Here is a 72,089-nt window from a genome sequence, read left to right as displayed (position 1 = left end):
TTATAAATTCATCATGCTGGTAAAGTAGAGGTGAGATTAGGGATCTACATAACATCTGTGGACTGTAGTCAACATGACATTGTGACAAGATCCAGTGGGGTCTAGCTGCCTATTTGACATAGTCTGTGCACAAATGAACAGAGTTGTGAGCCAAAATGTTTTTGATTCAATAACATGTTCGATGGATTGTCTAGTGGAAACACCCATATAGTATAAGTCACATCTACGACCACCATGCTCTCCAATTGACACCTCTTACAATACAGCCAAAATGCTAAAATCTATAGCTTCTGTTTTAGAGAATGCAGGGGCTACTTTTTTACATCCTTAATTCCTCGTCAAACAAGTTTAGAAATAGTAGGCGATGGATTGTCAGAATCTGGCCCAGGAGCACAAGGCTTCAGTAGTTGCGAGTCCTGGCCCTGTGCTCTTCCACGTGCTCTTGCTCTGGCTCTTCCAGTCATGATTTAATCTAGAAGATTTTGCCTTTGCAATCCAGAGACAGAGTGCAACACTGCCCAAGCATTCACCCTCTGCTCCTCAGACTTTCTATTTGCGCAGTAACTGGCTCTAGGCAGAAGGCGATGTTGGTGGTAGTAGTTAGTGCATTTAAGACACAGTCCTGAAGCAGCAATAACAACGTGAAACAGAAGTATTTTTATAGAGATACTACAGTGTTAAATATGTACAGTCATGGCCAAAAGTTTTCACACCCCTGCAATTCTGTTAGATAATACTCAGTTTCTTCCTGAAAATGATTGCAAACACAAATTCTTTGGTATTATTATTTTCATTTAATTTGTCTTAAATGAAAAAACACAAAAAGAATTGTCCTAAAGCCAAATTGGATATAATTCCACACCAAACATAAAAAAGGGGGTGGACAAAAGTATTGGCACTGTTTGAAAAATCATGTGATGCTTCTCTAATTTGTGTAATTAACAGCACCTGTAACTTACCTGTGGCACCTAACAGGTGTTGGCAATAACTAAATCGCACTTGCAGCCAGTTGACATGGATTAAAGTTGACTCAACCTCTGTCCTGTGTCCTTGTGTGTACCACATTGAGCATGGAGAAAAGAAAGAAGACCAAAGAACTGTCTGAGGACCTGAGAAACCAAATTGTGAGGAAGCATGAGCAATCTCAAGGCTACAAGTCCATCTCCAAAGACCTGAATGTTCCTGTGTCTACCGTGCGCAGTGTCATCAAGAAGTTTAAAGCCCATGGCACTGTGGCTAACCTCCCTAGATGTGGACAGAAAAGAAAAATTGACAAGAGATTTCAACGCAAGATTGTGCGGATGTTGGATAAAGAACCTCGACTAACATCCAAACAAGTTCAAGCTGTCCTGCAGTCCGAGGGTACAACAGTGTCAACCCTTACTATCCGTCGGCATCTGAATGAAAAGGACTGTGTAGTAGGAGACCCAGATGAGACAAAAGTAGAGCTTTTTGGGCAAAGGCATCAACATAGAGTTTACAGGAGAAAAAAAGAGGCATTCAAAGAAAAGAACACGGTTCGTACAGTCAAACATGGTGGAGGTTCCCTGATGTTTTGGGGTTGCTTTGCTGCCTCGGGCACTGGACTGCTTGACCGTGTGCATGGCATTATGAAGTCTGAAGACTACCAACAAATTTTGCAGCATAATGTAGGGCCCAGTGTGAGAAAGCTGGGTCTCCCTCAGAGGTCATGGGTCTTCCAGCAGGACAATGACCCAAAACACACTTCAAAAAGCACTAGAAAATGGTTTGAGAGAAAGCACTGGAGACTTCTAAGGTGGCCAGCAATGAGTCCAGATCTGAATCCCATAGAACACCTGTGGAGAGATCTAAAAATGGCAGTTTGGAGAAGGCACCCTTCAAATATCAGGGACCTGGAGCAGTTTGCCAAAGAAGAATGGTCTAAAATTCCAGCAGAGCATTGTAAGAAACTCATTGATGGTTACCGGAAGCGGTTGGTCGCAGTTGTTTTGGCTAAAGGTTGTGCAACCAAGTATTAGGCTGAGGGTGCCAATACTTTTGTCTGGCCCATTTTTGAAGTTTTGTGTGAAATGATCAATGTTTTGCTTTTTGCTTCATTCTCTTTTGTGTTTTTTCATTTAAGACAAATTAAATAAAGATAATAATACCAAAGAATTTGTGTTTGCAATCATTTTCAGGAAGAAACTGAGTATTATCTGATAGAATTTCAGGGGTGTGAATACTTTTAGCCATGACTGTAGTTTGTGGTTTTATTTAGTCAACAAAAATAGTGTCTAGAAATGGGGTCACAGACAGCAAAGACAGTGGAATGACAGCCTGAATTACCGCAATTTGTAGGCCACAAATAGCTCAGCAATCTAACAGCCATACCAAACTGTTCAAAACATGGCCTATATATTTTAATTATTGACCCCAAAATTATGTTTGGAGCTAGGGTAACACATAGCAAAAAAAAGGTAAATGGAAGCCTCAAAAGCACACTTTGTAGCCCACAGATAGATGAGTCGTGTCACCAAGATACCAGACTGTTCAATATATAGCCTTTTTTATTTTTGAACCAAAAATACTTTACACTAGATCTAGGGTAGCAGACTTCAAAAAAATGGAATGTAGGCCTGAAACGCAACTATTTGTACAGCACAGATAGACCAGGAGTCAGACGGAGATACCACACTCTTAAATATGTGGGCTGTATTTTTTAGAAACTTAAGAACAACAAAATACTGTATACACCAAGGGTAGCAGACCAAAAACTGGAATGTTTGCCTGAAAATCCAAGATTTGCAGACGACATATAGACCAGACGTGTGACTGAGGTAACAGACTGTTTCAATATGTGGCCTGCATTTTTCACAATTTTGAAAACAACAAAATACTGTATATACCAAAGGTAGCAGACCAAAAACTGGAATGTATGCCTGAAAAGCCAAGATTTGCAGACTACAGATAGAACAGATGTGCGACTGAGATAACAGATTTTCAATATGTGGCCTGTATTTTGTAAAAATGTATAAAACAAAAAATTCTCTATACAGCAAGGGTAGTAGAACAAAAAAATGCAATGTATGCCTGCAAAGCAAGAATTTTGACACCACAGATACACCTTGCATCTGACGGAGATAACAGACTGTTCAAAATGTGGCCTTGATTTTTTTGAGACCACCAAAATTGTGTCAGTAAGTAGGCTATGACACTAACGTAAAAAATTTGGAGTACTAAAATTTTACAATATTTAGTGCAATGATATGCAATGCGTGTGGCGTACAAATCACTGTGCTAAATAGTAGAACAGTAGCTAAATAATAATTTTTATTTATATAGCGCCAACATATTCCGCAGCACTTTACATTTTAGAGGGGACTTGTACAGACAATAGACATTACAGCATAATAATAAACACAGATCAAGACAGATACCAAGAGGAATGAAGGCCCTGCTAGCAAGCTTACAAATTATGAAGAAAAAGGGGAGACACGAGAGTTGGATGGTAACAATTGCTTTTGTTGTTCGGACCAGCCATAGTGTAAGTATCGGGTGTTCATGTAAAGCTGCATGAACCAGTTAACAGCCTAAATATGTAACAGTACAGACACAGAGGGTGATTAAATGCATAAAGTGAATGAGAACATGATGCAAGGAACCTGGTTATGGTTTAAGCTTTTTGAATGGGCCACACAGGGATAGTTAGATTAATGCGTTGAAACAGTAGGCCAGTCTGAACAAATGCGTTTTAGGGCACGCTTTAAACTGTGGGGATTGGGGATTAATTGTATTAACCTGGGTAGTGCATTCCATAGAATTGGCGCAGCACGTTAAAAGTCTTGGAGACGGGAGTGGGAGGTTCTGATTATTGAGGATGCTAACCTCAGGTCATTAGCAGAACAGAGAGCAGGGGTAGGATGGTAGGCTGAGACCAGGGAGGAGATGTAGGGTGCTACTGAGCCATGGAATGCTTTGAGGATAAGGGTAATGAGTTTGTACTGGATTCTGGAGTGGATGGGTAACCAGTGTAATGACTGGCACAAGGTAGAGGCATCGGAATAACGGTTGGTGAGGAATATGATCCAGGCTGCAGCATTCAGGACAGATTGGAGTGGGGAGAGTTTGGTAAGAGGGAGGCCAATTAGTAGAGAGTTACAATAGTCCAGACAAGAATGAATAAGAGAAACAGTAAGAGTTTTTGCAGAGTCGAAAGTAAGAAAAGGTCGAATTCTAGAAATGTTTTTGAGGTGCAGATAATAAGAGCGAGCCAGTGATCGGATGTGGGGGGTGAATGAAAGCTTGGAATCAAGTATGACCCCAAAGAAGTGGGCATGTTGCTTGGGAGTAATGGTGGAACCACACACGGAGATGGCAATGTCAGGCAAAGGTAGGTTAGTAGAGGGAGAAAACACGCAGAGTTCAGGTTTAGACAGGTTCAGTTTCAGATAGAAAGAGGACCTGATGTTAGAGACAGCGGTAAGACAATCACTGGTGTTTTCTATAAAATATTTTTTTGTCAGCTAAAGATTATTCTTTTGTCACAAAAATGTTCTCCAAAAATGTTGCAAGACACTCCAAAAAAAAATATAGTACAACAAAAAAACATCCAGAATTTTATGTGCACTCACATCTGATGCCTGGGACAAAAACAACCATTTTAAATTGTTAGATTTTAATACTCTTGTATTAAAGTTACCTGGCTGGAGTCTGCAGTGTGACCAAGCAAATAAATGTAGAAAAAAATGGGGCTCTGGATTGCTTTGTACTAAAATGTGCAGATATAAGGTGCACCCCCAAAAAAAAAAATCATGGCCACTGATACCTGCAGCTAGGTATATATAAAATACGCAGCATCAGACAGTAATGTAGCCTTTTGATGTATGCAGGTAGAACTATAGATTCACATACAGTGGCTGCATGCCTTGCAGTTATGTATATATGTGAACATAGACTCCCCTTTCTACCTAGCACAATGATTTATATACCCCCCCAAAATAGCCCTAAAAAGTACTGTTGGTTTATCAGGATTTATGGATTGAACAGTCGTAGACTCACACTAACTAATAAATGAACAAATCTGATCCTATGTCAGCGGTAGCTCTCCCTACACTGAGTCCGGAGCAGAATACACTGAGCAGGAAGGTGTCAGATCTCCTATAGACCTGATGCCACTGTGTGGCCAGCCAATCACTGTAATAACACAAAAAAGATGGCTGTTGTATTACAGTGCATGGCAGACAATCCTACATGTTAATTGGCGCTGTAAAGAACGCCAAAATTGCAGGGTGGAGACACAAGCTCCTGCCTAATAATTACGGAAATGCGTGCAGCGCCCCAGAGTCCTGATCATTGCAGTACTGTTGCTCTGCCACTAAGGGGGGTGATGGTACGTCTGATGGCACTAAAGGAGTTCACCTGACCAGGTAACACACACCCACAATACACTTCACACTCCGGCCACCAGGGGGGGTGGTTCTATCTATTAGACCACTCCTCACACTTGGGTAAAACTGGGGGTTGGACAGGAAGTCAGGGAGTAAGGAGCTGGGAAGAGCTCGAGAGAGGACCTGTCAGAGGTGGGATCCTGACAGAGGCCTAGCAAACAGAAAGAACGTTGCGGAGCCGTGCCTGTGCTTTCAGCGGCAGTCTCCTAGGAAAGGACAAGAAGCGAGGGGTACTGTGAAGGAGTGAGAAACGGGAATACAGCGCAGAGGAGATAGGATCAGAAGGAGTCGTGCTGTAAGATCGAGGCAACATCCTTCTGAGGCGCAAACAGTCGGTGTCCAGAATGCCGAGCAAGTAAGAGACTCTAAGCATTACTTCAAACCACGGCAGGACAGCCAATTATAGGTTGGCTGTCTCACCTAAATCACCTAAGCAGACAACGGAGGCAGCTGTGGGAGAGGGGCGACTCTAGGGTCCCGGAAGAACTCAAGGCCTACCCCGTCATACGGGTGCGTCCTAACCATATCATCTGGGGGACAGAGAGAACGAACATCAGAGACAGACACAACAGTTGTGAGGACTATCCCGGGGTGCTCAGCAGGGAAGGACTACAACACACAGGCGCTAGAAGGCAGACACTGATTCATGGGCGGAACCGGTCAAAAGAAGCACGGAACGAGAAAGCGCAGTAAAGTGCCAACCCCGGAAGAGGAACTCCGACCTCCAGCAGGTTAGTGGGAGAAAGGGACAGTCATGTCTGAGTCGGGAGGAGCGGGGGTGGCGGTCGCAGCGAGTGGACACAGGGGCAGCTCCGGTCCCCGCAGCCGCGGCCCTAATACCACCACCGGTTGTCGCAGAACCCGCTGCCCCCATCAGCCAGTCGGACACTGCCGCTACCACCAAGGCCATAATGCCCTTCTCTATGCCGTACCTGCCCGGAGCGGCCTGGCTCCCGCGATACTCCGGGGAGTCGCATACATTCGCTGACTTTAAAGAAGGGATCTGCAGCCTGCTCGAGTTCTATCCCCTGACAGAGCCTCAGAAGGTTCATATGATAATCGGCCATCTCTTTGGGGCGGCTCTGAGAGAAGTGAAGTCCTGGCCCTCCGCGGATAAGGGAACTGCACAGCAGGTTTTTGCAAAGCTTAAAGCCACCTTCGATACCCGTACTGCTACAGAAACTAAATTGACTTTCTATCAGAGACCGCAGGATAGCTTACGGGACTATGCCCTTAATCTCCAGGAGGCGCTGCGGGCCATTAAGCAGAGTGACCCCGGCAGCATGCAGGATGAAGATAAACTCCTGAAAGAGCGGTTCATTGAGGGGCTCCTGTGCAGTCACCAAAGGGGCCAATTGCACTTCCTGGCCATGCAGAATCCAGACTTGACTTTTGCGCAATTGAAGGATAAAGCTATTCAGGCGCTGCAGGAGCGACAGCCCAGCCGTGCAATGCCACCTAGGCATCCCGCCCTCCCATACCACCAGGAGGTGGCGCCAGATGCTCCAGTCGCTGCCGAGGCCGATGCCCAGAGCTTAGAGGACGACTCCCCCGCAGGACTCCGCCTCCAGATGCAGGAGCTGACCAAGAGCGTTGCTGCCCTAGCCTGGACTGTGCAGTCCCTACAGGAGGCCCCCAAGGAGAAGATCCAGCTGGCCTCCAGACCAGAGGATGTCCCCTGGATGTGACAGAGGAGGACTCCGCCGACCAGAGGCCGGGACAACGATCGCTTCCATCGGGATGGACGACCTATCTGCCGCCGCTGTCACCAGGTGGGCCACCTTGCAAGGTACTGTCCTTTAAACAAGCAACCCCTGGGGCAAAGGGCCAACCCCCAGGAGTAGGACGATCAGGCCCGCAGCAATGGAGAGCCAAACACATTGCAGGGTGACCAGTTCTTCCTGTTGTGATCGACGGTATCCCCATGTACGCTCTGCTGGACACCGGTTATCAGGTGACGACTATGCCTTACGTGCTTTATAAATGGTATTGGGAGGACACTGATATTACTCGTGGCCCCGATGACGATTTTACCATAATAGCCAGTAATGGTCAGCCATTGCCACAAGTGGGGTATAAAGAGGTGACCATCAAGGTGGGGCGGGTGGAATTGAAGGCCCAGGGGATTGTAATTGTTGATATTGACCGCTGTGAATGTAATCCCATGATGACTATCGGTACCAATGTTATAGAAAATTGTCTTGCAGAAGTTATTGTCTTGTTACAACAGGTAGCAGAAACCGCTGGCTACAGTGAACAATGCGCCCTGCAAAAGGAAATCAGAGCTCTGATGCAGAGACAGCAGGTAGAGCTGACTGGTGGTGAAATTGGTCATGTCACTGTGAGTGATTCAAACCCTATCGCGATACCCCCCAGGAGTGAGATGTTAATATGGTGTCGGGCAGCCATAGGCCTCAGGGGTAAGGACTACCAGGCCCTGGTAGAACCCGTATATTCCGACAATAGACCTACTCTCCTAATAGCCACGGGGGTGGTCGACGTCCGCCAGGGGAGGGTGCCAGTACGTGTCCTTAATTGTGGGGAGGAAGAGGTCCATCTCACCAAGTATGCCACGCTCGCCAAACTGTTTGCTGTCAATAATAGTGTGATACAGACACCTGGACCCTTGGCCCCGTCTAACCTGGCGGAGAACAATGGTTCTGCAGGGCACTCGAAAGATTGGTGTCGGGAATTGCATGTGGGCACTGACTCTACCCCATCCCACCAGAAACAAGGGGCCTACAGGGTAGTCCACGAGTACGAGTGGGTATTTAGCAAACACCCCTTAGATTTTGGACAGGTGAAAGTGATCCAACATCATATCCCCACCGGAGATCATCGGCCCATAAAAGAGAGATACCGCCCTGTACCCCCAGCTCATTACCAGTGTGCCAAGGACATGTTACGAGAAATGAAGGAGGCTGTGGTGGTGAGAGACAGTTGTAGCCCCTGGGCGGCTCCCTTAGTCCTTGTTAAAAAGAATGATGGCACAAAGAGGATGTGTGTTGATTACAGGCAATTGAATCGCATTAAACATAATGATGCATACCCACTGCCCAGGATAGAGGAGTCTCTGGCTGCCTTAAAATCGGCTAACTATTTCTCTACCTTAGATCTCACCAGTGGGTACTGGCAGGTTCCCGTGGCGGAGGCGGACAAAGAGAAGACGACCTTCACGACACCGATGGGTCTATGCGAATTCAACTACATGCCCTTCGGATTGTGCAATGCCCCAGGGACGTTCCAGAGGATGATGGAGTGCTGTCTGGGGCACAAGAACTTTGAAACCGTACTGCTGTATTTGGATGATGTCATTGTCTTCTCTAAGACCTACGAAGACCATCTGAAGCACCTGGCTGAGGTGTTTGAAGCCCTGTCCAACTTTGGCTTAAAGGTGAAACCGTCCAAATGCCATCTGCTGAAACCCAAAGTGCAGTACCTGGGCCATGTGGTGAGTGCTGAAGGAGTGGCCCCAGACCCCGACAAGGTCACGGTGATCCAGGACTGGCCGAAGCCCAGCAACCTCCATGAAGTCCGGCAGTTCCTCGGGCTGGTAGGCTATTACCGAAGGTTCATTAAGGACTTCACCAAGAAGGCCGCGCCCTTGCAAGACCTGTTGGTGGGCCAATCAAAGAAGACCAAGGGGAAGAACGCCCCATTTGATTGGAACGAAGGGCTGGAAGAATCCTTCACTTGCTTAAAGTCGGCACTGATGGGAGAATACGACCCCGTATACCCCGAATACGACCAACCATTTGTGCTGTAAACAGATGCCAGCAATGTAGGATTGGGGCCATGCTGTCCCAGGTCCAGAAAGCAAGGAGAGGGTGATCGCTTATGCCAGCAGGAACCTTCGTCCCATGGAAAGGAACCCTGGCAACTACAGTTCCTTTAAACTGAAGTTCCTGGCCATCGTCTGGGCAGCGACAGAGAGGCTCAAACACTACCTGGCCTCGGCGAAATTCACCATCTTCACGGATAACAATCCGCTGACGCACTTGGATACAACCAAACTCGGGGCCTTGGAACAGCGGTGGATGGCCCAGCTGTCCAACTACGACTTCACCATCAAGTACCGGGCAGGACGCAAGAATGTGGATGCCGATGCCTTGTCCTGGATGCCCAATTTGCCAGAAACGGGGGAGGACCCGGAGGCACTTGAAGAGGTGGAGCTGCCCGCATTCTATCGCCCCAAAGCCGCCCAGTACTCCCATCATGTGAAGAACAGGCACAAGAACCAACAGGAAGCCATGCTGAATCCCCTGCCCCATCACTGATGGGCGGAGACCCAGGATGGTGACTCCGCGGTCCGTCGGGTGAAAGGGCTCTTGACGCAGGCAGGGTTGCATCCCGGCCCAGATGATCCACAGGAGGCACGACAGCTGTGGAAGGGGAGAAGCAAACTGTTTATTCACGATGGTAAGCTGTGCCGGAGGAGCATCGACCCACGTAGTCATGAATTAGTATGGCAGATAGTCGTGCCAAGGCGAGATGCGCCCATCGTTCTGGGAGCCTACCACGATGGAGCCGGACACTTCGGATGGAGGAAGCTGGAGAGGCTACTCCGAGGGAGGTTCTATTGGATTGGCATGAAGAGAGCCATTGAGAAGTGGTGTCGGGAGTGCGGCCCATGTAGCCTACGCAGGAAGGACGGTGACCGCCAACGGGCCCCCTTGCAGCCCATCATCACCAAACGGCCACTCGAACTGGTCGCGCTGGATCATGTGAAGCTGATGCCTAGCCGGTCAGGCTATATCTACGCTCTTACCATCGTAGATCACTACTCCAGATTTTTGGTGGTTGTACCTGTTAAGGATCTAACGGTCAGGACGGCCGCCAAGGCCTTCCAGCAGTACTTTTGTAGGCCTCATGGGTACCCAGAGAAGGTACTGACCGATCAGGGGCCAGCATTCGAAGCAGAGGTGTTCCAAGAGTTCTGCCATCTGTACGGGTGTAAGAAGATCCGAACCACACCGTACCATCCCCAAACCAACGGGATGTGTGAAAAGATGAACCAAGTAGTGATCGACTTACTGAAGACCTTGCCCGTAGAGGAACGGAACCTGTGGCCAACCAAGTTGCCTGACTTGGTGGACATGTACAATCACATTCCAGTGAATTCCACCAACTGCACTCCAGCGTACCTGATGCGAGGAAGATCCAGCAAGTTACCCGTTGATCTTGACATGGGGGTCCTAACCCCCGAAGATACCTCGCAGGATACAGATTGGGATGCAGAGAGGCAGCAAAGGTACCGCCAAGTACAGGAATGCGTGGACAGAAGTCTCGCTCAGGCCAGACAGAAACAAGAAAGAGACTACAACCAGCATGCTCCTGCAATTCCCTTGTCACCTGGTGAGCAAGTACTCAAACGAAAGAGGAGACTACACAAACTCGATGACCAATGGGAAGCGGAACCATATACCATCCTGCCATCCGATTTCGACAACACGAAGGTCTGTCTCATCAGCAAGGACGGAGGGGAGACCTCGACGGCGATATCCAGGGATCACCTTAAAGTCTGCCCTGATAATTTGAGAGAGAGGGAAATGGCTCCAGGAACCTCCCCACCAGTAGAAGAGGAGAAGATGATACACACTGTTCTTGGTGATTTTCCCCAGTCCTGGACTCAGATAAATCAGGCCATCGTGGTACCTGTTCTAACGTTCCGTCAACCGAACCCACCAGAATTAATTGTGGTGCCAGATCATCCAGGCCCGCAATCTCAGCAGATCCTACCTGAAGATGCCATGCCAACCGTTGAACCGGCAAGTCCTCCCACTGCTATCGGCGAACCTGCCGTACCTACTGTTGGTAGCAGCAGCCCTGAGAGCTCCAGCCTGCCAGTGCTACCCAGACTCACTAGAAGCGTAGCTAGAAGACAGTGCACTACACCAGCGGTAGCAAGCATAGCGGGTCCTGTTAGGCCAATAGCAACCCCTGTACTGCGGAGATCGACACGCAGCACCAAGAATCAAACTCCACTCCGCTACAAAACTTGGAGGTATTAATGAGGGCTGCTATTTAGTTGAAAATGTTTGTAAGCATATCTTTTGTTACAGGTTTAAAAATGGACAACGGAGTAATGGACAGTGAATTGCTCCAAAAACTTCCAAAAGGGGACCCCTTTGTTTACCCGGGGTCCCCGCTGTTTCAACCACTGGACTGGGCGTCATAAACTGTGCATGACCCAAGATTTGCATAACGTTCAAGTGTCCCCACCTCCCATAAAGGGAAGCATTGTTATATAGTTACTGGTTCATAGCATTTACTTGTTTATAAGGTTTCAAAGTTTCATGTGTTTCCTTCTAACATGTAATGTTGTTTTTCTTTTCCCAGTCCAGGAGTACTGGATTTAACCGGGGGGGAGTGCAGCGCCCCAGAGTCCTGGTCGTTGCAGTACTGTTGCTCTGCCACTAAGGGGGGTGATGGTACGTCTGATGGCACTAAAGGAGTTCACCTGACCAGGTAACACACACCCACAATACACTTCACACTCCGGCCACCAGGGGGGGTGGTTCTATCTATTAGACCACTCCTCACACTTGGGTAAAACTGGGGGTTGGACAGGAAGTCAGGGAGTAAGGAGCTGGGAAGAGCTCGAGAGAGGACCTGTCAGAGGTGGGATCCTGACAGAGGCCTAGCAAACAGAAAGAACATTGCGGAGCCATGCCTGTGCTTTCAGCGGCAGTCTCCTAGGAAAGGACAAGAAGCGAGGGATACTGTGAAGGAGTGAGAAACAGGAATACAGCGCAGAGGAGATAGGACCAGAAGGAGTCGTGCTGTAAGATCGAGGCAACATCCTTCTGAGGCGCAAGTAAGAGACTCTAAGCATTACTTCAAACCACGGCAGGACAGCCAATTATAGGTTGGCTGTCTCACCTAAATCACCTAAGCAGACAACGGAGGCAGCTGTGGGAGAGGGGCGACTCTAGGGTCCCGGAAGAACTCAAGGCCTACCCCGTCATACGGGTGCGTCCTAACCATATCATCTGGGGGACAGAGAGAACGAACATCAGAGACAGACACAACAGTTGTGAGGACTATCCCGGAGTGCTCAGCAGGGAAGGACTACAACACACAGGCGCTAGATGGTAGACACTGATTCCCACCTGTTAAGGGAACTCCGGATGTGCCTTCGGACCGGCCGGTCTCAGATAGCCCTGTTAACAGTGCTCTGGATTGAGTATCTCGAGACCTTCAGTAAAGAGGTAAAGAGACTGCAACCCTGAGTCCTCATTATTCATCGCACCCCACACCACAACATGATCACTCTCCACTTTCACTGGACGCCCCTCAGCAGGGTCACGGACTGGGTCTAGCCACCGTGACAACCCCAGAACTGAGACAGAGAGGCCCGGTACCAGGTACCCCTCGGCCCAGCGGCAGAGGGGCGCTCCATGCTCAGTGCTCGACGAGTACACCGAGCACAGTGATACATGGGCAAGTACAGAGTAATGGCTAGCACGTTCGCTTATCAGTGATCACTTGCGGTGGATGATGAGACGTGGAGGAAGGCCTCATTAAAAACTAGGCCCAATGTAAAGGAGCGTGTCTTCTAGACTTGTAATGCTCATAAACAAAGTGCATGGGCTGACAAACATTTCCCCTGGGGGTACATTTTTTAAAATAAGCATCATAGACACCCTTGCCAAAAATTGGACTACCTGTAGCAGCACAGAACATGTTCATCATGGTCTTCTAGTGGCGGAGAATGATGATATGTGGAGGAAGTCATTATTAAAAACTTGGCCCAATGTTAATGAACGTGTCTCCTTGACTTGTAATGCCCATACACGAAGTGCATAGGCTGACAAACATTTCCCCTGGGGGTACATTTTTTAAAAATTATTTATGGGCATCATAGACGCCCTTGCCAAAAATTGGACTAGCTGTAGCAGCACAGATCACGTTAACCCATGTTACTAATAGGCTGTTAGCCAGATGCTCTGCATTGCCTGTGTGAATATCGCCACATACAGACTATTATCTTTTATCTTTTTGTGCACTAAAATACCAAACAGCCAACACTGGATGGAATGTGGTTGTTTCATCAGTATTGTTGCACCTGTGCTTCTGCCATCATTAATTGGGTACGCTGCACCATGCCAGTGCATTTGTTTTGGAGGCCTGAGCAGGTATCATCTCTGCTTTTGTTTCAGTGACTTTTCTCAAATTTTTGGAGGATTTTTTAAGTCCTCTTTTTGTGTCTGTGAGCATCATAGACACCCTTGCCAAATACTGGACTGCCTGTAGCAGCACAGAACACGTTCACCATGGTGTTCTAGTGGCGGAGAATGATGATATGTCAAGTAAGTCAAACTAGGCCCAATGTTAAGGAGCGCGTCTCCTAGACTTGTAATGACCAGGCACGAAGTGCATGGGATGACAAACATTTCCCCATGGGGGGTACATTTTTTAAAATATACTATGGACATCATAGACACCCTCGCCAAAAATTGGACTACCTGTAGCAGCACAGAACATGTTCACCATGGTCTTCTAGTGGACTGGCTGTAGCAGCATGAAACACGTTAACCCTGGTGATGTAGTGGTGGTGGATGAGGAGACGTTCAGGAAGGCCTCATTAAAAACTACCCCAATTTAAAGGAGCGTGTCTCCTAGAATCGTAATGCCTATACATGAAGTGCATAGTCAGACAAACATTTCCCCCTGGGGGAGTAAAATTGTTAAAAATATTTTATGGGCATCATAGACACCCTTGCCAAAAATTGGACTGGCTGTAGCAGCACGGAAACCGTTAACCTTGGTGATCTAGTGGCGGAGAATGAGGAGACATAATGAATGATCAATCATACTGATATAAAAAAATTGAATAAAGGACGTGAATCCACCTATGAAAGAAAATAACAAACGGGAGGGGCGAACACAGGTTCATACATATGAAGCCAGTATGTGTCCAATGAGATATGTTTGTCCCTAGCAACAGCTCAGAGACAGGGATATAAATTAAAGTATAATATAATAGTATTTCAATATTTTTGAATTGTAGCTCACACTAACACTAGCTCATTAGAGGATGGACCAGAGATATGAGATATGAAAAATGGAAAATATAAGAATAAATGGGAGGAATATACAGTACAGACCAAAAGTTTGGACACATCCTCTCATTTAAAGATTTTTCTGTATTTTCATGACTATGAAAGTTGTACATTCACACTGAAGGCATCAAAACTACGAATTAACACATGTGTAATTATATACTTAACAAAAAAGTGTAAAACAACTGAAATTATGTCTTATATTCTATGTTCTTCAAAGTAGCCACCTTTTGCTTTGATGACTGCTTTGCACACTCTAGGCATTCTCTTGATGAGCTTCAAGAGGTAGTCCCCGGGAATGGTATTCACTTCACAGGTGTGCCCTGTCAGGTTTAATAAGTGGGATTTCTTGCCTTATAAAAGTGTTGGGACCATCAGTTGTGTTGTGCAGAAGTCCGGTGGATACACAGCTGATAGTCCTACTGAATAGACTGTTAGAATTTGTATTATGGCAAGAAAAACGCAGCTAAGTAAAGAAAAACAAGTGGCCATCATTACTTTAAAAAATGAAGGTAAGTCAGTCTGAAAAAATTGGGAAAACTTTGAAAGTGTACCCAAGTGCAGTTGCAAAAACCATCAAGCGCTACAAAGAAACTGGCTCACATGAGGACTGCCCCAGGAAAGGAAGACCAAGAGTCACTTCTGCTTCTGAGGATAAGTTTATCAGAGTCACCAGCCTCAAAAATCGCAGGTTAACAGCAGCTCAGATTAGAGACCAGGTCAATGCCACACAGAGTTCTAGCAGCAGACCCATATCTACAACAACTGTTAAAAGGAGACTTTGTGCAGCAGGCCTTCATGGTAAAATAGCTGCTAGGATACCACTGCTAAGGACAGGCAACAAGCAGAAGAGACTTGTTTGGGCTAAATAACTCAAGGAATGGACATTAGACCAGTGGAAATCTGTGCTTTGGGCTGATGAGTCCAAATTTGAGATCTTTGGTTCCAACCACCGTGTCTTTGTGCAACGCAGAAAAGGTGAACGGATGGAATCTACATGCCTGGTTCCCACCATGAAGCATGGATTTTTATAGTAATGAAAATACAGAAAAATCTTTAAATGAGAAGGTCTGTACTTTTGGTCTGTACTGTATTTACATCTCATTTTACAACATTTCCCCCTGGGGGAGTAACATTTGTTTTGGTTTCAAATTGATAAGAGGCATCATAAAAACACCCTTGCACAAAAATTGAATGGCTGTAGCAGCATACAACACGTTCACCATGGTGTTCTACTGACAGAGAATGATGAGATGTGGAGGAAGGCCTAATAGAAAACTAGGCCCAATGTAAAGTAGCGGGTCTCCTAGACTTCTAATGCCCATACACGAAGTGCATGGGTTGACAAACATTTCTCCATGAGGGGTACATTTTTTAAAAACATACTATAGGCTAGGGTTGAGCGACTTTCATTTTTTTAAGATCGAGTAGGGTTTTGGGAAACCCGATTTTGTCCAGAGTCGAGTCGAGTGCAGTCGGCCGATTATCGCTAAAAGTCGGGGATCGACCGAAACACGAAACCCAATGCAAGTCAATGGGGAAGCATAGTCGGCAGTGAGTGGAGGCCAGGAAAACACCTACAGTGCCCATTTTAATGCCAAAAACATCCATTCTTGTTTCTGAAGCTTGCCAATCTTAATTAACTGTATAATAATAGTTGGGCATAGGGAATTGGGGGAAAGTTGTGGGGGGAGTAGGGCTGGCTCAAGTTTTTCGTGGGCCCAGGAAATGCGGACTACGTCACGGCGGTGTTGCAGGGAAAGGTAAGTATTTAAAAGTTGCAAGTGCTGTGATCCTGAGCAAGCAGGGGGGGCCCACTCGTTCGCATTGCCACTGGCACAGGGCCCCTCAAAGTACGGCGGTGTGTTTGCATGGCGGGGGCGCCTCCCACCAGCAGCGACACTTTTGCGTACTCTGAGGGGCCCTGTGCCAGTGACGTCGCCAACGAGTATGCCCCCCCACCTGATGAAGGAACCTGCACTTTCATCTGCACCTTCCTCTTTGTCCCTGTGTAAGGTGGTATAACATGCGGGAAGGGGAACCTTACTTTCAGCAGGGACAGATTCTGGCTGTGTAGAGTACAAGGGGAATGTAGTGGTCTAGGTCAATGTACCAGCAGACTCATTTAGCAGTGGCTGGGCAATGGGCAGGATGAGGAGGAAACAGATATAGGGCCAAAGAATAAAGTAGGCTACATGCAGTTCAAAATTGGTAACAGGACTAAACAGGCGGCATTGCTTTGTTCAGTGGAGTAGCAAACCCAAGAGCAGCAGACACTGTTTCAAGGGCCTAACCACACTAGTAGGCCAAATGCAGTTTAATATCTGATAGTATAGGGCGAAAGCCAGAATGTGGAAGCTCAGCTTTGTTCAGTTGAGGACAACACCAGGGAGGGGCAGACACCTTTAGTAGGCCGGAAAAGCCTATTGCATTTTTTAAAATGGTAATTTGGAGCAGAAGGTTGAAGCTCAGCTTTATTTAGTTGAGGGCAACACCAGGGAGGGGCAGAAGCCGTTAGTAGGCCCTAACCACCATTTTTTTTTTTTTTAAAACCACTTAATGAGAGCCGGAAGGTTGAAGCTCAGCTTTATTTAGTTGAGGACAACACCAGGGAGGGGCAGAAGCCGTTAGTAGGCCCTAACCACCATTTTTTTTTTAAAACCACTTAATGAGAGCCGGAAGGTTGAAGCTCAGCTTTATTTAGTTGAGGACAACACCAGGGAGGGGCAGAAGCCGTTAGTAGGCCCTAACCACCATTTTTTTTTTTTTTAAAACCACTTAATGAGAGCCGGAAGGTTGAAGCTCAGCTTTATTTAGTTGAGGACAACACCAGGGAGGGGCAGAAGCCGTTAGTAGGCCCTAACCACCATTTTTTTTTTAAAACCACTTAATGAGAGCCGGAAGGTTGAAGCTCAGCTTTATTTAGTTGAGGACAACACCAGGGAGGGGCAGAAGCCGTTAGTAGGCCCTAACCACCATTTTTTTTTAAAAACCACTTAATGAGAGCCGGAAGGTTGAAGCTCAGCTTTATTTAGTTGAGGACAACACCAGGGAGGGGCAGAAGCCGTTAGTAGGCCCTAACCACCATTTTTTTTTTTAAAACCACATAATGAGAGCCGGAAGGTTGAAGCTCAGCTTTATTTAGTTGAGGACAACACCAGGGAGGGGCAGAAGCCGTTAGTAGGCCCTAACCACCATTTTTTTTTTTTTTAAAACCACTTAATGAGAGCCGGAAGGTTGAAGCTCAGCTTTATTTAGTTGAGGACAACACCAGGGAGGGGCAGAAGCCGTTAGTAGGCCCTAACCACCATTTTTTTTTTTTAAACCACATAATGAGAGCCGGAAGGTTGAAGCTCAGCTTTATTTAGTTGAGGACAACACCAGGGAGGGGCAGAAGCCGTTAGTAGGCCCTAACCACCATTTTTTTTTTTAAAACCACATAATGAGAGCCGGAAGGTTGAAGCTCAGCTTTATTTAGTTGAGGGCAACACCAGGGAGGGGCAGAAGCCGTTAGTAGGCCCTAACCAAAGTTGAAGGCCAAATGCAGTTTAATTTCTGATACTATAGGCCGAAAGCCAGAAGGTGGAAGTTCCGATTTAGACAGTGGAGGACAATTTGAATTAGGGACTGCAGACAGACTTAGTAGGCTGTCCCCTGTGGACCATGCATCCACCACATTAACCCATTGCGCCGTAATGGACACGTAATCTTCCGTGGCCATGCCTACAGGTCCATGCGTCTGTTGTCAGGTGCACCTTTGTACTCACAGATTGCCAGAGTGCATGGACAATGCGGTCTTCTACATGCTGGTGGAGGGTTGGGATGGCTTTTCTCGCAAAAGAAGTGTCGACTGGTTAGCTTGTAGCGTGGTACAGCGTAGTCCATCATGGCCTTATTAATAGTAAATAAAATATATAACTAGGCTCTATGAACTTTTAAATAGGTTCCAGGGGTACACGGGCAGCATTGGTGTGGTCAGTGGAGGAGTATTTAAAGTAGGGACCGCAGACAGGCTATCAAAGGCCTAACATAACAAACAATAGGCTCATGGCAGTTTTACAGCGGTTACATGGATACACGGGCAGGCAGCTTGGTGGTGAGTGGAGGAGTATTTAAAGTATGGACCGCAGACAGGCTTCGAAGGCCTAACACAATAAAATGGGCTGGCTGTAGGCACTTTAAAATTGGTTCCAGGGGTACACGGGCAGCAGTGGTCTGGTCAGTGGAGGCCTAGTGGAAGTATGGACCGCAGACAGGCTTCGAAGGCCTAACACAATAAAATGGGCTGGCTGTAGGCACTTTAAAATTGGTTCCAGGGGTACACGGGCAGCAGTGGTCTGGTCAGTGGAGGCCTAGTGGAAGTATGGACCGCAGACAGGCTTCGAAGGCCTAACACAATAAAATGGGCTGGCTGTAGGCACTTTAAAATTGGTTCCAGGGGTACACGGGCAGCAGTGGTCTGGTCAGTGGAGGACTAGTGGAAGTATGGACCGCAGACAGGCTTCGAAGGCCTAACACAATAAAATGGGCTGGCTGTAGGCACTTTAAAATTGGTTCCAGGGGTACACGGGCAGCAGTGGTCTGGTCAGTGGAGGACTAGTGGAAGGAGGGAGCGCAGAAAGGCTTCAAAGGCCTAAAATAACAAACAATAGGCTCATGGCAGTTTTACAGCGGTTACATGGATACACGGGCAGGCAGCTTGGTGGTGGTGAGTGGAGGAGTATTTAAAGTAGGGACCGCAGACAGGCTATCAAAGGCCTAACATAAAAAAACAATAGGCTCATGGCAGTTTCACAGCGGTTACATGGATACACGGGCAGGCAGCTTGGTGGTGGTGAGTGGAGGAGTATTTAAAGTAGGGACCGCAGACAGGCTATCAAAGGCCTAACATAACAAACAATAGGCTCATGGCAGTTTTACAGCGGTTACATGGATACACGGGCAGGCAGCTTGGTGGTGAGTGGAGGAGTATTTAAAGTATGGACCGCAGACAGGCTTCGAAGGCCTAACACAATAAAATGGGCTGGCTGTAGGCACTTTAAAATTGGTTCCAGGGGTACACGGGCAGCAGTGGTCTGGTCAGTGGAGGCCTAGTGGAAGGAGGGACCGCAGACAGGCTTCGAAGGCCTAACACAATAAAATGGGCTGGCTGTAGGCACTTTAAAATTGGTTCCAGGGGTACACGGGCAGCAGTGGTCTGGTCAGTGGAGGCCTAGTGGAAGTATGGACCGCAGACAGGCTTCGAAGGCCTAACACAATAAAATGGGCTGGCTGTAGGCACTTTAAAATTGGTTCCAGGGGTACACGGGCAGCAGTGGTCTGGTCAGTGGAGGCCTAGTGGAAGTATGGACCGCAGACAGGCTTCGAAGGCCTAACACAATAAAATGGGCTGGCTGTAGGCACTTTAAAATTGGTTCCAGGGGTACACGGGCAGCAGTGGTCTGGTCAGTGGAGGACTAGTGGAAGTATGGACCGCAGACAGGCTTCGAAGGCCTAACACAATAAAATGGGCTGGCTGTAGGCACTTTAAAATTGGTTCCAGGGGTACACGGGCAGCAGTGGTCTGGTCAGTGGAGGACTAGTGGAAGGAGGGAGCGCAGAAAGGCTTCAAAGGCCTAAAATAACAAACAATAGGCTCATGGCAGTTTTACAGCGGTTACATGGATACACGGGCAGGCAGCTTGGTGGTCAGTGGAGGAGTAGGGACCGCAGACAGGCTATCAAAGGCCTAAAATAACAAACAATAGGCTCATGGCAGTTTTACAGCGGTTACATGGATACACGGGCAGGCAGCTTGGTGCTGAGTGGAGGAGTAGTGCAAGGAGTGTCTGTCCCAGTACTCCCAAAATATAAATAGATGTTAATGTCTCGCAAAACAACCAAAACAAAAAAAAAGATGGCATACTTAGGTACAGGGGTGGGCTCATCTGCTGTGTTTCTGACATAGTAATTTGGCAGTAACTATTTAATGGTGCCAATATAGGACACAGACACAGACTACTTTAAGTTGCATCATAGATGTCTACAAATTTGTATTGTCAGTGCCAGACATTGAATGATGTCAGCGAATAGACTAAAGATTGGTGGAGCTGTGCGACATAATTTTGCACGTAGTAGAGCCCAGTTTGAGCTGGGGTAGGGGGGAACTCTCTTGAGGCCGGCGGGACCGCCCCAGGGCCACTCATGTTACAACGGTGTGTCTGACGTTGGGTGCGCACCACCACCGCCAGAGACACTACATTGTACTATGAGGGACCCAGTAGCAATGCCGTCAACCAAAAGCGAGCACACCCACCTCTTCAGACAAACAGCAGTCTCACGGGTGCTTGCGCCAAGTCGCGATACCACGGCCCCGTGTGGGGAGTTTGGCCATTTAGGGAGGTGTAAACATGTCGTATGCTGTACAATCTGCAGCAGCAAATTAGACATTAGAAAAGTAATTCACAGGCAAGAGCTTTTCATAGGAAAGCTAGGTGTCGGCCGGGCAAGGTGGGGCAAAAGATTTTGAAATCCAGTTGTGGTTCATTTTAATGAATGTTAGATCGTCAACATTTTGGGTAGCCAGACGAGTCCTTTTTTCGGTTAATATTGACCCTGCAGCACTGAATACTCTTTCTGATAGGACACTTGCTGCCGGGCAAGCAAGCTCCTGCAATGCATATTCTGCCAATTCTGGCCAGGTGTCTAATTTGGAGGCCCAGTAATCAAATGGGAATGACGGTTGAGGGAGAACATCGATAAAGGATGAAAAATAGTTAGTAACCATACTGGACAAATGTTGTCTCCTGTCACTTTCAATTGATGCAGCAGTACCTGTCCTGTCTGCGGTCATAGCAAAATCACTCCACAACCTGGTCAGAAAACCCCTCTGTCCAACGCCACTTCTGATGTGTGCACCCCTAACACTCCTAGTCTGCTGCCCCCTGGAGCTCGTGTGAGAACGATCACGTGCGCTGTGTGCTGGGAATGCCTGAAGCAAACGGTCAACAAGAGTTGATTGTTTGGTTGCTAATATTAGTTCCAAGTTCTCATGTGGCATAATATTTTGCAATTTGCCTTTATAGCGTGGATCAAGGAGGCAGGCCAACCAGTAATCGTCATCGTTCATCATTTTCGTAATGCGTGTGTCCCTTTTTAGGATACGTAAGGCATAATCCGCCATGTGGGCCAAAGTTCCAGTTGTCAAATCTCCGGTTGTGATTGGTTGAGGGGCAGTTGCAGGCAAATCTACGTCACTTGTGTCCCTCAAAAAACCAGAACCCGGCCGTGACACGCAACCAATTTCCTGTGCCCCCGTGAAAGTTTCCGCATTAAAAATATACTCATCCCCATCATCCTCCTCGTCCTCCACCTCCTCTTCGCCCGCTACCTCGTCCTGTACACTGCCCTGACCAGACAATGGCTGACTGTCATCAAGGCTTCCCTCTTCCTCTGGTGCAGACGCCTGCTCCTTTATGTGCGTCAAACTTTGCATCAGCAGACGCATTAGGGGGATGCTCATGCTTATTACGGCGTTGTCTGCACTAACCAGCCGTGTGCATTCCTCAAAACACTGAAGGACTTGACACATGTCTTGTATCTTCGACCACTGCACACCTGACAACTCCATGTCTGCCATCCTACTGCCTGCCCGTGTATCCTCCCACAAATAAATAACAGCACGCCTCTGTTCGCACAGTCTCTGAAGCATGTGCAGTGTTGAGTTCCACCTTGTTGCAACGTCTATGATTAGGCGATGCTGGGGAAGGTTCAAAGACCGCTGATAGGTTTGCATACGGCTGGCGTGTACAGGCGAACGTCGGATATGTGAGCAAAGTGCACGCACTTTGAGGAGCAGGTCGGAGAACCCAGGATAAGTTTTCAATAAGCACTGCACCACCAGGTTTAAGGTGTGAGCCAGGCAAGGAATGTGTTTCAGTTGGGAAAGGGAGATGGCAGCCATGAAATTCCTTCCGTTATCACTCACTACCTTGCCTGCCTCAAGATCTACTGTGCCCAGCCACGACTGCGTTTCTTGTTGCAAGAACTCGGACAGAACTTCCGCGGTGTGTCTGTTGTCGCCCAAACACTTCATAGCCAATACAGCCTGCTGACGCTTGGCAGTAGCTGGCCCATAATGGGACAACTGGTGTGCAACAGTGTCATCTGCCGATGGAGTGGTTGGCCGACTGCGTTCTGTGGAAGAGCTGTAGCTTCTGCAGGAGGACGAGGAGGAGGAGGAGGGGGTGCGAACGCCTACAGCCAACTGTTTCCTAGACCGTGGGCTAGGCACAACTGTCCCTAAATTGATGTCGCCTGTGGACCCTGCATCCACCACATTCACCCAGTGTGCCGTGATGGACACATAACGTCCCTGGCCATGCCTACTGGTCCATGCATCTGTAGTCAGGTGCACCTTTGTACTCACAGATTGCCTGAGTGCATGGACGATGCGCTGTTTAACATGCTGGTGCAGGGCTGGGATGGCTTTTCTGGAAAAAAAGTGTCGACTGGGTAGCTCGTATCGTGGTTCAGCGTACTCCATCAGGGCTTTGAAAGCTTCGCTTTCAACTAACCGGTAGGGCATCATCTCTAACGAGATTAGTCTAGCTATGTGGGCGTTAAAACCCTGTGTACGCGGATGCGAGGATAAGTACTTCCTTTTTCTAACCAGAGTCTCATGTAGGGTGAGCTGGACTGGAGAGCTGTAGATCGTGGAACTTTCGGGTGTGCCGGTGGACATGGCAGACTGAGAGACGGTTGGAGACGGTATTGTTTCCGCCGGTGCCCTACATGCAATATTTCCTCCTACAAAACTGGTGATTCCCTGACCCTGACTGCTTTTGGCTGGCAAAGAAACCTGCACAGATACTGCCGGTGGTGCGGAAAATGGTGGCCTTACAGTGACGGAAGGGATGTTGCGTTGCTGACTAGCTTCATTGGCCGAGGGTGCTACAACCTTGAGGGACGTTTGGTAGTTAGTCCAGGCTTGAGAATGCATGGTGGTTAAGTGTCTATGCATGCAACTAGTATTTAGACTTTTCAGATTCTGACCTCTGCTTAAGCTAGTTGAACATTTTTGACAGATGACTTTGCGCTGATCAGTTGGATGTTGTTTAAAAAAATGCCAGACTGCACTCTTCCTAGACTCTGATCCCTTTTCAGGGATTGCAGACTGAGCTTTAACCGGATGGCAACGCTGTGCTCCAACAGGTTTTGGCTTTGACACGCGTTTTGGTCCAGATACGGGCCCGGCAGATGGAACCTGTTGCGATGTTGATGCCTGCTGCGGCCCCTCCTCCACCTCCGCTTCTGAACTACTGCCGCCTGCACCCTGTTCCCCCAATGGCTGCCAATCGGGGTCAATAACTGGGTCATCTATTACCTCCTCTTCGAGCTCGTGTGCAACTTCGTCTGTGTCACTGTGTCGGTCGGTGGTATAGCGTTCGTGGCGGGGCAACATAGTCTCATCAGGGTCTGATTGTGGATCTGTACCCTGAGAGGGCAATGTGGTGGTCTGAGTCAAAGGAGCAGCATAGTACTCTGGCTGTGGCTGTGCATCAGTGCACTCCATGTCAGAATATACTTGTAATGGGCATGGCCTGTTAAATGTTTCACTTTCTAAGCCAGGGACGGTATGTGTAAAGAGCTCCATGGAGTGACCCGTTGTGTCGCCTGCTGCATCCTTCTCTCTTGTTGTAGTTTTTGCTGAGGAGGACAAGGAAGCGACTTGTCCCTGACCGTGAACATCCACAAGCGACGCGCTGCTTTTACATTTACCAGTTTCGGAAGAGGAGGCAAAAGAGCTAGAGGCTGAGTCTGCAATGTAAGCCAAAACTTGCTGTTGCTGCTCCGCCTTTAAAAGCGGTTTTCCTACTCCCAGAAAAGAGAGCGTTCGAGGCCTTGTGTAGCCTGACGACGAAACTGGCTCCACAGCTCCAGACTTAGGTGGAATATTTTTATCCCCACGACCACCTGATGCTCCACTACCACTACCATCATTACCAGCTGACAATGAACGCCCACGACGACCTCTTGCACCAGACTTCCTCATTGTTTTAAAATCTTAACCAAAGTAACTTTATTTGTTGCTATCAAACAACTTACACGGTGAGCTATAACTTCAGTATGATTTCAATATCCCTTAACAGGTTGGTGAGACCACAAGGAAAATCAGGCACAATGTTACACACTCTGTTTTCTGTGGCACAAAATCACAGAGATGACACACACGCAGGACTGTCACTCAAGCACTAATGTCAATATTAATCTCCCACCTAATTTATTTATTTTTTTTTCTCAGGGAGACTTTAGAAACCAAATAATATTAAAAAAAAAAAAAAAAAAAGGCTTTCTATGGCCCACAATTAGAGAGAGAGAGGTGGCACAACCAGGAGTCAAGACTGGCACACAAGCTGAAAGGGCAATATTACTCTCCCACTGTTTTTTTAGGTTTTTTTTTTTTTTTCAGGGAGAATTAGAAACCAAATAATATTAAAAAAAAAAAAAAAATAGGCTTTCTATGGCCCACTGAATGAAAGGGAGAGAGGTGGCACACCCAGGAGTCAAGACTGGCACACAAGCTGAAAGGGCAATATTACTCTCCCACTGTTTTTTTAGGTTTTTTTTTTTTTTTCAGGGAGAATTAGAAACCAAATAATATTAAAAAAAAAAAAAAAATAGGCTTTCTATGGCCCACTGAATGAGAGGGAGAGAGGTGGCACACCCAGGAGTCAAGACTGGCACACAAGCTGAAAGGGCAATATTACTCTCCCACTGTTTTTTTAGGTTTTTTTTTTTTTTTCAGGGAGAATTAGAAACCAAATAATATTAAAAAAAAAAAAAATAGGCTTTCTATGGCCCACTGAATGAAAGGGAGAGAGGTGGCACACCCAGGAGTCAAGACTGGCACACAAGCTGAAAGGGCAATATTACTCTCCCACTGTTTTTTTATGTATTTTTTGTTTTTTCAGGGAGACTTTAGAAACCCAATAATATTTAAAAAAAAAAATAAATAGGCTTTCTATGGCCCACTGAATGAGAGGGAGAGAGGTGGCACACCCAGGAGTCAAGACTGGCACACAAGCTGAAAGGGCAATATTACTCTCCCACTGTTTTTTTATGTATTTTTTGTTTTTTCAGGGAGACTTTAGAAACCCAATAATATTTAAAAAAAAAAATAAATAGGCTTTCTATGGCCCACTGAATGAGAGGGAGAGAGGTGGCACACCCAGGAGTCAAGACTGGCACACAAGCTGAAAGGGCAATATTACTCTCCCACTGTTTTTTTAGGTTTTTTTTTTTTTTTCAGGGAGAATTAGAAACCAAATAATATTAAAAAAAAAAAAAAAATAGGCTTTCTATGGCCCACTGAATGAAAGGGAGAGAGGTGGCACACCCAGGAGTCAAGACTGGCACACAAGCTGAAAGGGCAATATTACTCTCCCACTGTTTTTTTATGTATTTTTTGTTTTTTTCAGGGAGACTTTAGAAACCCAATAATATTTAAAAAAAAAAAATAAATAGGCTTTCTATGGCCCACTGAATGAGAGGGAGAGAGGTGGCACACCCAGGAGTCAAGACTGGCACACAAGCTGAAAGGGCAATATTACTCTCCCACTGTTTTTTTAGGTTTTTTTTTTTTTTCAGGGAGACTTTTGAAACCAAATAATATTAAAAAAAAAAAAAAAAAAAAAATATAGGCTTGCTATAGCCCACTGAATGAGAGATAGCGCACACACAGCAGTGGCACACAAGCCCAGACTGAGGCCAATATTTTTCTCCCACTGATTGATGTAGTGTTTCTGTGTTGAGGTAGATTTTAGAACACAAATCACGGAAAAAATAAATAGGCTTTCTATGGCCCACTCAGTGAGAGATGGCACACACAGGGATGGCACTGTAGCAGAAATGCCAATCTTAATCTCCCACAAAAAAAAAAAAAAAAAAAAAAAAAAACTGTCCTACAATTACTATCTCCCTGCAGTAATGTAAGCCAGGTATGGCAGGCAGCAATAGGAGTGGACTGATGCACAAATTAAATAAAAAGTGTGGACAAACAAAAAAGATAGCTGTGCAGAAAGGAAGGAACAAGAGGATATGTGCTTTGAAAAAAGCAGTTGGTTTCCACAGTGGCGTACACACAGCAATACAGCTATCACGGAGCCTTCTAGGGCAGCCCAATGAGCTACAGCGCTGAGGGGAAAAAAATAAATAAATAGCTTCCACAGTCCCTGCACACCGAAGGTGGTGTTGGACAGTGGAAATCGCTGCAGCACAAGCGGTTTGGTGGTTAGTGGACCCTGCCTAACGCTCTCCCTGCTTCTGATGAAGCGGCAGCAACCTGTCCCTAAGCTCAGATCAGCAGCAGTAAGATGGCGGTCGGCGGGAACGCCCCTTTATAGCCCCTGTGACGCCGCAGACAGCAAGCCAATCACTGCAATGCCCTTCTCTAAGATGGTGGGGACCAGGATCTATGTCATCACGCTGCCCACACTCTGCGTTCACCTTCATTGGCTGAGAAATGGCGCTTTTCGCGTCATTGAAACGCGACTTTGGCGCGAAAGTCGCGTACCGCATGGCCGACAAGCACAGGGGTCGGATCGGGTTTCATGAGACGCCGACTTAGCCAAAAGTCGGCGACTTTTGAAAATGATCGACCCGTTTCGCTCAACCCTACTATAGGCATCATAGACACCCTTGCCAAAAATTGGACTGCCTGTAGCAGCACAGAACATGTTCATCATAGTGTTCTAGTGGTGGAGAATGATGATATGTGGAGGAAGGCCTTATAGAAAACTAGGCCCGATTTAAAAAAGCGGGTCTACTAGACTTCTGATGCCCATACATGAAGTGCATGGGTTGACAAACATTTTCCCATGGGGGGGTACATTTTTTTTAAATATACTATGGGCATCATAGACACACTTGCCCAAAATTAGACTGCCTGTAGCACCACAGAACATGTTAACCCTGGTGACCTAGTGGCAGAGAATGAGGAGATATTGATGAAGGCCTCATTAAAAACTAGGCCCAATGTAAAGGAGCGGGTCTCCTCAACTTGTAATGCCATACACGCAGTGCATGAGCTGACAAACATTTCTCCATGGGTAATACATTTTTTTTAAATTATACTATGGGCATCATAGACACCCTTGACAAAAATTGGACTGCCTGTAGCAGCACAGAACACGTTAACCCTGGAGATCTAGTGACATAGAATGAGGAGACATTGATGAAGACCTCATTAAAAGCTAGGCCCAATGTTAACGAGCAAATCTCCTAGACTTGTAACACCCATGCATGAAGTGCATAGACTGACAAACATTTCCCCATGGGGGTAAATATTTGTAAAATTATACTATGGTCATCATAGACACCATTGACAAAAATTGCACTGCCTGTAGCAGCACAGAACACGTTAACCCTGGTGATCTAGTGGCAGAGAAAGAGGAGACATTGATGAAGGCCTCATTAAAAACTAGGCCCAATGATAAGGAGCGGGTCTCCTAGACTTGTAATTCCCATACACGCAGTGCTTGGGCTGACAAACATTTCCCCAAGGGGGTAAATTAATTAAAAATATACTATGGGCATCATAGACACCCTTGCGAAAAACTGGACTGCCTGTAACAGCACAGAACAAGTTAACCCTGGTGATCTAGTGGCAGAGAATGAGGAGACATTGGTGAAGGCCTCATTAAAAACTAGGCCCAAAGTAAAGGAGCGGGTCTCCTAAACATGTAATGCCCATACATGCAGTGCATGGGCTGAGAAACATTCCCCCATGGGGTTACATTTTTTAAAATTTTACTATGGGCATCATAGCCACCCTTGACAAAAATTGGACTGCCTGTAACAGCACAGAACACGTTAAGCCTGGTGATCTAGTGGAGGAGAATGAGGAGACATAAAGATAAATCATAATGAAATTCAAAAAATAAATAAAGTATGTGAATCCACCTATGAAAGTAAATAACAAAAGGGAGGTGTGTTAGGAGTCAAGTTCCCGCTGCTGCACAGGGGGACTCTCGAGCCGTGTCTGCTGCGGTCTCCCATTCTGCATTGGCTGCAGTGGAGCCTGCTCAGTGGAGACGTCGGTCCCAGCGTCTCACTGAGTCTGATACTGTGCAAAGGGTTACTGCTGTCTCTCCAGGCTCTGCTATTGTACCCTGCACTGATCTGCGGCGAGCAGGCTTTTCTGGGACTAAGTCCTGCTTTGCACACACTGAGCATGCCCAGGGTAAGATCTCTCAGTGGAGATCAAGGGTCACATGCTCAGGTACTGCAGCAACTTCCATTGGTCCTCCAGGAAGGTCCTGTACCTAATCAAGTTCTGTGGCAGCCTTCCATTGGTCCTTCTTGGAAGGTCCTGTAGGTGCTGCAGCTATATAAGTTTCTCATGACCGCACGGCCATGCGCTAGTGTCAAATATGTACAAGCTCAGCGCCAGTGTGGTCGTGTGTGTGGTCAGGGACCCGGCTGAAATAAGCCCCTAGAATGCTGGCACCTCCGGCGAGGAGTTTTGTGTATGCAGTCAGGGACCCGGCTGAAATAAGCTCCTTGAATGCTGGCACCTCTGGCGAGGAGTTTATGTGTGAATTCAGGGCTGGCTAATAACCGATAGAATTTCGGCTCTACCGGAGAGGAGCTGCGTGTTGGTTGGACTGCATGACCACTGTCGGCTCTACACAATAGCTGTGTCCCCTGTGAGCTAAACATGGCACAGCGTTCTCTTTACTACGGGCTCTGTGAAGTAACAGAGTTCGTTTATTCTAATTTGCTTTGCCGCCTTACTTAGCAGCAGGTTCTTTCCTGCACGGTGGATCCCGGGTTGCGAACGCACCTATCCCATCTAATAAATATATTCGGTGTGTTCCGCCAACCCTAACAAGGGGTGAACACAGGTTCATAGATATGAAGCCAGAATTTGTCCAACAAGACATGTAGGTCCCTAGCAACAGCTCAGAGACAGGGATATAAATAAAAATGTAATATAATGGTATTTCAATATTTTTCTATTGTAGAGGTATACACTAGTTCATAAGAGGATGGTCCCAAGAGAGTAAAAATGGAAAATATAAGAATAACTGGGAAGAATATACGTAACTCTCACTTTGATGACAGTTCCCCCTGGGGGAGTAACATTTGTTTTGGTTTCTAATTAGTAACGGGCATCATAAAAACACCCTTGCACAAAAATTGAGTGACTTTTGCTACCCCTGCTGATGCGGGCATGGCAAGTTCTGCAAATGCCCTGTTTGGGGTTATCGGCAGAGTCTTTAAAAAATAACCAGACTCGGGAAGATCTAACAGTTGGAATAGCAACTTCTGTCATGTTGGTGTTACGTGGAACGTATGCACGCCTTCTGTCTGCGGCCACCACACTGCTTCTTCCTGCCTGTTGCGGTGATATGCCTCCTTCCCCATGCGTGCTGCTGTCCTCGCTTTGCATGTCCTCCTGCTAGGTTGGGTCAGTCACTATGTTATCCACCACCTTGTCTTCCACATCTGCACCCTGCTCCTTCTCCTGACTTTCTGGCAATTGTGTCTCATCTTCGTCCACCTCTTGTGACACTTTCCTTCCATTGCCTTCGTGTGACCGTAGCTGTTCAAATCTTTGGGCATCGCTACATACAATCTCATCTGGTCCCACTTCAAGTTGATTGGCTGAGAGTCTAGAATCTTTAAAGGGAAAACCGAACAGCTCTTCTAAGTGTCCAAGTGTGCTATCACCTATCAGTTGTCTCAGGGCACTCGGCATGGTGGGAGGAAGGAGGATCAGCATGATTAATATCCGGACCACAATCATGGCTATTCAGACTTGACCATGTGGAAGACATGGAGGTGGTGGCTAAGAAACTGTAAGCATTATCTGCTATCCAATCAACAACCGTTCCACACTGCTCTGGCTTCAGTGGTGTGCTGCGGTCCCCTAGAATCTGGGACAGGAAGGTTGATCAAAAAGATGTGGGTCTTTGCTGTAACCCACTTTCAGCTTGGCCACGGTCTCTTCCTCTGCGTGCACCATCAGGATCATGTCCACTTCCCTGTTCCTGGCCCCTTACCTTGCCCATTTTAAATGGACTACTGAAATATTTGAAAACCTGAACACAAATGGATTTATTTGTAGAAAAATTATATGTGGTCAGTATGCCTGCTAAGCGAAGATTTTTTCCACCACAGATACACCAGGCCTCAGCCTGACATAACAGACTGTATACATTTTTTTATGTTTGTTGTTAATTTTGGAAAACAATAAAAAATTAGTAGAATAAGGCTAGCAGACAGAACTATGCAACGTATGCCTGCAAATAAAAGATTTTTCCATCACAGATACACCAGTCGTCAGTCTAAGATAACAGATTGACCTAAATGTGGCCTTGATTTTTTGGGGCACACCAAAATTGTGTCAACAAGTTGGCTATGACAAAAAAGAAGTACTAAAATTGAAAGATATTTTGCACAATGATATGCGATGCGTGTGGCGTTTAATTCTCAGTGATAAATCTAAGAACTGTAGCTAAATATTTTTGGGTTAGCTACAGATTTTTGGGGCAGCAAAATAATGTCCAAAAATGTTGGAAGACATTACAAAATATTATATAGCACCAAAAAAAAGGACAGATTTTTTGGCGCACTCACATCTGATGCCTGAGACAAAATAAATAAATAAATACTGTAAATAAATTCAAAGATTTGCACTCTCTTCTATTACAATGACCTGGCTGTAGTCTGCAGCATGACCAAGCAAATAAATGTAGAAAAAGGGGGCTATGGATTCCTTTAGAATAAAATGAGCAGGTATAACCTGTAAAAAAAAGAAAGGCCGCAGATAACTGCAGCTAGGTATATATTAAATAAGCAGCAGGCAGTAATGGAGCTTTGTGAGGTATGCAGTGAGATCAATGTACTCACATGCAGTGCCTGCAGGCCTTGCACTGATGTGGATATGTGCACATAGACTCCCCTGCCTTCCAAGCACTGCAATCTCAGGACCCCTGAATTAGCCTGTTAGGACTGTTGGTTTCTCAGGATTTGTGGACTGAACACTAGCAGACCCACCCTAACTATTAAAAGCAAGATTTTGACTCTATCTCGGCAGCAGCTCTCCCTATACTACCTAAGTCCGGATCAGAATGCGGCGAGCAGGGCAGCGCCTGGTCTTTTATAGACCTGATGACGTTGTGCGGCCAGCCAATCACTGTAATTCCACAACAAAGATGGCTGCAGAATTACAGTGCATGGCATCCAATCCTTGCATTGTCATTGGCGCTCTAAAGAACTCCAGAATTGCAAGGCGGAGACCTGAGGTCCCGCTGAATAATCCAAGAAATACTCGGTGCTTGCTGAGTACACCGAGCACAGTGATACTCGGGCAAGTACCGAGTAGTGGTGAGCACATTCACTCATCACTATGGATAATGCTTCCAATCACTTAGCCACCACCACCACCACATCTTCCACATGATCAAGCCTGAGTAGCTATGAGTGTGGACCACATATTACTCACCCTGATCCTCCTTCCTCCCACCATGCTGAGTGCCCTGAGACAACTGATCCCACACTTGGACACTCCGAAGAGCTGTTCATTTTCCCTTTTAAGATTCTGGACTCTTGGCCAGTCAACATGAAGTGGGTCCAGATGAGATCACATGTTGTGATACCCAAAGATTTGAACAGCCATGGTCACACGAAGAAAATGGTGGGAAAGTGTCACAAGAGGTAGACGATGATGAGATACAATTGACAGAAAGTCAGGAGGAGGAGCAGGGTGGGGATGTGGAAGACGAGGTGGTGGATGACATAGTAACTGACCCAACCTGGCAGGAGAACATGCAGAGCGAGGACAGCAGGATGCATATCACCGCAACAGGCAGGAAGAAGGCATGCATCTATTCCCCGTAATACCAACATGACGGAAGTTGCCATTAAAACTGTTATATCTTCCCAAGTCTGGTTAATTTTTAAAGACTCTGTCGATAATGCCAAACAGGCCATTTGCAGCACCTACCATGCACACATCACCAGGAGTAGCAAAACTACCAGCCTGACCACCACCAGCATGATCAGGCACATGGCAGCAAAGCTCCTGACTTTGTGGGCCAAAATCCAGGCTCCAGGAACACTGTCTGCGGGTGACACCTCTGTGTCTTCCACTATTTTGCATAGAAGCCAATTCCCAGTTCACTGTGCATGTGAAGATGCCTTGTGCCCTGCATCTGTTGTTGCCCACAGTCAACCAGTCATCAAGCCCATCCACATCCTTGTCCCAGCGCAGCCTTCAGTTGTCTATACCCCAGTCATTGGAATGCAAGCGAAAATACCCAGCAACGCCCCACAGGCCACAGTACCAAATTCTAACATTTCTCATCTGCTTGTGCTCGAAATATTGCTTTTTAGGCTCATTGAGACAGAAGCTTTCTGCAACCTGATGGTGGCTGCCGTCCCAAGGTACTCGGTCCCCAGTCACCACTATTTCTCCCGGTAAGCCGCACCGCCATTACACCAGCATGTGTCCCACAACATTACCCGTGCCCTCAACAATGCTGCTACTGGGAAAGTCCACCTAACCACGGACACATGGACAAGTGCTTGTGGGCAGGGACAGTACATCTCACTGACGGCACACTGGGCTAACATAGTGGAAGCCGGGACCCAGTCGGACCTTGGGATGGAACACATCCTCCCCACGCCGAGGATTGCAGGCCCTACTTCAATCTGGGTTGCCCCCACAGTCTACAGCTCCTGCACCTCCTCCTCCTCTTCAGCCTCCATGTCTGAAATGATCACATCAGTCAGAAGCTGGAAGCATTGCAGCACTGCCTCAATCAAGCGGTAACAGGCTGTACTGAAGCTAATCTGCTAAGGTGACAAACTGCACAATGCAGAAGAGTTGTGGACAGCACTGAAAGAGAAGTCAGATTTTTGGATGACACCGCTGAACCTACAGTCAGGCATGGTCATGTGTGACAATGGCCAGAAACTGGTGGCGGCTCTGAGGCAAGGTGAGCTCACACTCGTACCTTGCTAGCCCATGTGCTTAACCTCATGGTTCAATGTTTTCTCCACAGCTACCCGGAGCTGCCGGATTTGCTAGTGAAAGTACGCCGTCTGTCTGACCATTTTAGAAAGTAAGCTACAGCTTCAGCCATCCTTGCTGTGCTTCAGCAGCATTTGCAACTTCCAGCTCACCGATTGGTGTGTGATGTCCCCACGTGTTGGAACTCTACACTACATATGTTGCAAAGGATTTGTGAGCACAAGAGGGCAACTGTTGACTACCAGCATCAACAAGGTCGTCGTTATTCAGTTCAGACTCCACACATAAGACCTCAGGAGTGGACATGGATGTCAGACATATATACCATCCTCCAAAACTTTGAGGACTGCACCAAGATGGTGAGCGGCGATGACGCCATAATTAGAGTCACCATCCCACTTCTCTGCATTCTGAAAACCTCTCACCGCTCACAAATAAAGAGGATGCATTTCAGGCAGAGCATGAGGACATGGAGCAAGGAACCATACAAGGTGATTACTCTCACCCCAGTCTCATGTCGTCCCAACATGGATTGGTAAACAATGAGAAAGAGGAGGAGGAAGAGCAGGAGCTACTTTCATGTGCTATAGATGGTACTACAAGCACAGCTGTCATACCATCTGTTCAGCGTGGATGGCCTGAGGAGAAACAGGATGATGAGGAGGACAGCATTGTCAGTTGTCCTGTTGGTGAGGACACGGAAGTCTTGCCTGTCAGCAGTCTGGCACGCATGGCTGACTTTATGTTGCGCTGCATTTCATGTGACCCTCGCATTATTACAATTTTCGGTGACATTCATTACTGGTTGGTGACACTTCTAGACCCACGCTACAAGGAGAACTTTCAATCTCTTCTTCCAGAGGCAGACAGGTGGACTAAAATGTTGCAGTACCAGAAAGCCCTTGTAGCAGAATTACTTAAAAAATTCCCATTGAGAACGCTGGCAGCAGATGTCAGAGTTTGTTGTACAACCAAGGAGTCCAAGCGAGAGAGACCGAAGTAAAATCCAGCTCAGGCAAGGGAACAATGGCAAAGTTGTGGGATAGTTTTCTCAGACTCTCCCATCGTGCTGCACAGAGGCAAGGAGTGCTGTCACAAAAAGTGCAATGCTTGCGAAGATGCTTAGGGAGTACCTTGCTGATCGTACAAACCTCTGTGCCTTTTAATTATTAGGTATCTAAACTGGACACGTGGCATGAACTCTCTCTCTATGCTTTGGAGGTCCTGGCCTGCCCCGCTGCTAGCATTCTGTTAGAGCTGCTTTTTAGTGCCGCTGGTGGAATTACAACAGATAAGCACATCCGCCTGTCAACTGAAAATGCTGACAGGCTGACTCTTATAAAAATGAACAAGGGCTGGATTGGGCAAGACTTCTGTACACCACCAAATAAAAACAGCAAAACATAACCTCTAATACATTGTCTTTTTTGTGGAGGTGTATTGTGATGCAACTCTTCTCAACCAAACACGGGTATCCGCTTCCTGATTTGGTCTGTTTGGTGTTATCCTCCTCCTTATCCTCATCCTCATCATCCACAACCAGTGCAACACCAGGGTGAACATATTCCGTGATGTAAAAGTCACTCAATTTTTGTGCAAGGGTGTTTTTATGATTCCTAAATTAGAAACCAAAACAAATGTTACTCCCCCTGGGGGAACTGTCATCAAAATGAGATGTACTTATATTTTTCCCATTTATTCTTATATTTTCCAGTTTTAATATCTCTAGACCATTCTTTTATGACCTAGTGTATACCTCTACAATATGAAAATATTGAAATACTATTATATTAAATCTTTATTTATATCCCTGTCTCTGAGCTGTTGATAGGGGCAAACATATCTCGTTGGACACATTCTGGCATCATATATATGAACATATGATTGCCCCTCCCTTTTGTTATTTACTTTCATAGGTGGGTTCACATCCTTTATTTATTTGTTTGATTTCAGTATGATTTATCTTTATGTCTGCTCATTCTCCACCACTAGATCTCCAGGCTTAACATGCTCTGTGCTGCTTCAGGCAGTCCAATTTTTGTCAAGGGTGTCTATGATGCCCATAGTATATTTTAAAAAAATGTATCCACCTTGGGGAAATGTTTGTCAGTCTATGCACTGCGTGTTTGGGCATTACAAGTCTAGGAGACTCACTCGTTTACATTGGGCCTAGTTTTGAATGAGGCCTTCAGCAATGTCTCTTCATTCTCTGCCACTAGATCACCAGGATTTACGTGTTCTGTGCTGCTACAGGCAGTCCAATTTTTGCCAAGTGTGTCTATGATGCCCATAGTATATTTTTTAAAAATGTATCCCCCTTGGGGAAATTTTTGTCAGCCCATGAACTGCGTGTATGGGCATTACAAGTGTAGTAGATGCACTCCTTTACATTGGGCCTAGTTTTAAATGAGGCCTACCTCCACATCTCATCATTCTCTGTAGCTAGAAAACCATGGTGAACTTGTTGTATGCTGCTACAGTCATTCAATTTTTGTGCAAGGGTGTTTTTATGATGCCTGTTACCAATTTGAAGCCAAAACAAATGTTAGTTCCCCAGGTGGAAATGTCGTAAAAATTAGGTGTACGTATATTTGTCCCATTTATTTGTATATTTTCCATTTTTCATATCTCTGGACCATCCTCTAATGAGCTACTGTATACCTCTACAATAGAAAAATATTTTAATACTATTATATTATATTTTTATTTATATCCCTGTCTCTGAGCTGTTGCTAGGGACAAACATATCTCATTTGACACATTCTGGCTTCACATCTATGAACCTGTGTTCACCCCTCCCTTTTGTTATATTCTTTCATAGGTGGATTCACTTTTTTTTCTATTTGCTTGATTTCAGTATTATCTATCATTATGTCTCCTCATTCTCCACCACTAGATCACCAGGGTTTACGTGCTCTGTGCTGCTACAGGCAGTCTATTTTTTGCTTATATGATACCCATATAAGATTTTTTAAATTACCCACCATGGGGAAATGTTTATCAGCTCATGCACTTAGTGTATGGGCATTATGAGTCTAGGAGAACTGCTCCTTTGTAATGGGAATTTTTTTTTATGAGGCCCTTCTCCATGATTCTTCCAAGGGGGATTGTGCTGCGAATAGTGTTGAGCGATACCGTCCGATACTTGAAAGTATCGTTATCGTATAGTATCGGCCGATACCCGAAAAGTATCGGATATCGCCGATACACGATACCAATACAAGTCAATGGGACACCAAGTATCGGAAGGTATCCTGTATGGTTCCCAGGGTCTGAAGGAGAGGAAACTCTCCTTCAGGCCCTGGGATCGATATTAATGTGTAAAATAAAGAATAAAAATAAAAAATATTGATATACTCACCTCTCCGACGCAGCCTGGACCTTACCGATGTAACCGGCAGCTTCCGTTCCTAAGAATGAGCGCTTGAAAGACCTTAGATGACGTCGCGGCTTGTGATTGGTCGCGTGAGTGGTCACGTGACTGCCACGCGACCAATCACAAGCCGCGACATCATCTAAGGTCTTTCAAGCGCTCATTCTTAGGAACGGAAGCTGCCGGTTACATCGGTAAGGTCCAGGCTGCGTCGGAGAGGTGAGTATATCAATATTTTTTTTTTTTATTCTTTATTTTACACATTAATATCGATCCTGATACCGATACCTGATATCACAAAAGTATCGGATCTCGGTATCGGAATTCCGATACCGCAAATATCGGCCGATACCCGATACTTGCGGTATCGGAATGCTCAACACTAGTTGCGAATTTGAGTCAAGGCAGCCCTTGAATTCAATGCATAAGGAAACATTATGGCAGGACTAACTGAAGAATGTGAAGTGGGTTTTCCTGTTGCCATTCAGTACAGTTCAAAGGCTTATTGGCATGCACATGACTTGGTAGCAGGGCAGGCCTTGCAGTAAATACATAAGAAAATAGTATGGGATTACAAAATGAAAAATGTGAAGTGTATTTTCCTGTGTCCATCCAGTACCTGGGTTCAAAGGCTTATAGGAGTGCATATGACTTGATAGCAAGGCAGGCCTTGCATTCAAGGCAACTTTTTTTTCTGGAGGCCCTCCTGTACCTCTCGTGAAAGGGGTATTGTGGTGCGTGGTAATTCTTGGCAGCCCAGCTACTCACTGCATAGGCTATAACAGCATAAAAGACCTAATGTTTAATAATGGCCCTTTAAGAACATTAATGCCACCTGATACCCCTCTAAAAATAGGCTTTGCGACTTTAAGAGTCCCTCCTTCAGAAATGAAACAAGATGTGTCACACACCACATGGCCAGCTAGGGTTGTTAAATGTTACAATGACATTTCCCAGTGAATGCATTTGTATTGGTTGAAAGCAATGTGAAAGTTGAAAAACTGATAAAAAACGCTACGTGTGAACATACACCAAGTGGTGGAGGAAAATTTCGGTCTGGGGTTAATTATTTTGCCTTATATACAAGTCATTACCCTGATACTCCACAGAGAAACCACAGCCAATAAGTCCCATAAAAAATATACACTTTATTAAATATATGTTAAAAGTACCACAACATACAAGGAAAAGGTACACAGGAAAAATGGGGCTGGTAGAACAACTGTATAGCAATACACATAGGGCTAAACGGTACCACCCACCGCATCAGCACATCGTCCATTGTTTGTACATACCACACAAGGTGGATAAGAGCATTGGAATAGTTAGTAGCTGCAAAAGGCCGGAAACAGCCATGTAAGAAGTATAATGCAAATGCACAAGAAATACGATTACCAAATACCAGCCATTAAACACACATATATATGCTCCAGAGAAATTAACTGATGTGCACAAGCAGTGGGGGACCCAGAGCCCACCCCGACGCGCGTTTCGGAGCACAACACGGCTCCTTCCTCAGGGGGTGTGCTGGATAGGTGCCAACAGCTTCTTATATATGGTAATACCGGAACTCACCCTTAGCGCAGTGTGCACTGCCCGCTCGTACCGCCAACCAAAATGCCGCTGCCATCCGGAACCGGAAACACGCGGGCAGCACGTGATCAGGTGTCATATGACAGCGGACGTCAACAAGGGCGGAACGCAGGCAGGTGCCTGCGCCGAGATGGATCACAGACACCATTCAAAGTAAGGGCAAAGAACAGGGCAAAACTAAATTACAAAGACAATCAGATATACAACAACTGTATATATGTACCATATATGTAGACACAAGAAAAATATATAACAAAATCTCATATACAGGCAAAACATATAACCTGCCCAACAAAATAATTACACAGTACAAAATGAAAATAACAAAATAACCCAGAACAAAGACATAACAACTATAATTATACCCACAAAAAATACCCACAGAAATAACATAAATCATGAAACCAAATACGGAACATCATTCAACGAAGCCGATGGATGTATAGATACGTCATTTCAGATATCCTCAGAAGTCCAGGATCAACAAAGTATGATATACACCTACCTAGAGCAAAGAAATAAAAAACATAAGTAAAAAAACCTTAAGTTGCCGTGTGGTCAACCCAACATAGATCAGACCACACGGACAGGTGGCATAATAGATTACGTATCGGGAAACACAGGAAATACGCTGTCTGATGGTAAATTGTTTCGTGCCATCCGAGTTGGAGAAGGAGGCACATCTTTCAACATTAGGGCATGCAACACACCTACTGCATGGGACGCATCCACCCCCAAGCCTCGCCGCATCCAAAAAAGTAGGCATAACCTGACCAACGTAGTGACTACGTGTCAATTGGTCACAGAGGTTTCTCGCACGTCTAAGCGTAATAGCTGGATTATCAGGAAGAAATTTAACAATAATCGGATCAGCCTTCAAAATGGGCCAGGCATTCTTAACAGCTGAATGAAGCCTCTCATGCTGGGGATTATATGTGGTGATAAATCTTGCCACATTATTGGCATTAGATTTTTTAGGAACTCTCCCATAAAGTAAGTTATTACGGTCAGAGTATTTGGCCCGATGATACGCCTTCTTAACACTACGACCACTATATCCCCTAGCTATAAAGCATTGTTTTAATTCCTCCGCCCAAACCTCAAAATCGACATCTCTAGAACAAATCCGGCGGAGGCGGAGGAATTTCTCCGCTGTTATATTTCTTCCTGATAATCCAGCTATTACGTTTAGACGTGCGAGAAACCTCCGTGACCAATTGACACGTAATCACTACGTTGGTCAGGTTATGCCTACTTTTTTGGATGCGGCGAGGCCGGGGGGTGGATGCATCCCATGCGGTAGGTGTGTCACATGCCCTAATGTTGAAAGATGTGCCTCCTTCTCCAACTCGGATGGCACAAAACAATTTACCATCAGACAACGTATTTCCTGTGTTTCCCGATACGTAATCTATTATGCCACCTGTCCGTGTGGTCTGATCTATGTTGGGTTGACCACACGGCAACTTAAGGTTCGTATTCGGGAACACATATTGGGCATTATTGCGGCAGCCTCCTGTACGGACGCGTCCACCCTCAAGACCTTACCGCGACATTTTTATGAATTTCATCATTCTGATGATAAATCATTGAGAGTATGAGGTATTGACCTTCTACCGATTAACGTTAGGGGAGGGAATCTCTCGAAACGTCTAGCGCAGCTGGAGTCCAAGTGGATTTGGACACTACGCACAATCCACCCGCATGGACTAAATGAACATATTTCATTTGCCCCATTTTTGTGATCATACGTACCTGATATGGTAGTGGACTGTTGGCATGTATTTTTTTTATTTTTTTACTCATGTTTTTTTTACTTATGTTTTTTATTTCTTTGCTCTAGGTAGGTGTATATCATACTTTGTTGATCCTGGACTTCTGAGGATATCTGAAATGACGTATCTATACATCCATCGGCTTCGTTGAATGATGTTCCGTATTTGGTTTCATGATTTATGTTATTTCTGTGGGTATTTTTTGTGGGTATAATTATAGTTGTTATTTCTTTGTTCTGGGTTATTTTGTTATTTTCATTTTGTACTGTGTAATTATTTTGTTGGGCAGGTTATATGTTTTGCCTGTATATGAGATTTTGTTATATATTGTTATACATTTTTCTTGTGTCTACATATGTGGTACATATATACAGTTGTTGTGTATCTGATGTAGTATATATAGGTATTTCTTGATCTGCCCATATATTTTTCTTCTTTTTTCTTTTTTAGTTTTTGTCATTATTATTTGTTGTATTTTTTTATAATTATGTGCCTTATATATTTATTTTTTGTATTTTTTGTTTTGTCTATATGTCACCTGCATGTATCCGGCTATGGGATGTTCCGTTGCTAGCTGGTGTGTCTTTGTGTGCGCTGCTATTTATTTATACATTGGGTACAATTGTCCTTGTGATTTTCGATGTTATTTATCTAGCGCACCCATTGAGACGCTGACTGGTTGGTAGCGCTCCATTTGACTGGGAGATGACAGTGTGATTGTCTTTGTAATTTAGTTTTGCCCTTTTCTTTGCCCTTACTTTGAATGGTGTCTGTGATCCATCTCGGTGCAGGCGCCTGCCTGCGTTCCGCCCTTGTTGACGTCCGCTGTCATGTGACACCTGATCACGTGGGGCCCACATTCAGTGTAGGAAGTTCTCGGCAGCAGCGCATAACCCTGTGGACGCCGGGGGACGTGACAGACATCAGAAGGTGAGTATGTACTGTTTATTTTTTTTACTTTTACAGTGGTAACCAGGGTAAATATCATGTTACTAAGCGCAGCCCTGCACTTAGTAACCCGATGTTTACCCTGGTTACAAGTGAACACATCGCTGTATCGGCGTCACACATGCCGATACAGCGATGACAGCGGGTGATCAAGCGACAAAATAAAGTTCTGGACTTCTAGCTCCGACCAGCGATATCACAGCGGGATCCAGATCGCTGCTGCATGTCAAACACAATGAGATCGCTATCAATGTCACGGATCGTCGTCGTTCTCGCTGCAAAGTCGCTTAGTGTGAAGGTACCTTAAAGAAGTTGTCCACTACTATAACCTTTTTTTTTTTCATAAATCTTGCTATTATGGGCCACTGAAAACATCTACTGTGTTTATTTTAGCAATATTACCTTTTATCATGCTGTAGCAGCACATTTTAGTGCTGGATTCAGCTCTCATGGGGTTAATCGACAACTTCCTTTCTCCTGAGTCATTGTGCTCTAATACTACAAGATCCATGATGCATTGCACTGCTACTAAGCCTGAACCTAGCACACCCTCTCCAAAACACACCCCAACCCCTCCCTCCTCTCCCCCCTCTAGCTTCAAAAAGATTTGTGTTGTCATTTCTGTCCGACCTCCTCTTTTACATTTGTCCAACCCACACTCCATTACACACAGATAAATGGATAGATGGATAGATAGATAGATAGATAGATAGATAGATAGATAGATAGATACATACAGATATATATCTATATATCTATTTCCATAGATATGTCCATATCCATGTTTCTAAACCCCTTCACCCCTGGAGCTTTTTTGTTTTCGTTTATCGCTCCCCTTCTTTCCAGAGCCATAATTTTTCCGTCAATATGGCCATGTGAGGGCTTATCTTTTGCGGAACAAGTTCTACTTTTGAACGCCGTCATTGCTTTTACCATGTCGTGTAGCAGAAAATGTGAAAAAAATTCAAAGTGCAATGAAATGGCAAAAAAAGTGCAATCCCACACTTGTTTTTTGCTTGGCTTTTTGGCTAGGTTCACTAAATGCTAAGGCTGTGTGCACACGTTGCGGATCTGATTGCAGATCCGCAGCGTTTTTTGCTGCACTGAATTGCATCAAATCCGCAGTGTAGTGTACAACCAATGTAAGTCTATGGGAGCCGCAGACTTGTGCACATGCTGCGGAAAAAGCCGCACCGAAACCGCACCAAGAACTGCATCAAAACCGCACCAAAAACTGTATCAAAACCGCACCAAAACTGCGAAACTGCACCAGGTTTTGATGCAGTTTTTGGTGCAATTTTGATGCAGTTTTTGGTGCAGTTTTTATGCTTTTTTTGGTGCGGTTTATGCGCGGTTTTAATGCCGTTTTTGGAAATAAGTAAATAAATGGAAAATGTGCATGATTTGAATGGAAACATGCATGAAAAAACGGATTCCAAGGCCGGATTCATCATTTCACAGCTCAGTTTCATACTTTTTTTGCCGGATCCGTCGCTGTGTGTTTTTTCGCCAGACAGAAAAAACGTTCCTCTGTATGTGTTTTCCATCTGGCGGAAACAGCTTTTTTGACGGATCCGGCAAAAAACGGATGAAACTCTATGAGAAAAAGACGGATCCGTCGGAAAAAAATGGATCCGTTTTTTTCAAAACTCGCCGGATTGTGCCTCACGGCAAAAACCTGATGTGTGAAAGCACCCAAATATATGGATAGATACATCTATGTATCTATAGATATATCTATAGATAAATATATCTATAGATCGATATATCCATAGATATATAATAGAAAGGCCGATGTTTCTATAAGGCTACTTTCACACTTGCGTTTTTCGCAATCCGTCTTTTTGGGAAAAAAACGGATCCTGCAAATGTGCTCGCAGGATGCGTTTTTTTACCCATAGACGTGTATTAGTGAAGGATCGCGACGGATGGCCACACGTCGCGTCCATCGTGCAACGGATGCGTCGTGTTTTGGCGGACCGTTGGCACATCCGTCACGTCTGCCATTTTCTACCGCGCATGCGCAGCCAAAACTCCGCCCCCTCCTCCCCGGACTTCAGAATGGGCAGCGGATGCGTTGAAAAACTGCATCCGCTGCCCACGACGTGCACAAATTTTATAACGTGCGTCGGTACGTCGGCCTAACGCATAGCGATGGACCCGTGCCGACGCAAGTGTGAAACAGGGCTTAATGAGCGTTTAATTTAATAAAAAACTGAAAAAAACGACGTGGGCTCCCGCGCAATTTTCTGCGCCAGAGGGGGAAAGCCGACGGCCGAGGCCAATATTTGTAGCCTGCTATGAATATCAGCCCGCAGCTGTCTGCGTAGCCTTTACTGGCTATTAAAATAGGGGGACCCCCCCAAAAAAAATGACGTGGGGTCCCCCTATATTTTATAGCCAGAAAGGCTACGCAGACAGCTGCGGGCTAATATTAATAGCCTAGAGAGGGGCCATGGATATTGGTCCCCCCCCCGGCTACAAATACCAGTCCGCAGCCACCCCAGAAATGGCACATCTGTAAGTCTACGTTCACATTAGCGTTCGGCGCCGCAGCGTCGCCGCATGCGTCATGCGCCCCTATATTTAACATGGGAGCGCATGGACATGCATTGTGCTGTGTTTTCCGACGCATGGGTTTTTTTGGCCGCAAGCGTTGGGCGCAGAGGACGCAGCAAGTTGCATTTTTTTTGCGTCCAACTTTCGGCCAAAAAGGACGCATGCGTCGCAAAACGCAGCGTTTTAGCGTGCGTTTTGTTGCGTTTTTGCTTGCGTTGTGCGTTGCGTCTCCGACGCTGCGGCGCACAACGCAAATGTGAACGTAGCCTTAGATGCGCCAATTCCGGCACTGAGGCTGGTTTCACACTTGCGTTTTTGGACGCTGCGTTTTATGTTATGACCCCAATGGCAGAGGGTCTCAGAAATAATTACTAAGTCTGCAAACACAAAAAACCAGCTCATAGGGCAGTGGTAACTGAGCTGACCATATATCTAATCCTAGCACCACAAATAGCAGCAGCCGGGGAACGTGCCTACGTTGGTTCTAGACGTCTCGCGCCAGCCGGAGAACTAACTAACCCTAGAAGGGAAAAGAAAGACCTTTCTTGCCTCCAGAGAAAAGACCCCAAAAGTTGGATACAAGCCCCCAACAAATAATAACGGTGAGGTAAGAGGAAAAGACAAACGTAAGAATGAGCTAGGTATTTAGCAAAGAGAGGCCCACTAGCTAATAGCAGAATGTAGTAAGATGACTTATATGGTCAGCAAAAACCCTATCAAAATATCCACGCTGGATATTCAAGAACCCCCGAACTGTCTAACGGCCCGGGGGGAGAACACCAGCCCCCTAGAGCTTCCAGCAAGGTCAGGAATCACATTTAGTACAAGCTGGACAAAAAATGAGAGCAAGCAAATAACCAAAAAACAAAGACGCAGGACTTAGCTTAATTTTGCATGAACCCGGACCAGCAGACAGGAGCAAACAGAAAGGATCTGATTACAACGATGCCAGGCACTGGACTAAGGATCCAGGAAGCTTATATAGCAACTCCCCTGGACTAACGACCCAGGTGGGTGCCAAACTGAGGAAAGACAATCCCAGAGTCATATCACTAGTAACCACAAGAGGGAGCCAAAAAGTCTAATTCACAACAGTACCCCCCCCTTAAGGAGGGGTCACCGAACCCTCACCAAGACCACCAGGGCGATCAGGATGAGCAGCGTGAAAGGCACGAACTAAATCGGCCGCATGCACATCAGAGGCAACCACCCAGGAATTATCCTCCTGACCATAGCCCTTCCACTTGACCAGATACTGAAGCCTCCGTCTGGAGAGACGAGAATCCAAGATCTTCTCCACCACGTACTCCAACTCGCCCTCAACCAACACCGGAGCAGGAGGCTCAACAGAAGGAACCACAGGTACAACGTACCGCCGCAACAAAGACCTATGGAACACGTTGTGAATGGCAAACGACACCGGAAGATCCAAGCGAAAGGACACAGGATTAAGGATTTCCAATATCTTGTAAGGACCGATGAAGCGAGGCTTAAATTTAGGAGAGGAGACCTTCATCGGAACAAATCAACAAGACAGCCATACCAAATCCCCAACACGAAGTCGGGGACCCACACCGCGGCGGCGGTTGGCAAAACGCTGAGCCTTCTCCTGTGACAACTTTAAGTTGTCCACCACATGACTCCAGATCTGCTGCAACCTATCCACCACAGAATCTACCCCAGGACAGTCAGAAGGCTCCACATGTCCCGAGGAAAAACGAGGGTGGAAACCAGAGTTGCAGAAAAATGGCGAAACCAAAGTAGCGGAACTAGCCCGATTATTAAGGGCAAACTCAGCCAACGGCAAGAAGGTCACCCAATCATCCTGATCTGCCAAAACAAAACACCTCAAATAAGCCTGCAGAGTCTGATTAGTTCGCTCCGTTTGTCCATTAGTCTGAGGATGAAAGGCAGACGAAAACGACAAATCAATGCCCATCCTAGCACAAAAGGATCGCCAGAACCTGGAAACAAACTGGGATCCTCTGTCAGACACAATATTCTCAGGAATGCCATGTAAACGAACCACATTCTGAAAGAACACAGGAACCAGATCGGAAGAGGAAGGCAGCTTAGGCAAAGGCACCAAATGGACCATTTTAGAAAAGCGATCACACACCACCCAGATGACAGACATGCCCTGAGACACGGGGAGATCTGAAATGAAATCCATGGAAATGTGTGTCCAAGGCCTCTTCGGGACAGGCAAGGGCAAGAGCAACCCGCTGGCACGAGAACAGCAAGGCTTAGCTCGAGCACAAGTCCCACAGGACTGCACAAATGACCGCACATCCCGAGACAAGGAAGGCCACCAAAAGGACCTAGCCACCAGATCTCTGATGCCAAAAATTCCCGGATGCCCTGCCAACACCGAGGAATGAACCTCGGAAATGACTCTGCTGGTCCACTTATCAGGAACAAACAGTCTGTCAGGTGGACAAGAGTCAGGTCTACCAGCCTGAAATCTCTGCAACACATGTCGCAAATCAGGAGAAATGGCCGACAAGATAACTCTCTCTTTAAGAATACCAACTGGTTCTGCGACTCCAGGAGAGTCAGGCACAAAGCTCCTTGAAAGAGCATCAGCCTTCACATTCTTTGAACCTGGTAAATACGAGACCACAAAGTCAAAACGGGAGAAAAACAATGACCAGCGGGCCTGTCTAGGATTCAGGCATTTAGCAGACTCGAGATACATCAAATTTTTGTGATCAGTCAAGACCACCACACGATGCTTAGCACCCTCGAGCCAATGACGCCACTCCTCAAATGCCCACTTCATGGCCAGCAACTCCCGATTGCCAACATCATAATTCCGCTCAGCAGGCGAAAACTTCCTAGAGAAGAAAGCACATGGTCTCATTACCGAGCAACCAGGGCCTCTCTGCGACAAAACGGCCCCTGCCCCAATCTCAGAAGCATCCACTTCGACCTGAAAGGGAAGTGAGACATCAGGCTGGCACAAAACAGGCGCCGAAGTAAACCAGCGCTTCAACTCTTGGAACGCCTCCATGGCTGCAGGAGCCCAGTTAGCAACATCAGAACCTTTCTTGGTCATATCCGTCAAAGGTTTAACAACGCTAGAAAAATTAGCGATAAAACGACGGTAGAAGTTAGCAAAACCCAAGAACTTCTGAAGACTCTTAACTGACGTGGGTTGAGTCCAATCATGAATAGCTCGGACCTTGACTGGGTCCATCTCCACAGCAGAAGGGGAAAAAATAAACCCCAAAAAGGGAACCTTCTGTACTCCAAAGAGACACTTTGAGCCCTTAACAAACAAAGCATTCTCACGCAAAACCTGAAACACCATCCTGACCTGCTCCACATGTGAGTCCCAATCTTCAGAGAAAACCAGAATATCATCCAGATAAACAATCATAAATTTATCCAGATACTTCCGGAAAATATCATGCATAAAGGACTGAAACACTGAGGGAGCATTAGAGAGCCCAAAAGGCATCACCAAGTACTCAAAATGACCTTCGGGCATATTAAATGCTGTCTTCCATTCATCTCCTTGCTTAATGCGCACAAGGTTGTACGCACCATGAAGATCTATCTTGGTGAACCACTTGGCACCTTTAATCCAGGCAAACAAGTCCGACAACAGAGGCAAAGGATACTGAAATTTAACAGTGATTTTATTCAGAAGTCGATAGTCAATACAAGGTCTCAAAGATCCATCCTTCTTGGCCACAAAAAAGAATCCCGCACCAAGAGGTGAAGAGGATGGACGGATATGCCCCTTCTCCAGAGACTCCTTGATATACGAACGCATTGCGGCATGCTCAGGTACAGACAGATTAAATAGTCTTCCCTTAGGAAATTTACTACCTGGAATCAAATTTATGGCGCAGTCACAGTCCCTATGAGGAGGCAGAGCACTGGACCTGGACTCGCTGAATACATCCTGATAATCAGACAAATACTCAGGAACTTCCGAAGGAGTAGAGGAAGCAATAGACACCGGCGGGGAATCAGCATGAATTCCCTGACAACCCCAACTTGACACAGACATTGCCTTCCAATCCAAGACTGGATTGTGGGTCTGTAACCATGGCAGACCCAAAACGACCAAATCATGCATTTTATGCAGAACAAGAAAACGAATCACCTCCCGATGTTCAGGAGTCATGCACATGGTTACCTGCGTCCAAAACTGCGGTTTATTTTCCGCCAATGGCGTAGCATCAATACCTCTAAGAGGAATAGGATTTACCAACGGTTCAAGAACAAAACCACAGCGCTTGGCAAATGACAGATCCATAAGACTCAGGGCAGCACCTGAATCCACAAACGCCATAACAGGGTAAGAAGACAATGAGCAAATTAAAGTCACAGACAAAATAAATTTAGGTTGCAAATTACCAATGGCGACAGGACTAACAACCCTTGTTAGGCGTTTAGAGCATGCTGATGTAACATGTGTAGAATCACCACAGTAAAAACACAACCCATTCTGACATCTATGATTTTTCCGCTCATTTCTAGTCTGAATTCCATCACATTGCATTAAATCAGGTGTTTGTTCAGACAACACCACCAGAGGATTAGCGGTTTTGCGCTCCCGCAAACGCCGGTCAATTTGAATAGCCAGCGCCATGGAATCATTCAGACTTGTAGGAATGGGGAAACCCACCATCACATTCTTAATGGCTTCAGAAAGGCCATTTCTGAAATTTGCGGCCAGAGCACACTCATTCCACTGAGTAAGCACGGACCATTTCCGAAATTTTTGGCAATACACTTCAGCTTCATCCTGGCCCTGAGAAATAGCCAGCAAGGCTTTTTCTGCCTGAACTTCAAGATTGGGTTCCTCGTAAAGCAATCCGAGCGACCAGAAAAAACGCATCAATATTTGCCAATGCCGGATCTCCTGGCGCTAGCGAGAAAGCCCAATCCTGAGGGTCGCCCCGTAAAAAAGAGATAACAATTTTTAACTTGCTGAGCTGAATCTCCAGATGAACGGGGTCTCAGAGATAGAAACAATTTACAATTATTCCTGAAATTCCTAGACTTAAATCGGTCTCCAGAAAACAGTTCAGGAATAGGTATTTTAGGTTCAGACATAGGACTACTGGTAACAAAATCTTGTATGCCCTGCACACGAGCAGCAAGCTGGTCTACACTTGTAATCAAGGTCTGGACATTCATGTCTGCAGCAAGCACAAGCCACTCAGAGGTAAAGGGGAGGAAGAGAGGAAAAAAAAAAAAAAACCTCAGAATTTCCTTTCTTATAATCCCACTTCAGCAATGCATTAAATATTCAATGTTGGCCTGGCATACTGTTATGACCCCAATGGCAGAGGGTCTCAGAAATAATTACTAAGTCTGCAAACACAAAAAAACAGCTCATAGGGCAGTGGTAACTGAGCTGACCATATATCTAATCCTAGCACCACAAATAGCAGCAGCCGGGGAACGTGCCTACGTTGGCTCTAGACGTCTCGCGCCAGCCGGAGAACTAACTAACCCTAGAAGGGAAAAGAAAGACCTTTCTTGCCTCCAGAGAAAAGACCCCAAAAGTTGGATACAAGCCCCCAACAAATAATAACGGTGAGGTAAGAGGAAAAGACAAACGTAAGAATGAGCTAGGTATTTAGCAAAGAGAGGCCCACTAGCTAATAGCAGAATGTAGTAAGATGACTTATATGGTCAGCAAAAACCCTATCAAAATATCCACGCTGGATATTCAAGAACCCCCGAACCGTCTAACGGCCCGGGGGGAGAACACCAGCCCCCTAGAGCTTCCAGCAAGGTCAGGAATCACATTTAGTACAAGCTGGACAAAAAATGAGAGCAAGCAAATAACCAAAAAACAAAGAAGCAGGACTTAGCTTAATTTTGCACGAACCCGGACCAGCAGACAGGAGCAAACAGAAAGGATCTGATTACAACGATGCCAGGCACTGGACTAAGGATCCAGGAAGCTTATATAGCAACTCCCCTGGACTAACGACCCAGGTGGGTGCCAAACTGAGGAAAGACAATCCCAGAGTCATATCACTAGTAACCACAAGAGGGAGCCAAAAAGTCTAATTCACAACAGTTTTAGCACTAAAAAACGCATGCGTTTTTTTCCTATACTTAACATTAAAAACGCATTCGTTTTTTCGCATGCGTTTTGACGCGTTTTGGGCAACGCATGCGTTTTTGAACGCGCGCGTTTGTTTGCGTTAAAAACGCATGCGTTTTTATAGAAAAAAAACAGAAAAAACACTGAAAAACCACCCACCACCATCAGGGTGATAAAGGGATCCAAACCCTAACTCTACCCCTAACCTCACCCCTAACCGTTTAATGAACATTTTATGACAGTGCCACGATATTTCAGTGCCACGTATATAAGTGCCACGTATGTAAGTGCCACGTGCCACGTATGTAAGTGCCACGTATGTAAGTGCCACGTGCCACGTATGTAAGTGCCACGTATGTAAGTGTCACGTATTTAAGTGCCACGTATGTAAGTGCCACATATGTAAGTGCCATGTATGTAAGTGCCACGTGCCACGTATGTAAGTGCCACGTATGTAAGTGTCATTATGTAAGTGCCACGTATATATAACTGCCACGTATGCAAGTGCCACGTGCCACGTATATAAGTGCCATGTATGTAAGTGCCACGTGCCACGTATTTAAGTGCCACGTATGTAAGTGCCACATATGTAAGTGCCACGTATGTAAGTGCCACGTGCCACGTATTTCAGTGCCACGTATTTCAGTGCCACGTATGTAAGTGCCACGTGCCACGTATTTCAGTGCCACGTATTTCAGTGCCACGTATTTCTGTCACGTTTAGGGTTAGGGTTAGGCCCTAACCCTACCCCTAGCTATTTCTATTTATAGTGGGTTTTCTTGTGGATTTTGATGATTGGCAGCTGTCACACACTTCTCAGCATGCGTTTTAAAAACGCAAACGCATGAAAAAATGCATGTAAATGCAGCAAAACGCCGCGTTTTTTTTCTACATGCAAAAACGCATGCGTCTAAAAAACGCAGCGTTTTACCACGTTTACATGCGTTTTTTCACACATGCGGTTTTTTAAAAAACGCATGCAGATAAAAACGCAAGTGTGAAACCAGCCTAAGCCCCTCTCTTCCCACTCCCGTGTAGCGGTGGGATATGGGGTAATAAGGGGTTAATGTCACCTTGCTATTGTAAGGTGACATTAAGCCGGGTTAATAACGGAGAGGCGTCAATAAGACGCCTATCCATTATTAATCCAATACTAAAAAAGGGTTAATAAAACACACACACATTAGGAAAAAGTATTTTAATATTCTTCATTTCACCATACTTACCATACTTCAGCCCCTGCAAAAAACATAAAATAATAAACCGTATACTCCCTGTCCGCCGTAGTCCAATTAATAACGAGTGTCCCACGACGATCTCCCCTACAGAACAGAGACATCGGGTGATGTCACTGCTCTATAGGACCCTCAGTGACACACTGACAGGAGACAATGGCTCCTGCGGTGCATCACTGAGGTTACTATAGTTCACTGGTCTCACTTTATGGCAAAAAGCTGCGTGGGAACTTTCTCATACAGCATACCATAAAGTGAGACTAGGGACTATTTTCTCACAGGGGCGTAGGAATACATTGTGGGGAATACATTGTGGAAGGATACCTTCCTCCCCTCATTGTCTTCCTGGAGCCCCTGGAGAGTGGTTGCATCAGCAGATGCTCCTGTTCTCCACGGGAGATCGTCGTGGGACACTCGTTTTAATTGGATTTCTGCGGATCAGGGAGTATATTGGTTGTTTATTATTTTAATATTTTTTATGACACTGGCTTCGGGGATCAAAGTGACAAGTGATGGTGAGTATGTAATCTATGTTATATGTACTGTATGTCTGTATGTATGTACTGTATGTCTGTATGTATGTATGTACTGTATGCGCATGTCGTCGCATGCCGCATGTCGTCGCATGCCGCATGTCGTCGCATGGCGCATGTCGTCGCATGGCGTCGCATGCCGTCGCATGTCGTCACATGGCGCATGTCGTCGCATGGCGCATGTCGTCGCATGTCACATGTCGGCGCATGTCGTCGCATGGCGCATGTCGTCGCATGCCGTCGCATGCATCATGTCGTCACATGCATCATGTCGTCGCATGTCGTCGCATGCTGCATGTTGTTGCATGGTGCATGTCGTCGCATGGTGCATGTTCTGTATGTGTGTATGTACTGTATATGTGTGTTTTTTTTTTGTTTTTTTTTACATTCAACACATTAGCCGGATGATGGGACTACTACTGTCCCATCATTGGCTAATGTGTCACTGACTGTCACTGTAGCAGGCAGAGCACGATGGGACTTGTAGTCCCATCGGACAATGCCTGCACACAGAGACACACACACACACACACACACACCAAAGACCACCCCACCCCCCGCAGCAGACCCAGCACATACCGGCAGCAGAGCCCCGGCGCCGGCCCCCACCCCCACCCCCACATGCTGGCGCAGAGCCCCGGCGCCGTACCTACATACCGGCGCTGGCACGCAGAGCACCGGCCCCCACCCCCACATGCCGGCGGAGAGCCCCGGCGCCGTACCTACATACCGGCTCTGGCACGCAGAGCACCGGCACGTACATACAGACCTCAGCGCCCACACCTTCATCATCACTGCCTAGCCCCGCCCGCCCCCAGCACAGCCCCGCAGGCAGCCACCAGCCCCGCCCACAGCCCAGTCACTCTTGATGAGTGACTGCTGACTGTGCGGCTGGGACACACCTGCTGCTGACGTCACGTCAATTTCCAGAGTCTGGAAATTGACGTGACGTCGGCGGAAATAAGCGGTGGCTGCAGCCTGGGGGTCACGTGACCCGGACTCAGCCGCCGCTACAGCGCCGCTCACAGGCAAAAATGGCAACAAAAGGTATTTGCACAATTCATCAGGGGCCCCGGGGGGATACATTGGGGGGTTAATTGAAAGTAGTGGACAACCCCTTTAAGTATTACAATTTGCTTGACCCGAGCAACAAGCACCCGAGCATTTTAGTGCTTTCTCATCACTAGAAAGGATGGATCCTGGAAATATTTTTGGGCTCGAGGTGACAGGGAGTGTTGAGAGCTTGGATGTGTGGTTTGAAGGACAGGGCAGAGTCAAGGGTTACTCTGAGGCAGCGGATTTCCGGGACAGGGGTAAGTGTGATAAGGTAGGGAAGATATGCAAGATGGAGGAATGATAATTAGTTCACAATTGTCCACATTGAGCTTGAGAAAGCGAGAGGAGGATATGGCTGATAGACACTCTGGGATTTTGGACAGCAGAGAGGTGATGTCTGGGCCAGAGAGGTAAATGATGAGTGTCATCAGCATTAAGATGATACTGGAATCCATGGGACTTTATGAGTTGTCCCAGGCCAAGTGCATAGATTGAAAAAAGTAGGAGTCCTAGAACAGAGCCTTGGGGGACTCCAACAGAGAGAGGGTGGGATGAGGAGGTAGTTTGGGAGTGGGAGACGCTGAATGTGCGGTTGGAAAGGTATGCGGAGATCCAGGATAGGGCGAGGTCTTTGATGCCAAAGGAAGAGAGTATCTGTAGTAGGAGGCAGTGGTCAATTGTGTCGAAAGCAGAGGACAGGTCTAAAAGGAGGAGTATAGAGAATTGTGCATTAGCTTTGGCTGTAAGTAGGTCATTAGTGATTTAATCAGGGCAGTCTCAGTGGAATGATGGGGACGGAAACCAGATTGTAGATTGTCAAAGAGCAAGTTAGATGAGAGGTGGGAGGCAAGTTCAGCATGGTTGTGCTGCTCCAGAAAGCAGATGTGAGCAGCGATATTGGGCGATAACTGGACATAGCGGTTGGGTCAAGGGTTGGGTTTTTAATGATAGGCATGATTGTAGCATGTTTGAAAGCATAAGAGAAGGTACCAGAAGTTAGTGATAGGTTGAAGAGGTGGGTTAGGAATGGGATACGTGTGGTGGTGAGGTCGGAGAGGAGGTGAGATGGGATGGGGTCAAGTGCACAAGTGGTGAGGTGTGATTTGGAGAGGAGACAATTAAGCTCCCCTTCTGTGATGTTGGAGAGGGAGGTTATGGGGGAAGGGCATTGGTCTGGTATACAAAGGGGTTGTGGTGGTTGAACAATAAATAGCCTTGCTTTGTCGATCATATTTTTGAAGTGTGTGACAAAGTCCTCAGTAGAGATGCGGGAGGTTGGAGGGGGCAGTGGTGGGCAGAGGAGGAAGTTAAGTGTTGAATAACTGTTTGGGGTTGTAGGATAGGGAAGATGCGAGGGTTGTGAAGTAGGCCTGTTTAGCAAAGGTGAGAGCAGATTTGAAAGCGACTATTGCTTGTTTGAATGCAGTGAAATCATCTTGCAAATTTGTTTTCTTCCAAGGTTGCCTTGTAACCCTGGACAATTGCCAGAGCCTTTTATTGGTGTTATTGTGCCAGGGTTGCCTATTGATACGTCGCACTCTGCCATGAAAGCGAGGGGCGACCGTGTCAATAGTTGATGCGAGAGTGGCATTGTAGAAAGCAGTGGCGCTGTCTGTATCAAAGAGTGAGGATATGGATGCCAGTGGTAGAATAGACTGTGAAGGAACAGATGATTGGCCTCGGGGAGACCAAAACATCCAACACCGCGGAGACACAATCACGTGTTTCTCAACGCAGTGATCCAGAACACTGCCCCCATCCCTTATGGGAAATATGCAAATGCATGTAGGATAACTGCGGACACCATCACGTGTTTCTCAACGCAAGCAGTGAATAGCCAGACCTTTCCCCGGGAAGGAACAACCATGGGAAGGGCAGCATCCAATAAAGGAAAACATCCAATACAGGAAAACCACCTATGCCAAGCATGGTATCCATCCACAGACAGCTGTTTTGGGGTGTTTGCCCCTCATCAGTGTGGAGTAGGAATCTGGCTATTAGGAGCAGTGCCTAGTAAAAGGCTGTGAAGGAACAGATGATTGGCCTCGGGGAGACCAAAACATCCAACACCGCGGAGACACCATCACGTGTTTCTCAACGCAGTGATCCAGAACACTGCCCCCATCCCTTATGGGAAATATGCAAATGCATGTAGGATAGCTGCGGAGTTCTGGATCACTGCGTTGAGAAACACGTGATGGTGTCTCCACGGTGTTGGATGTTTTGGTCTCCCCGAGGCCAATCATCTGTTCCTTCACAGCCTTTTACTAGGCACTGCTCCTAATAGCCAGATTCCTACTCCACACTGATGAGGGGCAAACACCCCGAAACAGCTGTCTGTGGATGGATACCATGCTTGGCATAGGTGGTTTTCCTGTATTGGATGTTTTCCTTTATTGGATGCTGCCCTTCCCATGGTTGTTCCTTCCCGGGGGAAAGGTCTGGCTATTCACTGCTTGCGTTGAGAAACACATGATGGTGTCTCCGCAGCTATCCTACAAGTGGTAGAATAGAGTCAGAAAGCGTGTGAATGTCTAGGTGTGGAGGTTTGTGCAGGGTGCGCATGTTGCTGAACATGGGTGACAGGTGAGGAGGACAGGGATGAGAAAGTGAGTAGATGATGGTCAGATAGAGGGAGAGGGGAGGTTGTGAAGTTAGATAGGGAGCAGAGACAGCTGAAGATCAGGTCTAATGTATGTCCATCTGTGTGGGTGGCTGAGGAGGAAAATTAGTGAGTACAAAAGATGAAGTAAGTGACAGGAGTTTGGAGGCTGTTGACTGAAGAGCATCAGGGATGTTAAAGCCACCCATGATGATAGTGAGAATGTCAGCGAAAAGAAAGTGAAGAAGCCAGCTAGAGAATTGGTCAACAAAGGCAGTGGCCAGGCCCAGAGGTCGGTATATGACAGCCACTTGGAGTTGGAGGGAGAGTAGATTCAGACAGAGTGGACTTCAAAAGAGGGAAGGATATGGGAGGGTTGAGGTGGGATTGGGTAAAAGGTGCAGTTAGTAGAAAGAAGAAGACCCACTCCTCTATGTCTGTTACCGGGGCGAGGAGTGTGAGTGAGGTGGAGGGTGCCGTAACACAGTGCAGCAGGGGAGATGGTGTCGGAGGTTATTAGCCATGTTTCTCTTCTCTTGCGAGAGAGAATGGGGTTATGAAACATATGAAGCTTATTGCAGATGGAGCGGGCATTCCAGAGAGTGTTCCAGAGAGAGGGAGCAGGGGTGTGGGCATCAGGGGCAGGGGTTTTATGTTGGAGAGATTGCAGTAGTTCATATTAGATAGGAAGCAGTAGGAGGGGGAATTAATTGGGAGGTATTAGCTGTGGAGGTCCAGGATTAGGAGATATGTCACCAGCAGTGAGGAGAAGCAGAGAGAGGGAGAGCAGGTGGGAGAAGGAGAGTGGCCGGCTTGTTTTATGTTTTATTAGGAGAGATCTGAGGTTGAGGAGCAGGTCAGCAGAGGAGGTCAGGTGGGGAGAAAAGAGGGAAAGGAAGATGATTATTTGTTAAAGGGTGCTGGGGTTTGGGGATAGCAAAGGAGAGTGCAGATTTGTTGAGCAAACACTGTAAGGGCGTATGAATGATGAAGGAGTAAGACGAGTTAATAGAAAAGCTGGGTCCAAGTAAGGATAGGTTGCTGTAATTCTCTATCCTCTTTGTTGGTGTGCACTCCACTTTGTTTGTGTTGTTTTGTCCCAGCACCTTGCACTTTACGATATATCATTTTTGTATTTCTAATTTTTTAACATACTTATAAAAAGTTATATTTTATTCTAATACACTGTTATAAGTAATATTAGGTGGATCTACCTATCTGCTACATTTGCAAGCTCAAATTCATTAAAACAAACCAGGAGTAGAGCCCACAGAGATGCATGTAGAAAGTACAGACAGGTTTTTTGGCACATTATTCCCACAGACGTGGTTGCCGATTAGAAAAATGTGATTTTACATACAGTACTCCCACAGACACGGGTGCAGAGTATAACTCTTTTTTAGGAACACAACTTGTACAGACACAGCAGCAGAGTATTGCACACTACTTGTACAGACCACTGTTGAACTGTACACAGAAGCTTTATGGCACAGTACTCCCAGAGGCTTTTTGGTAAAGTAGAAACAGAGGCTTATTTGCACAGCACACACAGAGGCTTTTGGGCACAGTACTCCCAGATACATTTTGGTACAGTACAAACAGAGGCTTTTTGACACAGTATTCCAAGATGCTGTTTGGCAAACTGGAAACAAAGGCTATTTGCAACAGTACACTGTTGTGAATTCCATTCTTGGGCTCCATCCTGTAGTTGCGAATGGTATTTTTGGGAGTTCTGCTCTTGGGCTCCCTCTGGTGGTTTCAAGTGGAACTTAGCAGCTGCTTTCACTAATCGGTTCCCTGGCCTTGTTATTTAACTGGGCTATTGGCTGTAGTTGATGCCAGCTGTCAATGTTTCTTCCTGTGGATTCAGTCCTTTCCTGGAAGTTCTCTGTTGGCCAGTCCATTTCAGCTTAAGATAAGTTCTGCTAGTTTTTGGGTGTTTCCCTGCTTATGACCTTCTGTTCAGTTTAAATTATGTCTCTTTTGTCCAGCTTGTCATTATGAAATATTCCAGCTAGTTGGAAGCTCTGGGGTTGCAGATTTGCCCCTCCACACCGTGAGTCGGTGTGGAGGTTATTTTTGTAAACTCTGCGTGGACATTTAGTTTTTATACTGACCGCACAGTAGCCTTTTCTATCTCTGTCTCTTTAGATAGTGTTGGCCTCCTTTGCTAAAATGTAGTTTCATTTCTGAGTTTGTCATTTCCCTCTCCACTCACCGTCAATATTTGTTGGGGGCTATCCTTCCTTTGGGGGTTTCTCTGAGGCGAGATAGTTTTCCGTTTCCATCTTCAGGGGTAGCTAGTTCTTAGGCTGTGAAGAGGCATCTAGGCAGAGATAGGAAAGCTCCACGGCTATTTCTAGTGTTGATGTTAGGAGTAGGGATTGCGGTCAGTAAAGCTACCACCTCCTCAGAGCTAGTACATTATTTGTTTTACCCACTAGGTCATTTCAGTGCTGCTCCTTAATCACTAGGTCATATTGGTGATTACTGTCTGTGGAGCTGCCACCTCCTCTGAGGTTGTCCATGATTGGTTTTACCCACCAGGTCATCTCAGTACCACTCCATAACCACCAGGTCATAACAGTACAGCTGGCCCACAGTGTGTTAAATGCATCTCAAAAGAGGGAAGAGAAAGTTCTGAGTCATTGTTTTTTTGTTTTTTTTCTTGTTGCTTGTTTCGTCTTTTTTTTTCTTCCCCTTGATTTTTGAATGGTGCAGGAGCTTGGTGCTGATATGGAGGTTCAGGGTCTGTCTGCGCGTGTTGATCATCTCGCTGCAAGGGTACAGAGTATCCAAGACTATGTTGTTCAAACTCCTGTTTCTGAGCCTAGAATTCCTATCCCTGATTTGTTTTCTGGGGATAGATCTAGGTTTTTGAACTTTAAAAATAATTGCAGATTGTTTTTTGCTCTGAGACCCCGTTCCTCTGGTGACCCCATTCAGCAGTTGAAGATTGTTATTTCTCTGCTGCGTGGCGACCCGCAGGATTGGGCATTCTCCCTTGAGCCAGGGAATCCTGCATTGCTCAATGTAGATTCATTTTTTCAAGCACTTGGATTGCTTTATGACGAACCCAATTCTGTGGATCAGGCAGAAAAAATTTTGCTGGCTCTGTGTCAGGGTCAGGAAGCAGCAGAGATATATTGTCAGAAATTTAGAAAGTGGTCTGTGCTTACAAAATGGAATGAGGATGCCCTGGTGGCTATTTTCAGAAAGGGTCTTTCTGAAGCTCTTAAAGATGTTATGGTGGGGTTTCCCACGCCTGCTGGTTTGAACGAATCAATGTCTCTGGCCATTCAGATTGATCGGCGCCTACGTGAACGTAATGTTGTGCACCATATGGCGGTGTCCTCTGGGCAGAGTTCTGAGCCTATGCAATGTGATAGAGTTTTGACGAGAGCAGAAAGGCAGGAGTTCAGACGTCAGAATGGGCTGTGTTTTTACTGTGGTGACGCTACTCATGCTATCTCTGACTGCCCGAAGCGAACTAAGAAGGTCGGTTACCATCAGTACTGTACAGCGTAAATTTCTCTTGTCTATTACCCTGATTTGCTCATTGTCGTCCTTTTCTGTAATGGCATTTGTGGATTCTGGCGCTGCCCTGAACTTAATGGACCTAGAATTTGCCAAGAGCTGTGGTTTTTCCTTGGAGCCTTTGCAGAATTCTATTCCCTTGAGGGGGATTGATGCTACGCCATTGGCCAAAAATAAACCTCAGTACTGGACACAGTTAGCCATGAACATGGCTCCAGCACATCAGGAAAATATTCGCTTTTTGGTGTTGCATAATTTGCATGATGTGGTTGTGCTGGGGTTTCCATGGTTACAGGTACATAATCCAGTGCTGGATTGGAAATCTATGTCTGTGACTAGTTGGGATTGTCAGGGGATACATAGTGACATTCCTCTGATGTCAATTTCCTCGTCCCCTTCTTCTGAAGTTCCTGAGTTTTTGTCGGATTTCCAGGATATATTTGAGGAGCCTAAATCCAGTTGTCTGCCTCCTCATAGGGACTGTGATTGCGCTATTAATTTGATTCCTGGCTGTAAGTTCCCTAAGGGTCGACTTTTCAATCTGTCTGTTCCAGAGCATGCCGCCATGCGGACTTATGTAAAGGAGTCCTTGGAGAAGGGGCATATTCGCCCGTCTTCGTCACCGTTGGGAGCGGGGTTCTTTTTTGTTGCCAAGAAGGATGGCTCCTTGAGGCCCTGTATAGATTATCGCCTTCTCAATAAGATCACGGTCAAATTCCAGTACCCTTTGCCTTTGCTCTCTGATTTGTTTGCTCGGATTAAAGGGGCTAGCTGGTTTACCAAGATTGACCTTCGAGGGGCGTATAATCTGGTCCGCATCAAACAGGGTGATGAATGGAAAACAGCATTTAATATGCCCGAAGGCCATTTTGAATATCTTGTGATGCCTTTCGGGCTCTCTAATGCTCCATCTGTGTTTCAGTCCTTTATGCATGATATTTTCCGGGAGTATCTGGATAAATTTATGATTGTATATTTGGATGATATTTTGTTTTTTTCTGATGATTGGGAGTCTCATGTGAAGCAGGTCAGGATGGTATTTCAGATTCTTCGTGCTAATACACTGTGTGTAGAAGGGGTCTAAGTGTCTTTTTGGAGTTCAGAAGGTTTCTTTTCTGGGGTTCAATTTTTCTCCCTCGGCTATTGAAATGGACCCTGTTAAGGTCCAGGCTATTTATGATTGGACTCAACCCACATCTGTGAAGAGCATTCAGAAATTTTTGGGCTTTGCTAATTTTTATCGCCGCTTCATTGCTAATTTTTCTACTGTGGTTAAACCTCTGACCAATTTCACCAAGAAAGGTGCAGATAAGGTGAATTGGTCCTCTGTGGCTGTGGAGGCCTTTCAGGAGCTTAAGCGTCATTTTACTTCTGCCCCTGTGTTGCGTCAGCCAGATGTTTCTCTCCCTTTTCAGGTTGAGGTTGACGCTTCTGAGATTGGGGCAGGAGCTGTTCTGTCTCAGAGAAGTTCTGATGGCTCTGTGTTGAAGCCGTGTGCTTTCTTCTCCAGAAAGTTCTCGCCTGCTGAGCGTAATTATGATGTCGGCAATCGGGAGTTGTTGGCTATGAAGTGGGCATTTGAGGAGTGGCGACATTGGCTTGAGGGAGCCAAGCATCGTGTTGTGGTCTTGACCGATCATAAGAATCTGATTTACCTTGATTCGGCCAAGCGGTTGAATCCTAGACAGGCTCGGTGGTCTTTGTTTTTCTCCCGTTTTGATTTTGTGGTCTTGTATCTTCCGGGATCTAAGAATGTGAAGGCTGATGCCCTGTCTAGGAGTTTTTTGCCTGATTCTCCTGGAGTCCGTGAGCCGGCTGGTATTCTCAAGGAGGGGGTGATTCTTTCTGCTATCTCCCCTGATTTGCAGCGGGTGCGTCAGGAGTTTCAGGCTGATAGACCCGACCGCTGTCCTGTGTGGAAATTGTTTGTTCCTGATAGATGGACTAGTAAGGTGATTTCTGAGATTCATTGTTCGGTGTTGTCTGGTCATCCTGGGATCTTTGGTACCAGAGATTTGGTTGCCAGGTCCTTTTGGTGGCCTTCTTTGTCAAGGGATGTGCGTTCCTTCGTGCTGTCCTGTGGGATCTGTGCCCGGGCTAAGCCCTGCTGTTCTCGTGCTAGTGGGTTGCTTTTGCCTTTGCCTATCCCTGAGAGGCCCTGGACGCATATTTCCATGGATTTTATTTCTGATCTTCCTGTTTCTCAGAAGATGTCTGTCATCTGGGTGGTTTGTGACCGGTTTTCTAAAATGGTCCATTTGGTACCTTTGCCTAAGTTGCCTTGCTCCTCTGATTTGGTTCCTTTGTTTTTCCAGCATGTGGTTCCTTTGCATCGTATTCCGGAGAATATTGTGTCTGACAGAGGTACCCAGTTTGTTTCTAGGTTTTGGCGGTTCTTTTGTGGTAGAATGGGCATTAATTTGTCTTTTTCTTCGGCGTTTCACCCTCAGACAAATGGACAGACGGGGCGAACCAATCAGACCTTGGAAACCTATTTGAGATGCTTTGTGTCGGCTGATCAGGATGATTGGGTTACCTTCTTGCCGTTGGCCAAGTTTGCCCTTAATAATCGGGCTAGTTCGGCTACTTTGGTTTCGCCTTTTTTTTGTAATTTCGGTTTTCATCCTCGCTTTTCTTCAGGGCAGGTTGAGCCTTCGGACTGTCCTGGGGTAGATTCTGTGGTGGACAGGTTGCAGCGGATTTGGACTCATGTGGTGGACAATTTAACATTGTCTCAGGAAAAGGCTCAACGTTTTGCTAACCGCCGTCGGTGCGTTGGTCCCCGACTTCGGGTTGGGGATTTGGTCTGGTTGTCTTCTCGTCATGTTCCTATGAAGGTCTCTTCCCCTAAGTTCAAACCTTGTTTTATTGGTCCTTATACGATTTCGGAAATTATCAATCCGGTGTCTTTTCGTTTGGCCCTTCCAGCTTCGTTTTACATTCATAATGTGTTCCATAGATCTTTGTTGCGGAGATATGTGGTGCCCATGGTTCCCTCCGTTGACCCTCCTGCTCCGGTGTTGGTTGAGGGGGAGCTGGAATATGTGGTGGAGAAGATTTTGGATTCTCGTCTTTCAAGGCGGAAACTTCAGTATCTGGTCAAGTGGAAGGTTTATGGCCAGGAGGATAACTCTTGGGTTTTTGCCTCCGATGTCCATGCTGCCGATTTGGTACGTGCTTTTCATTTGGCTTGTCCCGATCGGCCTGGGGGCTCTGGTGAGGGTTCGGTGACCCCTCCCCAAGGGGGGGTACTGTTGTGAATTCCGTTCTTGGGCTCCATCCTGTGGTTGCGAATGGTATTTTTGGGAGTTCTGCTCTTGGGTTCCCTCTGGTGGTTTCAAGTGGAACTTAGCAGCTGCTTTCACTAATCAGTTCCCTGGCCTTGTTATTTAACTGGGCTATTGGCTGTAGTTGATGCCAGCTGTCAATGTTTCTTCCTGTGGATTCAGTCCTTTCCTGGAAGTTCTCTGTTGGCCAGTCCATTTCAGCTTAAGATAAGTTCTGCTAGTTTTTGGTGTTTCCCTGCTTATGACCTTCAGTAGTAGAGCATAGGGACCTTTCGTCAAACTCAATTTGACAGGTGGACCCGCCCCTATCAAAGTGTATCAAAGTGTGTAACCCCTCCCCTCCCTGTCAGCCAGCTGTCCCTCCTTGTCTGGCTGTCCCCTTTTGATATAGTTTAATATTATTATCACAGTATTTGATGCAGTGAATGTTATCCCGGTAATTGTTTTATATTAGCTGTTTATATGCTGTATTAAGATAACTCTTATTTGATAATCCGATGATAGGGAGAGTGAGGCTGTGTTTCTGCAGTATTATCGGCTAGTGGTATTGTCATTTATATGTGATTTATAATGGGCACATTATGTATGCGGCCATATTACAACACCCGCAAGTATGAAACGTGGTGTTTTATACGTTTATAAAAAGGAAAGACACGGTATTGTAAAAATGTAAAAGATTTTTATTGTAAAATAAACACATCTCAAAGACATTTCGCTGCTGCATCGTACAAAATAAATAGTATCGCTTGAATATACAGCAACACACTTCTTACAAAATAAATATCAATGCTGCATTGTACAAAATAAATAGCACGATGATTATACATCATTACACTTCTTACAAAATAAATAGTATCGCTTGAATATACAGCATTACACTTCTTACAATGAACACATTCTATAGTGAATATTGCAGAAACGACAAGCAGGAGCTGGCTCCTACATAATCACATAAGCAGCTGTGATCATGATGCTTGGGATATGGCTATAGTATCGCTTGAATATACATCATTACACTTCTTACAAAATAATATGGTGTTACAAGTCATGTACGACATATTTATCCAGTACATTCTTTACATCGTGAGCCACATGGTTTGTAGCATCGGTAGAGACCTTTTTTTAGGTAGCAGAGTTCCACGTGTGGTACCTAATGACGGGGAATGTAAAGATTGGATTGTACGCGGCGTCGGGGTTAGCTTCTGCGGCGTAGATACTGCGTGTGTCTCGCTGCTGGAAATTTTTAGTTCATCTAAAAGCTTCCTAGTAGTGGGATTACCAACAACTGTAGACGGTATATTTAGCTCGGCCATAGCCTGCATAAATGATTCCCAACCCGGCGGTAAATTTCTAACGGTCAGAGCATGACTCTGTGTAGTACTACGTACCAAATCCAGTAAGTTAGACCCCGGTATTACGGATCCTTTGAAAATAAATTCAGCTTTATTATTCCATGCTGTAACATTTTTATTCTGTAGTAACCTGTTTAGTAAAAATTCAGCATTCTTTTTATATCTTTGGTTTATGTGGCTGACAATTTCAGCGATCTCTTGATTTTTATCAGAGCCGGTATTTGACAATTGTTGCTGACCAGGATCAGGAGTGCTAACGAGATTTAAAGCCGTTACTTCTTTTGAGCTGTGCCGCGTATGCACCAAGTATTGTTGTAGCACTGTGCTATACATTTTAATTTTCACATCATCGGGAATGTCACGACGTTGTAAAATGTCGCTAATTTCACCATCAAGGCGGTGAATAACACTGTCGCGTATGTTAGCTGTAGCGCCGGGTCTTAGTCTGTCTAGCTCCTGTTTGGGGACTTGATACATTTTCTCTGTATGCTCCATTATCTTCCTGCGAGCAGGCTTGTTATTATAGGGATTGCAAAAGCTAAAAGAGGGCCGATAAACCCGCCGGCCTGCTTTAGTAGCCGCTTCTTTTTCTTTATGGGCTGAGATCTGTCGCTCAGGGTTCTTATAGCTTTACGCCACTTCTTTAATATGCCTTTTTGATGCTCTTTCAGTGGAATCCTGCCTTTTAAGATGTTTAAAGCAATCTTGCCTATGGCTGTAATTAAATCATTGCTTGCATTGCGCAAAATAGACTTTCGGACAGCCGGGGTTGCCTTCACCAGAGTTTTTAAGAGAGCCCAGTTACGCCGGAGTCTCTCAGACATCTTTACAGCACAACGCACACAGCGTAGAATGTCTGATACCTGGGTAAAATTCACTTTTTAGAAGTGTTTTTCTTTTGAACATAAACAGCAGGCAACGCTGGTGGAAACAAGCCGGTCCTTAAGCAAAGTTCCTCAGGGGTATTAGCTCTCAAATCTACAAGCAGATACCCATAAGGTTCCCGCGTGGCATCCTCAAAAGCTTCTAGGAAAAAATGTGTTTTTCCGGGATACATCTGGCGAGCTAGAGTTAAAATTTGTAATTTATCTCGGGGGTTATTAAAAAGCACCATGTATTTTGTGTTTAAATTTATCGTACGGCTTTTCTTACCCTGACAAAATATGTTTTGTACCAGGTAAAAAATGCTGAGATTTCTGTGGTGCACATACTTGGTAAAGGCTTTTTCTATCTCACAATTTTCACTAGCACTCTCCATGAGATCATCAACAATAGCCAAATTCACCTTCTCCGGTGGGAATAATTCATCATCTACGAATGTATTCGGCAGACCCTCCACAAATCTGGCGTGGGGAAAAGAGAGAGAGATTTCATCATATAGTTTTTGCCAACACGAATAAAACCAAACAATATTATCAGGTTTCTGAGAAAAATTAGTTTCAATATTATACAGCAGCTGTTTTACAAAATAGCTCTTTCCAGAATTAGACGGTCCTGCTAGAATGCATGAGAATGGGTGTTGCAAGCGTGTATCCATCAGCACAATACTCTGCTAATACCCAAAAGGCAGGGTTGTGAAACCGTCAATTAGTCGCCGCTTTGTATAAACGCACTTTTGTGTTTTGCGTAACGGCCTCGTTTCAATCTCCCAGTACTTTTTATTTCTTACAATGGACGGCTGTTGTACGAAAATACGTTTCTGTGTATCTGTGTCAGAATTGCTTGGGTAGTCCAGAACTAGATCTTTTAGACTGTTGAAATTAATAGATTGAGAGTTACCAACATTTAGTGTTATCCCCTTAACTTTTAAGACAGTTTTACCGGTGTTGAGTTTGTATCCGTAAGTTTTCGGGCCCGCGGATACAAATTCTGTGATGTGTGTGCCATCGGGTATTTCACTGGTCAGTTCCCCCAGGTAATCGCCTAAAGGCGGCTGCCACTCACCATCTCTCTGTACAAAAATAACAGAATCTGTGTCGTGATAAAGGCACCTCTCCTGCAGCCGGTCCAGCAGCGAATAGAGCTCTAGCCGGGCATACGCTGTTGTAAAACATGCTATAAAAATGTTTGTGTTTTTGTTGACGGTGTGGTGACCTTTTGCGTATGTCCAGTTAATGGTTGCGGTGTCATCATCAAGGAAATGTAACATCGAGATGTCATAGTAAGGCAGGAACAAATACTTAAAAAGCTCATCTGGATCATCATCATCATCACAATGCTGGTACATGATAGATTAGATCTCTGAGCAAACTTCCCCCATAAAGAATTTAAGAAAAGCTTGGAGATCTGTCTCTTAGCAGGGTTGACAGCTATATTTTCAGGTCGTAATTGCACACCTTCTTTTTCAAGAAAGGAGTCAATCAATGTACTGTCTTTTCTTGACCTCATCAGTGCACCAGCTAGGGTAACCAGAGGCTTCCTGCTTCTCCCTCAGATGTAATTTAATGTAGGGTGCAAACAGATCATCAGTGGTTTTAGGAAAATGCCATATTTCATAGATGTGCGCGATCCGATACCCTTTTTCTATCGCCATCTCGAGCTCTATAGTGCCCCAGGTGCCTGACAATGCACGCTCTTCATCACTATGCGCACAAATATCTGCCTGGGAATTTACAGCGCATGTGTAGCATAGGGGAAACATTAATTTTTTGTTGAGTTTTACCGGTAGAACTGGAAAAAATAAATCTCTCGGTGGGTAGACCTTGACTTTAGCAATGCCAAAGTATTTTTTAATGAATCCAAAATTGTCATAGATGATGTCTGGATGACCTACAGGGTATGTTTTAGTTTTGATTACAAAGGGGTACAGACTGGTGAAATCGTAGTAATGTAAATTCTCCCCTTCTGCCAGCTGGTGATAGAGCTTAATGGCGTTTGTTCACCCGCCATAAAGCGCATCACGGGGGTCTAAAAGAACGGGGAATTCCATCTGGTGGAGAAATGATTGAAGGTTAGAATCATTTTCAACCATTTCATTCCACTCATGCTCCCACATCACTCTTATTGTGTAGCCGCAGGCCTGTAAGTAGCGCTTTTTAGCTAAAAAGGTGTAATATAACTGACCGTAGGACGTGTTTGTGACCTTATTCGTGTCATTTTCATTATAGCACACGGGACACCCCTGGTAAAAACACCCTTGAAATTCAAATGCTATGTGTTGGCCGCTAACTTAGGCATAACCATCTAGAAAATATTTCCCGACTCGTTATTCACCGCCTCTCAATGCGTGGCGGATGTCAATGTTCTCGGTTTGTGCTACATACTGTACATGAGCCATTGTATAGCCGGTGACGAGTAGCGCTTTTTTGCCTTGTGATAATTATCACCAGGCAAAATGCCGATGGTCTTTTTTGGCAGACATTTAAATCTGTACATTGCCCTACACACTGAGGCCAGGGTGATGAGCTGAAAAGGATCAACACATCTGCTCCCTACAATCATTTGCCTTTGACGCTTACAGTATTTTTTGACATTTTTCTGTGTCATCTGCATAATACGCTCTCTATAGATCTCGCAGGTGTGTCTCAGAATTTCAACATCTTGTTTGCAATAAGATTTTAGCTCAGCCTTGAAGTCAAAAGTTGTATTTACCTGTGTCACATACCACACCAGGAACTCTACCTTCTCACCAGGTGACATGTACTCCGCCCCATAATATTTTACATCAGGTATGGGACCTACATAGTTTTGGTTTTCTCTGGTATTAAAAAAGTGTGGAAAATGCCCTTTGCCTCCTGAAAAACCCATGGCCTGTGGTAATTTACTGAGTTTCATGGGGATAAAATTTAGAGAGTCTATGAACCTTATAGACAGATCGGGTAGCATCACACACAAGAGGCGGCCACCTCGGGTTATCAACTTTACATGTAGTTTTTCAGAAATCAGTTCCTTAACAATAAAGTATGAGTCGTATCTACCACCATTGTGGGCAATAAATGTGTGATCTGAAAATTTACCGCTTGTAAAGAACTGTACAAAGTCATGTGTACAGGTATCACCCTCAAACTCCCAGGAGGGGTGACCATACAGCGTAGTAGCATAAATGTAATTCGGAATGTGTGTGCCTGTCTCCTGCATACATTCAAAATCATAAAAGATATAACAATCCGTCTCATCCTGTGCTACATACCGCCGCATGTAACAAAGATGAGCATCGAATTTATTTATACGTCCGCGACATACAGGGCAGCGCAAACCTTTACATTTATGCTCAGTCTCGCTATTTCTGAAAACAAAACGGTTGCATTTATCACAAAATGTTTTAAGCCTGCAGAATGTTAAGTCGGATACACCCAATTGTGTGTGATAATCTAAGCACTCGCTCGATCGGCAATAAGTCCTGCAAATAGGGCACCTGGGCTGTTGCTCGCCAGTGGCTTCTACACAATCATCTCTCTGACAGGATTTACAAAAATACTGGCAGGAATGATTGCTCTTGTGATGAAACACAGAATGCAGCGTTCGCAAAAGTAATCAGCACCGATAAAACCCTTCATATTTTTGATACCGTAGTAGTGGTGATAATGGAACAATATGAATACGGTTTTACCATTAGCTGTATTGCCACTCTGAAAGTAGCGCCAATCACCCTGGCTATAGTACAGTACTTTAATGGTGACCCCCAAATATTTTTCAAATGCTGGAATGTCGCTAAAGCTCACTAACTGACCATCAGGGATGCCCAGTGCTGTGTGTATGTTTTTAGAGCGGCTCAGTAAATCGCCATCAGCGAGATCCGTGTCGGCCATCAGGGCGCACACGCTAGCAGCCAAACACAGATTTGTCGTGTAATTGTTAAAATCATACAGCCACTGCCTCTTTTGTTTAATGATCTGACTGCTCGCTATAGATTTCAAGCGCCTTTGTTTTACACCACCGCGTCGGTTTTTAATGATGGTGACGACTAGCTTTAGCGAATTGGTTGCTATGCATTCAGCGTTACTTTGAAGTGTACGGGCAACGGCATTTAAAAAAGATTCGGAATTAAAATCTTCCCTGGTCTGTTTTGTAGCGAAAATAGGGTCTAGAGTATCGCCACCTTCAAGTCTTAACTGTACAAAGTCACCAGGCTCAATGTCCCTGATGATTCTATCCAGTAATGTCTGAATGCCGTCATGAACAATATTCACACCCTCTACAAATGATTGTACATGCTCCAAATTTACAAATCTAAAATGATTTGTATGTATATGCCCGTTGAAATTGCGGAGAGGCCTATGATGATGATAGATGCGTTGTAAAAATACTGTATGATCGTTGTACAACACATCACCATCAGCGGCTGTGTCAACGTCTGAGGCTTGTGAATTTTGTGTAGATGTATGCATGGCATCTGCAGAGTTGTCTCAGCTATGTGAATGCGGGTCTGACGCATGTGGCTGCAACTGTGGCATCTGTAGCGGTATTGCAGGACACATGCCGCCACGACGCCTCCTAGCGCATAGCAAGCGTCTGGCGCTGACCAACAATTTTAGAGCCCTCTTTATAACTCTAGCCCTATTATAGCTGGGTGGTGTTGATTTAGGTGATTTATGCATACCGTGGCCGACCATATTCAGTCATAATGGGCTAGCGGCAGCTGTTGTCTCGCCATCCAGCTGCAGATTCCGTAGTGCATATAGTTCGGCCTTATTAGCGTGTGTTGGGGTTTGTGTTGATAATAATTTTTCAAAAGTATCACAAAAAAACATTATGTTGGGGCCCCAGAGTCTGTAGCTTAAGTAGCGCGTGAACAGCTCCTGAAACACAGTCATTTCAGCGACCCCCCAACAGATGGATTCATGCGTCAGATTTGTAGATGGCGCTTGAATCCTCGGCTTTTTACACAACTTAACACTCGCTGGTAAAGCCCTCTTTAACCGTTTCTTAGCATTAGCAGAGTTAGATACACAAGCATGAGATGTGCTACCCAAATTAGAGGCGCCTGTGGGGGCAGCGCCAGAGGAGTTAGCAGGTACAGTTAGATATGCCGCTGGTGGCTGCATAGTGTGTGACATGCGTATAATGATCGGTTCTATGGCTGATTGCTTACCATCAGCGAGCTGATCAATCGCGCGATCAAGCGCTTCACAAGACAGTGGAGCTGTGACACCCACGGCGCTGGATGTGGTTGGTGGCTCTGTAATATGCTTTGTTTTTCGCTTATGTTTTCGGGGTGCCTCTACCACTTCTGGATATAGTAGCGAGGGGTCATTCACACGGCTGATCGATGGCTGTCCAGCACTTGAATGGGGTATTTCATGCTGGACCGCAGACACAGGGTTTCCCAGGCCGTGCACCACACAGCTCGACGCTGCCGGGGCTGTTCTAACAGGTCCATTAGACGACTGTATTGCCGGCCACGCTGGTACTGCGCCATTCTCGGAGAGCTGTAGCGGCTGTAGAGGTGCTGGAGGTGTTTTTCTCATGACTTTGCTTTTAGCTGCAGGAAAGATTATACATGTGTCAGATATGTGCGCGACCGCCGCGTGTCGCTTCCCATAGCTGCTGGGGAAGATTATACATGTGTCAGATATGTGCCAGATATGTGTCAGATATGTGCCAGATATGTGTCAGATATGTGTGTGATCAGGATCTCATTGGAGAAGCACGTGTATCATTGACTGTACAGAGAGTGTGCACGTATATCAAAACATACACTTACGGGCTAGCGATATGGGGCGGATGACTGCCGTGGCGGCTTCTGGAGCTTCTGTGGGGTTCTCCACTAGCAGGTGTATATTCTCTTTTGTGAAAATCCTTCAAGGCTTCAGTTTACAAGCTATAAATAAAGATATAGGCCTTAGTAGTGATGAGGGGGATTTTCTCAGAGCGGTTGTTCTTGCTCGCAGCTCCTCGCGGTTTTTTAGGGGCTCTAGAAACAGGGCTGTTTCTCGGTGTAGGGGTCTGGTACGACAGGTCTTCAACAATCATCTGATTGTGTTCCGAGGTAGCTGGTTCTGGAATCAGGTCGACATCTGTAGAGAATGAATATATATTTACACGTCTAAATACTTAAAAGAGATTCATGTCGCCATCTGTAAAGAATTAATATATGATTACACGTCTAAATACTTAAAAGATATATACACACACAGATGCACAGACACACAACACACCTATAATGTCCTGGGCAAAAGCCCACGCATCAGTCTCATCAGCGATACTATACTCAGCTCCGGTTGTATCGCACTCCAGAGCTGGCACGCTGCAGATGTTAAAAATATCATCCGAGAGGTCCCTGACAAGTTCATCTTAAACAAGAAAGAATAAAAACAATATAAATATAATATACATAACAGCACTTACTTAGAATGGTACACTAACAGATGCATTTATATAAAGCTTGAAACATACCTAATATCGTTTCCTCAAGTAGGCCGGAAAAAGACGAAAAATTTTGGGATTCCATCTAAAAATAAATTATCCGTGTAAATTTTTGTACTGTCTATATTAATTTCACACCACAAATATTGTCTATACTAACCAAACATAAGTGATAAGTACGCCCTGAATACGCTAGTTAGGATGTATTAACAGCTATTAACTACTGTATTACACAAATCATGTCATAATAATAAATATGTTTATACTAACCAAACATAGGTAATAAGTACGCGCTGAATACACTAGTTAGGATGTATTAACAGCTATTAACTACTGTATTGCACAAATTATTAAACAAGTAACAACCTTAATTATGTTTTAGAGACGCATAGTTAAATATAATTAAGCATTTGCGAATAATAAGACAACCGTCTTATATACTTACATTTCCGAATAGCTCAGAGATTAGACTGCGTCTGACTTCTGGTGGCTGTACAGGACAACAGACAGCTGTATTTATTCTGCGGGTCAGAAAGCAAGCCGAGTGTTAACACCCAGAAACACACCCCAGTTACGCCCCGTCACAAGCCTTTATACCGACGATAAATACAGATTTAACTATATAACAAATATATACTATATATGAATTAGTGCTGACAAAAATTACCTAGCAAGGTATGAAGTGACACATTAGTAAATAAAAGTAAAAATATCTTTATTGACATATTATTTTAAAAATTACATATCTTTAAAAGACAGGGTGTTGGAAGAAATAGGACCTCCAACGCCTCTTTAGAAGAACCGCATGTCAGTCTTATATCTGATTGAAGGGTATAACTAAAAACAGGCAATCAGAAGTATAAATATATACATGGCAATGCCCTCACATCAAAAATGGCTTTGGTGATGGTGTTGATAGATTCTATAATGGCACAAATGTGTGAATAATAATTGCTGCTAAGCAAGAGAGAGATAGTAAAATACTGAAGTTAAAGAGATGGCCACTAGATGACAGTGTGATACCGCAGAAGGAAACTTAAATTCCTAAGGCAGACGGCACATGAAAAAGACAGAAAAACACTGATCACAGAGCCGTGAGGTATTTACCTGAAGCTGAGTGGGGACGGGTAGAGATGAACGTGGGAAGGCAGGTCACCTCCTGTGCCCGACAAGTGCTGTTTCGCTTTTCGGATTCTTCAAACAAGAGGCAACAACTATATATGAATTAGAAAGATTCAGTGTATAACTATCGCAGATATATACTGTACATGAATTATAATAAAAAAAAGACAAATATAACTAACTAGACATTGCAGCGACAGATATATACTGTACATGAATTATAATATCGGGGCGCAAAT

The sequence above is a fragment of the Ranitomeya variabilis genome, chromosome 1 (assembly GCF_051348905.1).
Source record: "Ranitomeya variabilis isolate aRanVar5 chromosome 1, aRanVar5.hap1, whole genome shotgun sequence".
Lineage (NCBI taxonomy): Eukaryota > Metazoa > Chordata > Amphibia > Anura > Dendrobatidae > Ranitomeya > Ranitomeya variabilis.
The sequence above is the reverse complement of the archived record's forward strand: the minus strand, read 5'-3'. Positions refer to the sequence as shown.